The sequence below is a fragment of the Aegilops tauschii genome, chromosome 2, assembly GCF_002575655.3.
Source record: "Aegilops tauschii subsp. strangulata cultivar AL8/78 chromosome 2, Aet v6.0, whole genome shotgun sequence".
NCBI lineage: Eukaryota > Viridiplantae > Streptophyta > Magnoliopsida > Poales > Poaceae > Aegilops > Aegilops tauschii.
This window is the reverse complement of record NC_053036.3, coordinates 449,504,664-449,576,752: the sequence shown is the minus strand read 5'-3', so window position 1 is coordinate 449,576,752 and position 72,089 is coordinate 449,504,664.

Here is a 72,089-nt window from a genome sequence, read left to right as displayed (position 1 = left end):
ATTCAAAGAATTCATACTAACAACATTGCAATCATGCTCATCATTCAAAGATCTAGTGCCAAACATTTTATGTAATTCTTCTTCGAACACTTTGGCACAATTTTCCTTTCCATCATACTCACGAAAGATATTAAAAAGATGAAGCGTATGAGACAAACTCAATTCCATTTTTTTTGTAGTTTTCTTTTATAAACTAAACTAGTGCTAAAACAAGAAACAAAAAGATACGATTGCAAGATCTAAAGATATACCTTCAAGCACTCACCTCCCCGGCAACGGTGCCAGAAACTGCTTGATGTCTACTACACAACCTTCTTCTTGTAGACGTTGTTGGGCCTCCAAGTGCAGAGGTTTGTAGGACAGTAGCAAATTTCCCTCAAGTGGATGACCTAAGGTTTATCAATCCGTGGGAGGCGTAGGATGAAGATGGTCTCTCTCAAACAACCCTGCAACCAAATAACAAAGAGTCTCTTGTGTCCCCAACACACCCAATACAATGGTAAATTGTATAGGTGCACTAGTTCGGCGAAGAGATGGTGATACAAGTGCAATATGGATGGCAGATATAGGTTTTTGTAATCTGAAAACATAAAAACAGCAAGGTAACAAGTGGTAAAAGTGAGTGTAAATGGTATTGCAATGCTAGGAAACAAGGCCTAGGGTTCATACTTTCACTAGTGCAAGTTCTCTCAACAAAAATAACATAATTGGATCATATAACTATCCCTCAACATGCAACAAAGAGTCACTCCAAAGTCACTAAGAGTGGAGAACAAACGAAGAGATTATGGTAGGGTACGAAACCACCTCAAAGTTATTCTTTCCAATCAATCCGTGGGGCTATTCCTATAAGTGTCACAAATAGCCCTAGAGTTCGTACTAGAATAACACCTTAAGACACATATCAACCAAAACCCTAATGTCACCTAGATACTCCAATGTCACCTCAAGTATCCGTGGGTATGATTATACGATATGCATCACACAATCTCAGATTCATCTATTCAACCAACACATAGATCCTCAAAGAGTGCCCCAAAGTTTCTACCGGAGAATCAAGACGAAAACGTGTGCCAACCCCTATGCATAGGTTCATGGGCGGAACCCGCAAGTTGATCACCAAAACATACATCAAGTGAATCACGTGATATCCCATTGTCACCACAGATACGCACGGCAAGACATACATCAAGTGTTCTCAAATCATTAAAGACTCAATCCGATAAGATTACTTCAAAGGGAAAACTCAATCCATTACAAGAGAGTAGAGGGGGAGAAGCAACATAAGATCCAACTATGATAGCAAAGCTCGCGATACATCAAGATCGAATCACCTCAAGAACACGAGAGAGAGAGAGAGAGATCAAACACATAGCTACTGGTACATACCCTCAGCCCCGAGGGTGAACTACTCCCTCCTCGTCATGAAGAGCGCCGGGATGATGAAGATGGCCACCGGTGAGGGTTCCCCCCTCCGGCAGGGTGCCGGAACACGGTCCCGATTGGTTTTTCGTGGCTACAGAGGCTTGCGGTGGCGGAACTCCCGATCTCTTCTATTCCCCGATCGTTTTAGGGTATATGGATATATATAGGCGGAAGAAATACGTCAGGGGAGCCACGAGGGGCCCATGAGGGTGGAGGGCGCGCCCAGGGGGGTGGGCGCGCCCCCTGCCTTGTGCCTCCCTCGTTGCTTTCCTGACGTGCACTCCAAGTCTCCCGGGTTGCTTTCCTTCCAAAAATAACTTCTCCACAAGGTTTCATTCCGTTTCGACTCCGTTTGATATTCCTTTTCTTAGAAACACTGAAACAAGGGAAAAAACAGGAATTGGCACTGGGCTCTGGGTCAATAGGTTAGTCCCAAAAGTAATATAAAAGTGCATAGTAAAGCCCATTAAACATCCAAGATGGACAATATAATAGCATGAATACTTCATAAATTATAGATACGTTGGAGACGTATCAGGGGTACTTTCGTAACTTACCCCACATTTCAGACAAGCGCGTCCCTAAGCCATGGTTCCCCACTCCCATCCCATCCGCCCACCCATTCGTACACTGAGGCCGCGAAAACCCGTGAAGCCCCACACCCTCCTCCGTCCGCCACCCAACCAGAGCCTCTTCCTCGACGACGTCGTCCACAACAACACCTCGACATCCCTCATCCACCATACCGGATGAGGATCCGTCGTCGATCTCGTCATCCCGCCAGTTCAGCCACCCCGTCCTCCACCTCCAAGGAGCTGCCCCGATGTTCCCCTCGTCTTTCGCGCCACCTCCATTCCCACACCGCCGTCTTCACCTGCACCACGGGAAGAGCATCACCATCACCATTTCCTCGGATGAAGCTGAGGCCTAATCAGCGCCACCAAAGAGGTTGTACACTAATCGTCGCATTTTCTTCTTGATTCGATCTCACGGTGCTGCCGGCGCTCGGTCCCGAGCCGACACGGCACGGCTCCATCCACGGTGGCATCGCCGGCCACTTCCTCCACGGCATCGCTCCCTCGGCGGCGATGTCCACATCAGTAGGAGCTGCTGCTGCATTAGCTCTCGCTCGCGCTGCTGCTCTGCTCTTGCTCTCGGTCCCCTGCTTGGTCTGCTCTTGCTCTTGCTCGCGCTCTTGCTCTTGCTTGCGATGCTGCTCCGATTTAGTTACACTTCAGTTGACTGAATCGACTTTCGGGTCAGTCGATTTTCAGGGGGTGGGGGGGGGGCTCGCCGGAGTTAAGAAAGAACCAGCCGCAGCAGGGAGGGGGCTTGCCGGAGAGGTACCCCAGTATCTATCTTAGGGTTCAGGGTGGGGGTGGTGGTCGCTGGCGGTGGTGGGGCGGTGGCGTGGGGATCGTTGGAGAAAAGGCTCGGCACGGGGGGCCTAGAGGGATGGCCGGAGCGGCGGCGGACCAGCGGTGGGGAGTGGTTTCGGGGCGGGCGGGGCGGCGCACCGCCGGCCACGGGCGGCGGGGGGCGGCTGTTTGGCCGGTGGTGGCTGGCGGCTCAGGGTAGCCTCACCTGATGCTGCTACACGACCAGCTGCCCCGGCTCTCGCACGCGCTGCTGTTGCTGCTACTGCTTTTCTGCTACTAGTGCGTTCAGTTCCGACAAAAAAATTCAGTTTCGACAGTTAAGTTCAATTTCGACAGTTAAATTCAGTTTTGACAGTTAAGTTCAGAGATGAGCGGCTGATGTATTTTACATCTAGCACTTTGTGGTTATGTATTTTACGTCATCTATTGGAGATGCTATTAGAATTCCACTCAGGTTAACATTGTCTCTCTTGTCCTGCTTCAGCCTCGGCGTCGTACAACTCACCGGAGCTGCTCCAACGACGAAACCCTCCATCACAGCGGAGCAGTACCCCGGGCTCTATCTCCAGACGCCTAAGATCTTCTTGCCCTCCTCCGACAGCCAAGTCAGCCGGATCATCCTCACTGACCAACCCAATCACGCTGAGATCGACATGGCTTCGCCAAAGAGGTTGTACACTTGTTGCATCTCTTTTTACTCTACATGTTATATATATTGTCCACTGAGCACACGCAGTAACGTGAAATACGATTAGTTTCTCCTACTATATGACAAGCAGTGAGGTACCAGGCAACTTAGCTATCCGTGATGGACTCTCTTGAACGCCATCATTATTAATCTTTGCGCGTTTGAGCTGTGCATTTGTCGATGGGTCTGGGAGTTGAGCTAGTAGGGCAGTGGCCTGGGTCCAAAGTAATAGAAGTAGTACAAAAACATTTTTTTTAGTGTAGGCTTTTCCTTGCTCAAGCCTGCCTACTAGAATCGCCAGTGCTTTAAAGGAAAAGTGAAGGAAAAACATAGGAATTGGAAAGTTTCCTATGGTACCACTATTCATGATTTTGGTTCAAAGGAATGGAGCAAAGGAAAACTGTAGGATTTGTTCCTTTAGTGTCTCCTTGAAAGAAAAACCGTAGGAATTTTAATTTCCACTTGTCCTTCTTTTCAAATTCCTATTCATGAAGCACAAGACTAATAGATAGTAGCATAATAGCATTATAACCGTAAATTTTCTTGTGGTTTGACTTAATCTCACCTTGCTTCTTTGCATCATGTGATCTTCCAATTCTTGTGAATCAAACACCCAGATTGGCATAAATCCTGTGTTTTTAAATTCTCTGTTTTGCACGTGCATTCCTATCCTATTCCTGTCTATTTCCTATCCCTGCATTGTTAGAATCCTCAAATTCAAACAAGCCGTTACACAATTACTTCCGTTACAGATATGTGTCACAGAAAACCTTGTGTGGTTTGTCCTGCTCCTGCTGCGCTGTGTTCCACCCCAGCTCAGCTGCTCCAACGACGGAAGGGTTCACCACAGCAGGGGACCGCTCTCCAGACTGTCTTTCGCCGCCTCAGATCTTCTTCCCCGCCGCCGACAGCCACGACAACTGCATTACCATCATCAACTGACCAGATGACCTTGAGGACTACACGGGTCCGCAAGAGAGGTCGCACTCTTCCGTGTCTGCTTACGTTATGCATCGCTTAATATGATGGCATGCTACTTTATCATCGTGTTCACCTATTAGACTCCGAGTCAGGTCCAAACTAATGCTGAAACTTGAGTTTTTAAATGGTTGTGGGGTACATATTGGGACAGCAATCAATACTATCTGTCTACTATCTGGTTAATCTCGGGTGTCTACTATGAGTTTCATGTTGGGTGCAAACAAACTATAAAGGAGCCATTATCTGTATTTTTTAACTAAAGCTATTATCTGCCTACTATCATTGGTTTTGGGTCTATCCATAGTTTGCTACCATCACTCTGGATTTGTGTATGCACTCCTTACATAATCTCACTATGTATTCCTATGCATGTCAGTTATTGTACACAATGGAACTAAACATGTAGAGCAAAAGAGGCGAGCCTTGCGTGGCAATAAAATTTCATGCAGACGTCGCTCCATGGTGGGCACAAAGGCAGCCCCCCTCCACCCATTTCGGATCGTAATCAAGAGGAAGATAACTGTTCTGAGGGGGATTCAGAAGGAGAAGACCACTCCTATTTACCCCCTGAGGTCTTCGCTCTAACTTGGCATGCTGATGTTGGTAATATCATGCATATGGTGCCTTGCATCGCTTACTAGATACATCAAATATGTCATCTGCTTGGTTTAGACATGCTTTGTGTCAATGCCATCTGTTTAGTTTCTTTATCGTATATGTGAATCATGCAATGCCATCTTGTTTAGCCAGGCATCATATATGTGAATTTTGCAATGCCACCTTGGTTAGCCAGTCATCTTATATGTGAATTATATCATGCCATCATTTTTTTATTACGTGTTAAATTTGTCCACAATTTTAGTACATTCAATTACTCTTCCTGTGCATCAGCCATTCGGAACGGTCATGGAAAAATCTAAAGTGGAAACAAGGTCTTCGGAGCAGACAATGCTATCTGACGAAGCGCACGTCTTGCTGGTTACGGATAGCTCCTCAGAGGAGGATTCAGAGACAGATGACCAGTCCTATTCCCCCCCCCCCCCGAGGTGCATGCTCTAACTTGGCAGGGTTATGCTGCTCATATCGTGCGTATGGTATCTTGCATTGCTATGTAGTTTAGACATGCTTTGTGTGAATGCCACCTCGTTAGTGTCTAATTACCATATATGTGAATTATGCGATGCCATCTTGTTGCAAGACATTATATATGTGAATTATGTAATGCTATCTTGTTGCAAGGCATTATATATGTGAATTATGCAATGCCATACTATTTAGCCAAGCGTCATATATGTGAATTATATCATGCTGTCCTTTTTTTGTATTTCTCGTTGCATTTGTCGACAATGTTTGTATATTCAACTGCTCTTCCTGTGCATCAGCCATTTGAATTGGTGATGGAGAAATCTGGAGTGAAAACAAGGTCTTCAGAGCAGACAATGCTACCCGCTGAAGCAGATATCTTGCTGGTTACAGATAGCTCTTCAAAGGAGGATTCAGAGGCAGATGACCAGTCCTATTATCCCCCTGAGGTGTATGCTCAAACTTGGCAGGGTTATATTACTCATATCATGCATATGTTGTATTGCAATGCTTAGTTTATACATCATATGCACAATATTGAATGCCATCTCCTTAGTTGACACATCATATATGCGATTGCCCTCTGCTCACTTGCTTAGTATATAAATCATATATTTGAATTATATCATGCCAAGATGTTTACATAGACAGCATGTATCTGAATTATGGCATGCCAACCCATTTTCTAAAGACATAATATAGTTATATCATCTCATCCTGTTTACATAGTCATCATATTTTGAATTATGTCATTCTATCCTGTTTAGTTAGCCATCATACATTTGAAACTGCGTCATGCTATCCTGTTTAATTAGCCATCATATATGTGAAATTATGTCCTGCTATTCTGTTTGGTTAGAGAACATAAATGTGAATTATTTCATGCCCTGTTTTCTTCCCTACTATCCATTGCACTTGTCTATCTTACAATGTCTATACATTCAATTACTTTTCTTGTTTATCAGCCATTTCAATTGGAGGGGGTGATGGCAGTATCTGTGGGAGTAAAAACACGGTCTTCAGAAAAGATTGTGCTACCTGTCGATGCAGATAGAACCACGGTTGTACTTGCCCAAGAACCAGCCCCACCACACATAACTCAGACTCACGCAAATTGTACCCCTACCCAGTTGGACAGAGAACCAGCTACACCCCTTCTAACCCCAACTGTCGTGGAATTGTCACGGCAGATGTCCTAGTGTGAGGACTTAGTCGTGAGGCCAACGCATTTATGTGGTAGCTTGAGAGGGGTTGATCAGAATCGAGAGGCACAACACAATACAAGGGTTTACACAGCTCCGGGCCCCGGGAAACATCATTCGGTAACAACCCTACATGTTGTTTGTGGCTAGATCTCATTATGCTCATGAGAGAGTCGCCGCATAAGCCCTTTGTGTCTAGCCCTAGATATTGTTTCTTTCCTCTTGGGGTGCCCTGCCCCTCCTTATATATGTTGAAGGGGCGGGTTACATGACTAGTCCTAGTAGGATTTGGATTACTCAATCACAAGTGGAGTCCTAGTCTTGCTTCTTTTGTATGGGAATATTCCTTACGCTTTCCTCTTAAGCCGGCCCACCATAACATGAGCCGGCCTTCTGGGCCTTGGGCCTTGTTGTTCGTCTGACCTGCCCGCCGGGTTACTAACGAATCGCCAAGATCGGGCGGGTCACTCTTGAGTCGCCAAGCTCCAGGCGGGTCACCAGTGAGTCGCCACACTCCAGCCGGGTCATACATCCGGCGGGTTACACCGCGGGGTATATCCCCGACATTAGCCCCCAGTTTAATTTGGATTTATCCATGTTAAGCTGATCTGCAACATAAATGCAAGAACAAATTTGAGAGGTTGTGCTCCGGGTTAAATATTCTTGTAAGCCGACACCTAATCATCCTTAAGTCCTTGTCATTTCCTCCTTCTAGAAAATCCGGGTCATTAGGCCAGCTTCATAATCAATTTGCCTGTATAAGAAATATTGTAAATAAAGAATCCATTTGAATTGGCCTTCAATGCTCTGACTTGACAAAAATATTGGTCTTTGAAATATTCAACTGATATCCAGCCGGCTTGAAAATGTAGAACTTGCCGAGTTATGATTTCCAAAATCGTGGGGTTATAAAAACTGATAATTCCGGGTCATGATTGTTGCCAAAGCCGGTTAATTATTGTTGCCAACGTCGGGTCACACATTTGATCTCCCTGTTTTACTAAAAACCGAGAATTTGAAGATGTTCCTCCATTATATTCATATCACCTGTAGCCCCCCAAGTCTTAAGAAGGGAGCGTAGTACCAGCTTAAGACTTGCTTCAATATAAATGTTTGCAATTTTGAAGAAAATCCAGGTTGTTCATCTCAGTCACTAGTCAAAACTGAATATTCCACACATGTAGCCCCCAAGTGTCGGGTTGTCATGCTTTGTCGGTGGGAAACGACACCTATGGGATCACAAGAATCCCTACTACGGTTGCCAGGGCGCGGGGTTGTGAGAAGAGAAGGATTAGCAGTCAACACAAGGATCGTTTACCCAGGTTCGAGCTGCGAGGATGCGTAATACCCTAGTCCTGCTTTGGTGTGTATTTGAGAGAGTTCTTGAGCTCTCGAACTAGCTATGGTGGCTGCATAGTTCAAAAGAGCCGAATCCCTCTGCAGTATGCCAAGGGCCTCCTTTTATAGTCGGAAGGGGCTGCCACAGTGGCACACAGGAGGTGGAAAAGCCTACAGTGCTGCGAGCTTATCGCTTGTGTTACAGGATAAGATGCATTTAATGCGTAGCTTAGGTGTCCCTTAGCTTTATTGGGGACGGGAACGAGGCCCGTCCCGTCCGTTGCCGCCTCGCCTTGCTTCGACACGCGCCCAGGCCAACGGTGCATGCGGCTCCATGCAGGCAGGCAGGCAGCTGAGGTGGCGCGGTGGTAGGGTCTTCACGAAGATCCGCATGCCACCACGCAGGTGCTTGCTGAGTTGGCGTAGAGGCCGCCCGTCGCCACGTAGGTGCCTGCCCAGCTGGTTGAGCTAGCAGCTGCTTGGGAACGGCGGTGGAGTCTTGGTCGACGCGGGCCTGGCTGTGGCCCTGCTGATGCCCTCGGCAAGGGCCTTGCCAGGGGCCCGGCAAGGGTCTTGCCGTGGCATTGCAGTCGTCCCCAGCAAGGCGCTTGCTGGGGGTCTTGTGTATCTCCTCGGCAAGAATCCCGCCGAGGGTCGCCGTCTTCTGGTTCTCATCTAACCTCATATCTCTATGGTCTTGACAAAGATTTGCATGCTACCACGGAGGTGCCTCCCGAGCCCTAGTTCCAATGTGGTTGGTTGAGTTGGAACCCGTGGGCTCAAGGGTGGCTCGCTCTGTTAGCATCGGGCAAGTTACCCCGACAAGGCTCTTGCCGGGGCCGCGGAGGCTGCCCCGGCAAGGGCCTTGCCGGGGAGTCCACCTCGCCCTCTCGCTCTTTGGTATCTTTGGTCTTGGCGTTGCCTTGGCCATCTTGTGCTTCGGCTTCTCTCCGGCTCCCTTCCTCTGCCCTGCTTAGTGTGGCCGTGGCGCGCGGCTCCGACTGCTCATGCACAAGTAAAGGGGTACAAAGGTGTGCCCCTACTTTTGTACACCGACAGGAGCCCCTTGGCCTGGGCCACACATAAGCGCGACACGTTGTTGGGCCAGGCCCAGAACGGTGCACGGGCAGTCGGGGCGGATTTTCACCGCAGTAACTCTTCGTCCGCTGCGCTTCCCCACGACCCGCGTTGAACGCGCGTCGTGGAGGATCGTGCGTGACATGGGGGCATGCGTGGGGTAGTTCTCGCACGCATGCGTCACATCGCAGTTAATGGGAAAGGAGGCGGCCCGCGCCTTCCCCGTAAAAAGGAATAACCGCGGGCGCGCTGCTCACTTTACCCCCTTCCCTGCGTCTTCTCCAATCTCAGAGCTGCCGCCCCCTTTCTTCCTCCTTCTCGGGTTCTTGCCATCGCTGGCCGCCACCGCGTCTCCGCCGACCTCTGTCTCTTGCTCCCCCCAGCCGGCATGGCGCCCAAATCCACCAAGGGCAAGGGAGTGGCCAAGGACGCCGGAGCGACGGAGCCGCCGGAGAGTGCGCTGGTGGCTCAGCGGATGTAGCTCGCCTACTTCCCCTTGACGGTCGACGTGTTTGAGCTCCGGGAGGCCTTCAAACCCCTGTGGGGGGTGAAGACAGGGGGAGATACGACGGGGCTGCCAGCCACGCGCTTCATCCCCGCCAATTGCGCCGAGGCCGCCCCAAATCGGTACCCTTTCTTTGTCGACTACTTCTCCTGCGGGCTCTGTCCCCCTTTCTTCGATTTCTTCAGCGACGTCATGCACACCTACGGCTTCCACCTTTTGGATTTTACCCCAAATGCCGTGGCGTGCATGGCTCTTTTCGCGCACCTCTGCGAGGGCTTCGCCGGGGTGCATCCCAACACGGCGCTCTTCCGCCACTACTTCTCCCCTCGGATCCAACCGGGGGCGCCATTTCCGGTTGCGTCACCTGGATCCCAAGGTCCAATGGGGCGTAGCCGGAGGGCACCATTAAGGAGAGGTGGGAAGAATGGCGGGGCCGGTGGTGCTGGATTGAGGAGAAGGACCCGCCGGACTTTTTCCTGGTCCGCCGGTCCGCAGAAGCGACTGGAGCGATGTCGATGCTGATGACGCGAAGCTTATGGTCGCCACCACTAGGATTCTCTGCCTTACCGAGGCCGGGCTCACCCTTGAGATGATCGGGGCGGATTTCACCGAATCGCTCCGCTGCATAACAAGGGGAGGTCGGCCTGGCTCTTCACGAACGCCGCCGACATCATGAGGCTTCGCCCCAGCCTCGACCACAACTTCACAGTGATGGGGCACGCCCACTTCTGCCAGCGGCTCTTCTAGCTCGACGTGAACCGCGACGGCGAGGTCGAGTGGACCGGCAAGGCCGCGAGGGCCGCCGCGGAGGCCGCCAAGGTCGCCAAGGGGCCCTTGTTCAAGTTGCCGGCAGGAGTGGATCCGCAGAGCAACAACTCACGCCGGACCGACATCATCGCCATGATGCCAGATTTCAACGCGCACGGCCTTGACCCGAGCTAGGTCGAGCCGGAGGAAATTCAAGTGCAGGAGTTCTTCGTCACCTTGCACGAGGGGTACGTCACCGCCGAGCCATGGCTCGTCCAGGACACCACCCAGGCAGAGTTGGACTACATCGCTGCCAGGGCGATGGAGGCGAAGCTTGCCGAGGAGGCCGGCAGCGCTGGTGGCGTGGAGGACAAGGCCGCGGCGGAGGCGGAGGAGAAGGAGCTCGCCTAGTGGGCGGAGGCTGCTGGGGAGGTCAGCAGCGTCGGCACCGGGGCTCCTCTCGTCGAGGAGGTGGTCGACGAGTCATCGTCGGAGGAGGCTAAGGCTGTTGATCCTCCGGTCACGGGGAGAGGGCGAATCCTGCGGTGGGCCACTTCCAGCGAGCCGGTACGGCCCTTCAAGGCCGCGGTGGCGAAGAAGAAAGCATCTGCCTCCTCTTCATCCAAGCGCGCGCAGACTCCGCCCTCCTTGTTGGAAATATGCCCTAGAGGCAATAATAAATGGTTATTATTATATTTCTTTGTTCATGATAATTGTCTATTGTTCATGCTATAATTGTGTTATCCGGAAATCGTAATACATGTGTGAATACATAGACCACAACGTGTCCCTAGTAAGCCTCTAGTTGACTAGCTCGTTGATCAACAGATAGTCATGGTTTCCTGACTATGGACATTGGATGTCATTGATAACGGGATCACATCATTAGGAGAATGATGTGATGGACAAGACCCAATCCTAAGCATAGCATAAAAGATCGTGTAGTTCGTTTGCTAGAGCTTTTCCAATGTCAAGTATCTTTTCCTTAGACCATGAGATCGTGTAACTCCCGGATACCGTAGGAGTGCTTTGGGTGTACCAAACGTCACAACGTAACTGTGTGACTATAAAGGTACACTACGGGTATCTCTGAAAGTGTCTGTTGGGTTGACACGGATCGAGACTGGGATTTGTCACTCCGTATGATGGAGAGGTATCTCTGGGCCCACTCGGTAATGCATCATTATAATGAGCTCAATGTGACTAAGGAGTTAGCCACGGGATCATGCATTACGGTACGAGTAAAGTGACTTGCCGGTAACGAGATTGAACAAGGTATTGGGATACCGACGATCGAATCTCGGGCAAGTAACGTACCGATTGACAAAGGGAATTGTATACGGGATTGATTGAATCCTCGACATCGTGGTTCATCCGATGAGATCATCGTGGAACATGTAGGATCCAACATGGGTATTCAGATCCCGCTGTTGGTTATTGACCGGAGAGGCGTCTCGGTCATGTCTGCATGTCTCCCGAACCCGTAGGGTCTACATACTTAAGGTTCGGTGACGCTAGGGTTGTAGAGATATTAGTATGCGGAAACCCGAAAGTTGTTCGGAGTCCTGGATGAGATCCCGGACGTCACAAGGAGTTCCGGAATGGTCCGGAGGTGAATAATTATATATGGGAAGTCCAGTTTCGGCCACCGGGAAAGTTTTGGGGGTTATCGGTATTGTACCGGGACCACCGGAAGGGTCCCGGGGGTCCACCGGGTGGGGCCACCTATCCCGGAGGGCCCCATGGGCTGAAGTGGGAAGGGAACCAGCCCTTAGTGGGCTGGGGCGCCCCCCTTTGGCCTCCCCCTGCGCCTAGGGTTGGAAACCCTAGGGGTGGGGGGCGCCCCACTTGGCTTGGAGGGGAAGCCACCCCCCTCCCCCTTGGCCGCCCCCCCTTGGAGATCTGATCTCCCAGGGCCGGCGCCCCCCCAGGGGTCCCTATATATAGTGGGGGGTAGGGAGGGCAGCAACAACACAGCCCCTGGCGCCTCCCTCTCCCCCTGCAACACCTCTCCCTCTCGCAGAAGCTTGGCGAAGCCTTGCCGAGATCCCCGCTACTTCCACCACCACGCCGTCATGCTGCTGGATCTCCATCAACCTCTCCTTCCCCCTTGCTGGATCAAGAAGGAGGAGACGTCGCTGCTTCGTACGTGTGTTGAACGCGGAGGTGCCGTCCGGTCGGCACTCGGTCATCGGTGATTTGGATCACGGCGAGTACGACTCCATCAACCCCGTTCACTTGAACGCTTCCGCTCGCGATCTACAAGGGTATGTAGATGCACTCCTTTCCCCTCGTTGCTAGTATACTCCATAGATGGATCTTGGTGATGCGTAGGAAATTTTAAAATTCTGCTACGATCCCCAACAGTGGCATCATGAGCCAGGCCTATGCGTAGTTACAATGCACGAGTAGAACACAAAGCAGTTGTGGGCGTAGATGTTGCCAATTCTTCTTGCCGCTACTAGTGTTATCTTGTTTCGGCGGTATTGTGGGATGAAGCGGCCCGGACCGACCTTACACGTACGCTTACGTGAGACAGGTTCCACCGACTGACATGCACTAGTTGCATCAGGTGGCTAGCGGGTGTCTGTCTCTCCCACTTTAGTCGAAACGGATTCGATGAAAAGGGTCCTTATGAAGGGTAAATAGAAATTTGCATATCACGTTGTGGTTTTACGTAGGTAAGAAACGTTCTTGCTAGAAACCTATACAAGCCACGTAAAAAAAACTTGCAACAACAATTAGAGGATGTCTAACTTGTTTTTGCAGCATGTGCCTTGTGATGTGATATGGCCAGAAGATGTGATGAATGATATATGTGATGTATGAGATTGATCATATTCTTGTAATAGGAATCACGACTTGCATGTCGATGAGTATGAATAACCGGCAGGAGCCATAGGAGTTGTCTTTATTTTTGTATGACCTGCGTGTCATTGAATAACGCCATGTAAATTACTTTACTTTATTGCTAAACGCGTTAGCCATAGAAGTAGAAGTAATCGTTGGCGTGACAACTTCATGAAGACACAATGATGGAGATCATGGTGTCATGCCGGTGACGAAGATGATCATGGTGCCCCGAAGATGGAGATCAAAGGAGCAAAATGATATTGGCCATATCATGTCACTATTTGATTGCATGTGATGTTTATCATGTTTTGCATCTTATTTGCGTAGAATGACGGTAGTAAGTAAGATGATCCCTTATAATAATTTCAAGAAAGTGTTCCCCCTAACTGTGCACCATTGCGAAGGTTCGTTGTTTCGAAGCACCACGTGATGGTTGGGTGTGATAGATTCTAACGTTCGCATACAACGGGTGTTGACGAGCCTAGCATGTACAGACATGGCCTCGGAACACACGCAATACACTTAGGTTGACTTGACGAGCCTAGCATGTACAGACATGGCCTCGCAACACGGAAGACCGAAAGGTCGAGCATGAGTCGTATAGAAGATACGATCAACATGGAGATGTTCACCGATCTTGACTAGTCCGTCTCACGTGATGATCGGACACGGCCTAGTTAACTCGGATCATGTTTCACTTAGATGACTAGAGGGATGTCTAGCTGAGTGGGAGTTCATTGAATAATTTGATTATATGAACTTAATTATCATGAACTTAGTCTAAAATCTTTACAATATGTCTTGTAGATCAAATGGCCCACGTTGTCCTCAACTTCAACGCGTTCCTAGAGAAAACCAAGCTGAAAGATGATGGCAGCAACTATACGGACTGGGTCCGGAACCTGAGGATCATCCTCATAGCTGCCAAGAAAGATTATGTCCTAGAAGCACCGCTAGGTGAAGCACCAATCCCAGAGAACCAAGACGTTATGAACGCTTGGCAATCACGTGCTGATGATTACTCCCTCGTTCAGTGCGGCATGCTTTACAGCTTAGAACCGGGATCCAAAAGCGTTTTGAGAAGCATGGAGCATATGAGATGTTCGAAGAGCTGAAAATGGTTTTCCAAGCTCATGCCCGGGTCGAGAGATATGAAGTCTCTGACAAGTTCTTCAGCTGTAAAATGGAGGAAAATAGTTCTGTTAGTGAGCACATACTCAGAATGTCTGGGTTACACAACCGCTTGTCTCAGCTGGGAGTTAATCTCCCGGATGACGCGGTCATTGACAGAATCCTTCAGTCGCTTCCACCGAGCTACAAGAGCTTTGTGATGAACTTCAATATGCAGGGGATGGAAAAGACCATTCCTGAGGTATATTCGATGCTGAAATCAGCGGAGGTGGAGATCAGAAAGGAACATCAAGTGTTGATGGTGAATAAAACCACTAAGTTCAAGAAAGGCAAGGGCAAGAAGAACTTCAAGAAGGACGGCAAGGGAGTTGCCGCGCCCGGTAAGCCAGTTGCCGGGAAGAAGTCGAAGAATGGACCCAAGCCTGAGACTGAGTGCTTTTATTGCAAGGGAAGTGGTCACTGGAAGCGGAACTGCCCCAAATACTTAGCAGACAAGAAGGCCGGCAACACCAAAGGTATATGTGATATACAAGTAATTGATGTGTACCTTACCAGTACTCGTAGTAGCTCCTGGGTATTTGATACCGGTGCGGTTGCTCATATTTGTAACTCGAAACAGGAACTGCGGAATAAGCGGAGACTGGCGAAGGACGAGGTGACGATGCGTGTCGGGAATGGTTCCAAGGTCGATGTGATCGCCGTCGGCACGCTACCTCTACATTTACCTACGGGATTAGTTTTAAACCTCAATAATTGTTATTTAGTACCAGCTTTGAGCATGAACATTGTATCAGGATCTCGTTTAATTCGAGATGGCTACTCATTTAAATCTGAGAATAATGGTTGTTCTATTTATATGAGAGATATGTTTTATGGTCATGCCCCGCTGGTCAATGGTTTATTCTTGATGAATCTCGAACGTGATGTTACACATATTCATAGTGTGAATACCAAAAGATGTAAAGTTGATAACGATAGTCCCACATACTTGTGGCACTGCCGCCTTGGTCACATTGGTGTCAAACGCATGAAGAAGCTCCATGCAGATGGACTTTTGGAGTCTCTTGATTACGAATCATTTGACACGTGCGAACCATGCCTCATGGGTAAGATGACCAAGACTCCGTTCTCCGGAACAATGGAGCGAGCAACCAATTTATTGGAAATCATACATACCGATGTGTGCGGTCCAATGAGTGTTGAGGCTCGTGGTGGATATCGTTATGTTCTCACTCTCACTGATGACTTAAGTAGATATGGGTATGTCTACCTAATGAAACACAAGTCTGAAACCTTTGAAAAGTTCAAGGAATTTCAGAGTGTGGTTGAGAATCAACGTGACAGGAAAGTAAAGTTCTTACGATCAGATCGTGGTGGAGAATATTTAAGTCACGAATTTGGTACGCACTTAAAGAAATGTGGAATCGTTTCACAACTCACGCCGCCTGGAACACCTCAGCGAAATGGTGTGTCCGAACGTCGTAATCGCACTCTATTGGATATGGTGCGATCTATGATGTCTCTTACCGATCTACCGCTCTCATTTTGGGGCTATGCTTTAGAGACTGCCGCATTCACTTTAAATAGGGCTCCATCGAAATCCGTTGAGACGACACCGTATGAATTATGGTTTGGGAAGAAACCTAAGCTGCCGTTTCTAAAAGTTTGGGGATGCGATGCTTATGTCAAGAAACTTCAACCTGAAAAGCTCGAACCCAAGTCGGAAAAATGCGTCTTCATAGGATACCCCAAGGAAACTATTGGGTATACCTTCTACCTCAGATTCGAAGGCAAGATCTTTGTTTCCAAGAACGGGTCATTTCTGGAGAAAGAGTTTCTCTCGAAAGAATTGAGTGGGAGGAAAGTGGAACTTGATGAGGTGATAGTCACCCCTTCCGAACCGGAGAGTAGCGCAGCGCGGGAAGATGTTCCTGTGGTGCCTACACCGACTGGGGAGGAAGTTAATGATGATGATCATGAACCTACGGATCAAGTTACTACTGAACTTCGTAGGTCCACAAGGACACGTTCCGCACCAGAGTGGTACGGCAACCCTGTCATGGAAATCATGTTGTTAGACAACGGTGAACCTTCGAACTATGAAGAAGCGATGGCGGGCCCGGATTTCGACAAATGGCTAGAAGCCATGAAATCCGAGATAGGATCCATGTATGAAAACGAAGTATGGACTTTGACTGACTTGCCCGATGATCGGCGAGCCATAGAAAATAAATGGATCTTTAAGAAGAAGACAGACGCGGATGGTAATGTGACCATCTATAAGGCTCGACTTGTCGCTAAGGGTTATCGACAAGTTCAAGGGGTTGACTACGATGAGACTTTCTCACCCGTAGCGCAGCTGAAGTCCGTCCGAATCATGTTAGCAATTGCCGCATACTATGATTATGAGATATGGCAAATGGACGTCAAAACGGCATTCCTTAACGGCTTTCTTAAGGAAGAATTGTATATGATGCAGCCGGAAGGTTTTGTCGATCCTAAGAATACTAACAAGGTATGCAAGCTCCAGCGCTCCATCTATGGACTGGTGCAAGCATCTCGGAGTTGGAACATTCGTTTTGATGAGATGATCAAAGTGTTTGGGTTTACACAGACTTATGGAGAAGCCTGTGTTTACAAGAAAGTGAGTGGGAGCTCTGTAGCATTTCTCTTATTATATGTGGATGACATACTATTGATGGGAAATGATATAGAATTCTTGGAAAGTATAAAGGCTTATTTGAATAAGTGTTTTTCAATGAAGGACCTTGGAGAAGCTGCTTATATATTAGGCATCAAGATCTATAGAGATAGATCAAGACGCCTCATTGGTCTTTCACAGAGTACGTACCTTGACAAGATATTGTAGAAGTTCAATATGGATCTGTCCAAGAAGGGGCTCTTGCCTGTATTGCAAGGTGTGCAATTGAGCACGGCTCAATGCCCGACCACGGCAGAAGATAGAGAAAAGATGAGTGTCATCCCCTATGCCTCGGCCATAGGGTCTATTATGTATGCCATGCTGTGTACCAGACCTGATGTAAACCTTGCCGTAAGTTTGGTAGGAAGGTACCAAAGTAATCCCGGCATGGAACACTGGACAGCGGTCAAGAATATCCTGAAGTACCTGAAGAGGACTAAGGATATGTTTCTCGTTTATGGAGGTGACGAAGAGCTCGTCGTAAAGGGTTATGTCGACGCTAGCTTCAACACAGATCTGGATGACTCGAAGTCACAAACCGGATACGTGTATATTTTGAATGGAGGAGCAGTAAGCTGGTGCAGTTGCAAGCAAAGCGTCGTGGCGGGATCTACATGTGAAGCGGAGTACATGGCAGCCTCAGAGGCAGCGCAAGAAGCAATCTGGATGAAGGAGTTCATTACCGACCTAGGGGTGATTCCCAATGCATCGGGCCCGATGACTCTCTTCTGTGACAACATTGGAGCTATTGCCCTTGCCAAAGAGCCCAGGTTTCACAGGAAGACCAGGCATATCAAGCGTCGCTTCAACTCCATTCGTGAAAGTGTTCAAAATGAAGACATAGATATTTGTAAAGTACATACGGACCTGAATGTAGCAGATCCGTTGACTAAACCTCTCCCTAGAGCAAAACATGATCAACACCAGAACGCTATGGGTGTTCGATTCATCACAATGTAACTAGATTATTGACTCTAGTGCAAGTGGGAGACTGTTGGAAATATGCCCTAGAGGCAATAATAAATGGTTATTATTATATTTCTTTGTTCATGATAATTGTCTATTGTTCATGCTATAATTGTGTTATCCGGAAATCGTAATACATGTGTGAATACATAGACCACAACGTGTCCCTAGTAAGCCTCTAGTTGACTAGCTCGTTGATCAACAGATAGTCATGGTTTCCTGACTATGGACATTGGATGTCATTGATAACGGGATCACATCATTAGGAGAATGATGTGATGGACAAGATCCAATCCTAAGCATAGCATAAAAGATCGTGTAGTTCGTTTGCTAGAGCTTTTCCAATGTCAAGTATCTTTTCCTTAGACCATGAGATCGTGTAACTCCCGGATACCGTAGGAGTGCTTTGGGTGTACCAAACGTCACAACGTAACTGTGTGACTATAAAGGTACACTACGGGTATCTCTGAAAGTGTCTGTTGGGTTGACACGGATCGAGACTGGGATTTGTCACTCCGTATGACGGAGAGGTATCTCTGGGCCCACTCGGTAATGCATCATCATAATGAGCTCAATGTGACTAAGGAGTTAGCCACGGGATCATGCATTACGGTACGAGTAAAGTGACTTGCCGGTAACGAGATTGAACAAGGTATTGGGATACCGACGATCGAATCTCGGGCAAGTAACGTACCGATTGACAAAGGGAATTGTATACAGGATTGATTGAATCCTCGACATCGTGGTTCATCCGATGAGATCATCGTGGAACATGTAGAAGCCAACATGGGTATCCAGATCCCGCTGTTGGTTATTGACCGGAGAGGCGTCTCGGTCATGTCTGCATGTCTCCCGAACCCGTAGGGTCTACACACTTAAGGTTCGGTGACGCTAGGGTTGTAGAGATATTAGTATGCGGAAACCCGAAAGTTGTTCAGAGTCCTGGATGAGATCCCGGACGTCACGAGGAGTTCCGGAATGGTCCGGAGGTGAAGAATTATATATGGGAAGTCCAGTTTCGGCCACCGGGAAAGTTTCGGGGGTTATCGGTATTGTACCGGGACCACCGGAAGGGTCCCGGGGGTCCACCGGGTGGGGCCACCTATCCCGGAGGGCCCCATGGGCTGAAGTGGGAAGGGAACCAGCCCTTAGTGGGCTGGGGCGCCCCCCCTTGGGCCTCCCCCTGCGCCTAGGGTTGGAAACCCTAGGGGTGGGGGGCGCCCCACTTGGCTTGGGGGGGAAGCCACCCCCCTCCCCCCTTGGCCGCCGCCCCCCTTGGAGATCTGATCTCCCAGGGCCGGCGCCCCCCAGGGGTCCCTATATATAGTGGGGGGGAGGGAAGCAACAACACAGCCCCTGGCGCCTCCCTCTCCCCCTGCAACACCTCTCCCTCTCGCAGAAGCTTGGCGAAGCCCTGCCGAGATCCCCGCTACTTCCACCACCACGCTGTCGTGCTGCTGGATCTCCATCAACCTCTCCTTCCCCCTTGCTGGATCAAGAAGGAGGAGACGTCGCTGCTCCGTACGTGTGTTGAACGCGGAGGTGCCGTCCGGTCGTCACTCGGTCATCGGTGATTTGGATCACGGCAAGTACGACTCCATCAACCCCGTTCACTTGAACGCTTCCGCTCGCGATCTACAAGGGTATGTAGATGCACTCCTTCCCCCTCGTTGCTAGTATACTCCATAGATGGATCTTGGTGATGCGTAGGAAATTTTAAAATTCTGCTACGATCCCCAACACTCCTCCCCTCCTCTGGCAGACGTCGACGTGGGGGTCACCTTTGACTTCGGGTCCTGTCGTGGTTTTGTCACGGCAGATGTCCTAGAGAAAGGACTTAGTCGTGGATCCATCGCTACGGGTTAGCTTAAAGGGGTTAAAGCAGACAAGGGACGCAAGAGAGTTTTATACTAGTTCAGCCCCTTACGATGAAGGTAAAAACCTATGTCTAGTTGTGATGGAATTGATGGGGTTTCGATGACCAGGGAGCGAATACGCTTTGCCTGAGTCTCGAGTTGTTGTCTGTTGTCCCTGAACCGCCGCCGGGTCGTCCCCTTATATACATGGGTTGACGCCCGTCGGTTTACAGACTCCGAGGTCGGCTCATAATCGTGTCCGGCTCGGTCTCTGCTACTTCTATCTTACAACACAAGTTTACATCTCAATGCCGGTTTGTGTCTACAGGCCTTAAACCTGCTTTGGGCCCTGGGCCTTCATGAAGCGTCACCGTCTGTCTTCATGGGCTTCAGATACAGATGAACTACTTATGAAGTTAACCCGGCCCCTCCTGGCCGGTTTACGCCCAGTGGTAATATCCCCAACATTAGGCCCCAGATTGATTTGAACTAGTTCATGTCAATCCTCAATACTTCAGAAATTTCTTCTTCAACATCTTCACACAATCTTGTAAACCGCCATGACATCATTTTCTAGGATCATGGTAAACCGCCGTGATGTCACCTGTCATTAACGAGCCTCCGACAATCGAGGCGACAGCATCACCTCATATCCAAAAATCCGGCTCCTCGATTTTCGCATCTGTCGTTTACCTCCCTTATAAATAGGGCCAGGGGGTCTTTTCATTTTCCCCCTCGTGCCTCTTCGCTTCATCGTCATCCTCGCGACGCCCGACCCTTCGACCTCGGCCGCCACCGTCAACCTTCGACTACTGCACCAACCTTGGCCACTGCATCGACCTGAACGTACCAGAGCTCCTCCGCGCGTCGCCGCTGCTCAACAGCATCCGTAAGTCTCCCCTTTCTCTTACCATAGATCTGCACTTAGGTTTTCTGTTGTTCATCAGTGTTCGTTGCCGCCCTTCTTTTTCCTTATTTATATCCATGGATTAGATCCAAAAACCACATAGATCTCGCGCGGTAGTAGTTTAAGCCACATAGATCTCGCGCGGTAGTTGTTTCAGCACCTGTTTGATATCCAACTCATCTTAACTTGGTGAACTTTTAGTACGCTGGAATTTAGGTCAGAATATATTTTGTTTTCCTACGCGCGGTAGATCTGAAATTACCATAGCAAGATGTGAAACTTGTTTCTTCCTTCACTTACACACTTTGAATACCAGATTGGCCGGTTTAACTTCACAGAAAAAATGATGACCCGGTGGATACCATTAGTCCCCTGTTGAACCGTCAATGCATTATACCGTTCCATTGTCAGACTCCGGTTTACGAATAACCAAATCCAGTTTACCAATATGCTTGCATCCTCACACAGCTGTATAGTTGTCCACTGTAAATCTTAAGCCAGTAATAATCATTTTTCAGATTTTCCTTATCATGGCTAAACAAGTCTATGAGTGCAATTGGGATCCCTCTCGAGTAACCGAGGAGCAGTTAAACAACCTTGTTAAAACGGGCGCTTTAGCCAAGAAAGATGTCATCCACTGGAGGGTCCCTGACCCGGAAAATCCTCCTACACCCAAGGATGGAGAGGTAGTCGTGTTTGCTGATCATCTCGGACGAGGTTTTAGCCCTCCCGGTTCAAAAAAATTCCAAGATGTGCTAGCCAATTTTCAGCTACGCCCTCAAGACATCGGTCCCAACTCTGTTACCAACATCTGCCACTTCCAAGTATTCTGTGAAGTTTATCTGCAAGAGGAACCTACAGTCGAACTGTTTAGGGATTTCTTTCACTTAAACCGTCGCACCGAGTTCTCAAATGGACCCAATACGAAACTGGGCGGAATGGCGGTTCAGAAGAGGAAAGAAGTCACCTTCCCCCATCCTAAACTCCACAGTCACCCCAAAGAGTGGAATCAAACTTGGTTTTACTGCATGGATATCTCTCCATCTGACGAAAAACCCCTGCCGGGTTACCGCCCTGAACACCTGAGCAACACACACCCGTTTCCCCAGAGGTTGACAGCAAGAGAACGGGCCAACTATGCTCCCCAACTATCAAAGCTTAGAGCCTTCATGGCGAACGGTTTGACAGGAGTTGATCTTGCTCATTACTGGATAAGCTGGAGCATTCTGCCCTTAAGCCGGCGCCCCGGTTTGATGTGTGAGTACACGGGGAGTTTGAAGGATGCTCAGCGGCACATTGACATTCAGCTTACAGACGAAGAAGTCACTGAGGCTGTAAAGAAAATACTGAACGAAACGGAGGCCGTCTGTGCCCAAACCGGACCACTCCCTTTCTGCACCTTCAACAAACCACCAGCTGTAAGAATCATATAATCCTTTGTATATGAATTTGCTTCTGTCCAAGTATTCTCTGAAAGTGTGATTATTTTCTGACAGGGTGATGATCCGTTCTGGAACAAGAAACCATCACAAGACAAACCGGCGAAGCTGCAAGACAAACCGGTCAAGCCAGTTTGTCCAAAGACCAAGGTTGTTAAGAAACCTGCCAAAAGAAGGACCACCGCATCCTCCGATCTACCCGCTGACGACGATGTGCGTAATCCGGAACCAGAGGTAGAACTTGACTCTCTTGGTTCATTTTTCGTACATCTCATTGACAATGATTATTATCAGGACGATGCTGAAGGTAGTCACGCTGAGGACGTAGAGGTAACCATTCTTTCCTCCGATTCAGATCCTCTGCCAACACCAAAAATCCGTCAAGCAAGCCGGAAAGTAAAAATTTCTCACCCTCTTGCTTACTTGGACCCAAACTTTCTTTTGAAGACGCAACAGCATGAAGCTCACCGTACAACCCGGCACAGCGGCCAGGTAGTTACCTCCGCCGGTTTACCAAACAGTCCGGTTCGGAAACGCCGATCAGAGGTCTCTTATCCCATTGATACTTCATGCCCAAAAGCAGGTTGTTTTCGCCAACCTCTTAACCCGTCTGATTCAAATTATCAAGGTACTTCTCACTCATCCTCTGGTGAGTCATCGGCCACACAGCTTCCACCCCTCAAAACAGTTCCTGGGTGAGCTATGCACATGTCTTTACTCTTGATGTGTTTTACATACTGTACTGATTCTTATGTCTATCTTTTCTCAGTGCCAAGCCAAGACCTAGCAAGAAAGCTCGGTTAAACAAACCGACTGATGATAATGTGGCTGCTGAACCGGAAACAACTCCAGAGGCGGAAGAAACCGATGTTGACGCCATGCTTCACAATCCGCCGCCTCAAGACCATGACTTCCTTGCTGAACAAGTGCAAGTTGACACTACCAGCCATGCAGACCGGCCAGCCAGACTTGTCCGAACTGATGACAAACCGGTCAGTCCAGTTAAGGACACTGATAAACTGCCAACTCCGGTGAGGGCTGCTGATGAAGAAGATGATGATATTATGATTACTGGCACTGGCCACACCACTCCCGGCAATCCTGTAGCTTTGTCAAAGCATACTGCCAAGGATGATCTCTCTGCTATCGGCAAAGACAAATGGAATGCCGATTTATCAAGCTACGCCCATCTCAATGCTCAAGACATTCACTCTGGCTTCTTGAACCGTCTGTATACCAGCCGTGATTATGAAGCTAGTTTGGTAAACTTGATGAAGGAGCGATATGAGGTAACTACCATTTTTCTCTTTTGTCCAATTGTAGTTTATCAATTCCTAGTAGCCCCCAAGTGACGGTTTATGATACCGATCTAAACCGGGACTTTTGTCATAACTTATCTTTGCATATTTAGCCTCCAGGGACCGGATTACCTTGTTAAGATGAACCGGTTTCTTTAAAATTTGCCATACTGCTCTTTCACCGGTATAGCCCCCAAGGGCCGGTTTAACTTTATAAAGATGAACCGGGACTGTAGAGGAACTCCCATACCAACAGCTTTTTGAGCAAATACACATTAGCCCCCAAGTGCCAAGATTAATACTTGTATTGTGCTTGGGACTTGTAGAAATTTCTGATCAAGAGCAAACATGCATTAGCCCCCAAGTATGAAGGGCATAACTTGTTATGGGCTTGGTACTTCAAATATGTAATGTCAACTCATGATACATCTGTCCCTTTACAGGCGGAGCTGAGCAAGAAGGAACGCCAAACCGCTGATCTGCAAGAGAACATCAAAACCCAGCAAGCTGAAGCCTCCAAAGCGAAGGAAGAGTTGACCCGCGCTCTAGGCGCTATGGAGAAACTGAAAGAGGGCTTCAACAAACAGCGGGCGGATTGGGAGACTGAAAAAGCCGCTTTGATAAAAAGGGCTGAAAACGCAGAAGCCGCTCTTAAACCGGTGGTTGACGAGCTGACTGGTGTAAAGCGGCAAGTGCATGCTATGACCGCTGCTGTGTTTGGTAAGGATCCTTCCTTTATGCTTTCAACATATCCTCCCATGTGTTGCCGGTTTACTGATGTTTGTAATGATACAGGAACTCGCATTAGCCATCTGGGCTCTGATGTGCAGAAGAAGTTGAAAGCTACCTACACGCTGATAGAGCAACTGTATACCGGCGCACAACGGATTATCTGCACTGCTTCTCACAATAAGCCACCCCCGACGTTGATCAAGGATACCTTAGCCAGGCTATCTATGCTGCCTGCCCGGATAGAAGAGCTGAAGCGGTCTGCTGCAAGGGCTGGCGCTCTGACCGCACTAACCCGGGCAAAAGCATGGGTGCCTGATCTTGATCCGACGGACGTGGCTAAAGGCTACCCAAGATTAAAAGAAGACGGATCAGAGTTTGGCACTGAAGATCTCCGCGCCATAAACCGGGAAGTACGTCCACTGGCTTGTCAACTTGTTGAAGAGGCTGATCTTTCATTTTACCAGGCGAGCTATTATACCAATAACAAGCGGGTTGCTGCACAAACTCCTGAGGCTCAAAACCTGATCCCTCCAATCTGTAAGCACACTTATGCCTCTAGCATTGAACCGTCCACCCTTATAAGCGACGAAGCTGTTTTCCAAGCTTTAACCGGGATCGACTAGACAACTGTTGACTTCCAGCCGCTGGGTAGAGACGAAGAAGATGAACCGGTGCAAGATGATCCGCAACCGTCAGGTCAAGCTGCTCAGCGATCATAACCCGGGGGCCGGTTTAATCTTCCATACTGCAATGTTTATTGAGAAACAATTATTCCTTTGGGCACTGAAACGCCTTGCAATAGGCTAGTTAAACACTTGGTCTGTTATGCCTTCGTGCATATTAATCTGCAACTGATGCGTGTTAATCCGCCATGCTTGAGATATGATGTTCATAATCCATAGCTATTTATTCCAGTTGTTCCTGCAGATAAAACGCTTAAAGCGCCCCTGCATCCAACCAGGCAAACAGAAGCTTTGTCACATTCTTCCTGTTGAATGCGAGGTTACTATTGTCCATGAGGCTTAAGTTTTACAACAAGATATTTCTCATGGACGGACACATTGAACAGCAAAAAAAAGAAGTTTCAGGTGGACAAATGGGCTTCTAAACATGCTCGGCTTCTATTTACAACAAGTTGTAGTCATCCTGAAATAATTTTTTTTGCATAGGATGTTGATTTTATGGATCAGGCCGATCCATTTGTTTGTGACTGCGAAAAAGAGTGGTTGGGTTAGATGTTACTGCCATGTTCAATCTGGGTTTTTTCTAAAAAGTTGATGAACAATTAATCCTTGGGATTTTTGTACCGTTTGTAAGCTTGAATTGCATGTTGTTGCCCTCGTACTCCCCTCCACCTGCCACTACACTGTCGCATCTTCCACGGTTGCTGTTTGTTCCCGTCCGAGGCCTCGTCGTCGTTCTCCGCCTTGGTTCGCTCGTTGTGCCTGCCGCCGTCTGGCGTTGTCAACATGGTCAACAACCAAGAGGAATCAGGAGATGACTGTACGTAGAGAGGCTGACAGTAGGGACCCACCAGGTTCATTGCATTACGCAATCAGGTGCCTCGTTATTACAAGCCAAAAAATACTTCCTCCTAATTGTTTGACAACTAGGTCCCACGCCATTGTCAATGTAGTCAATAAACGAGAAAGTTACACAACGAGCGGATAACACCAGGGACCCAGCAGCTCGCCCAGTTGTTTTTTAGTTTCAGAGACGGAGCTCAACTGCGCGCTGTGCGGGGGATGTGGCCCGTCTAGCCCACGCTTACGCTTTTATTTAAGCACATGACGAGCCCAGTTGATATCTTTTTTCTTTTTGAAAATGGCTAGCCCAGTTCTTTTTTTTGGAGAATACCAAAACCGAGGCCTACTTGCTTTTCTCAGCCCTGCTGGGCTGCAAATCTTTCATGATGAGGAGGGATGTAAGTAGTAAGAAATGGGCCTCCCTAGAAAATGGGCTATAAGTTGTAAGAAATGGGCTGTAAATTTTTAAACCAAAGCCAACCGGCAATTACATTAAAATATCACTTTTCTGGATTTCTCTACTCTCTACTCTTATAAAAACCAAAGCCAACTGGCAATTACATTAAAATATTGTCTTTTCTCCCACAAGATAAACTACTCATACAAATGCATCTTCATGTTCCGTGCAACACACGGGCATCTTGCTAGTTAAGATTTTAAATTTCATTCATTTTTTTGCGAAGATTTTTTTTTGAATTTTATTTTGATATATTTTAAAAAAATTATTTTTAACGTGACTCGAAAATTCGTGCTTAAAAGAGTGCGGACCCCACCGAAATATGCAAAATTTCATTCAATTTTTTAGCAGTGCCCAGAATATATGGTCTGTAATGTTAATAAAAAGAATATGGGCTTCAAATATCCTTAAGAATTAGCAAATGGGCTGTAAATTATTGAAAATAATGGCAAATGGGTTGTATGTTGTTTTCCAGAGATTTGGAGGCTGACTTCTGGGCCAACTAGGTTGACGATGACGCTGTCCTAAATTTTTTTTGACGCATACGCAAGGCTTTGTCAACTTAGTCAACACAGAGCAGTGACTGTTCGATGTCCATCCAACGGCCGCCGTGCTTCTTCAATCTCTGATCTTCCTGCTCCAGCCGCCCAAACCAGCGCCGGCGGGACTGCCTGCTCCCTCCTCCCGTGGCTGGCTGTGCTGCCGCCAGGCCATCCCTCTACCCAACCGCACATCCTGTTATTTTTCGGCGACGTCAGCCTCACCCCGCAGCCGACCAGTTAGCGCTCGTACTCCCCTCAGAATGGGCATCCGCTGCGGTGGTTTCGCCGGCTCCGGGTCGTTCCCTTCCTGGGCCTCGCCCTCGTCCACCGCGTTTGTGCTCTTGGCGCGGCGAGGTCAACATGTCAACATACAACAGCCATCGAAAGAGGCTGACAGTAGGGGCCCACACAAGGAAATGCCTCCTTATTATGCGCAAAATAATGATTCCTCCACCCGACAGCTGGGACCCACCAGATGGGCCTCTATATTTCGCAAAAAAAACGTTCCCCCCGCTGACAGCTCGGACCCGCAAGCTATATCTTCGCACGCAAGGAAGTGCCTCCTTATTACGCACAAAAAATGAATATTCCCCCTGCTAGCTGGGACCCACCATAGTGTGAGGTTGACTTGTGGGCCTACTAAGTTGATGGGGATGGAGGGCTTTGTCAACTTAGTCAATATGAACGATTCTAGCTCCAATGACCGTACGATGTCTATCCAACAGCCGTAGTGCTTTTTCAACCTCTGGTCTTCTTGCTCCAGTCGCCCAAAGCAGCGTCGGTCGTGCCGCCTGCTCCTGCCTCCCGTGGCCGGCTGTGCTGCCGCGGAGGCCTCACCGCCCCCTGCTACTCCAACTGCTGGCCAGGCCCTGCGGCGACGGCAGCCTCACACCGTAGCCGAACCAGTGAACCCTTGTACTCCTCTCCGCGTGGGCATGCACTGTCGCGTCTTCCCTGGCTCCGCGTCGTCCCCTTCCTAGGCCTCGCCGTCGTCCATTGCCTTGGTGCTCTCGGCGCGGCATGGTCAATGTGGTCAACGACCGACTTCCATCGGAAGAGTACTATACGTGGAGAGGCTGACAGTTGGGTCCACAGCCGCAGCAAGGAAGTGCCTCCTTATTACGTGGAAAATAATGATTCCTCCACCTGATAGCAAGGACCCACCGGATGGGCCACCGTATTTCGTGAAAAAAATGTTTCCCCCCTGACTGCTGGGACCCACCAGCTACATCTTTGCACACAAGGAAGTGCGTCCATATTACGAGCAAAAAAATGATTCGCCCCCCTGACTGCTGGGACCCACCAGCTACATCTTCACACGCAAGGAAGTGCCTGACAATCGGGACCCACCTGGTCGAAGCGTACGTAGCGTTGTCATTCTGGTCGCAAACGTGTACGTACATATGATCGGTCTGTCTGCAGGCTGCAGCGATGAATCATGGCCGTGTAAGGAAGGGCATGTGTCGTAGTAGAGGCGCGCATGTGTCGTAGTAGAGGCGCGCACGTAGCATGTACACGTACGTACAGCAGCCAGGGTGCAAGAAAGTAAATACGGCCACGTACGTACATACGGGTGGGGTCTCGAATGCCTACTCGTGCATATGTACGCCAGGGCTCGTGTACATGGCTGGGTCGAAACGGAGAAACTCCGTCGTTGTCGTGTTCATGGGGAGGCAACAGAATGCGTCGTGTTCATCGGGAGGCAACGGAACGCGTGCTGTTCATCGGGAGCCAACCGGCTTGGATGGAACACCCGATGGAAACGAGGCCTGGCGTACCGCAGAACGGAGGAAAAGGCCTTGTGTTCAACCGGCCACGGTCAAAACAGGATCCTGTTCATCGGGAGGGGTCTGGCGTACCGCAAAACTGTCGAACGGGGTCCTGTTGATCAGGAGGGGTGTAGCGTACCGCAAAACGGAGGAAACGGACTTGTGTAGGAGTGCAACGGTCGAAACGGGGGTCCTGCTCATCGGGAGGGGTGTGGCGTACCGCAAAACAGGACTCCACGGGATACTGTTCATCTCCACCGTAGACTTCCTCCAACCTCCACAGGCTACTGTTCATCCACCGTCGACATCCTCCAGCCTCGACCTGCGACTGTTCATCCACGGGCTCCTGTTCATCCAGCCTCCACCGCTCCTCCACCGGCTACTATTCAACCAGCCCTCTCCACGGGGTCCTGTTCAACCACCCCTCCACGGGCTACTGTTCATCCAGCCCTCCACCGGCTACTGTTCAACCAGCCCTCCACGGGGTCTAGTTCATCCAGCCCTCCACGGGGTCCTGTTCATCCACCGGCTCGATCGATCGGGCCCTGTTCATCCAGCGGCAACGGCCTCTACTACCACGGGGTCCAGTTCATCCAACCCCCACCGGGAACTGTTCATCCAAACCCCCCAACAATGCTCAATGTTCATCCAGAGGCAACATCGATCGGCTTCAGTTAGCAGCAGTAGCGAAGGAATCACTCATGTCCAGTTAACAGCAAGGGATCGATCGATCGCTCGGGTTCAGTAACGCGTAGCCTGCAGTGCAATCGCTCGGGTTCAGTTAGAGCCCAATGCCTCGCTCGGGTTCAATTAGAGCCCAACGCCTCGCACACACGCGCGTATGTACGAGAGAAACGTGCATCGCTCGACCCTCGACCACCCACCGTAACTAGGAACTCCCCGATATTTTCCTCGCCCTCGCTTCTACCATGGTTTTTTTCCGTCATGGATGGCCCAAAGAATGTCATGCAGCTGCGTCTCCAGCCCGCCCAGGACGAAAAGCCCATTTTCTGTCATGATTTTTTGTCATAGAAGTAGGACCCCACCACATCTATGATGATACCGGGTTTTGTCACAATTATCGTCATAGAAGTGTCATAAGTATGACAGAAAAAAAATTCGTTCGGCCCAAAATGTCACGGATGTGTCTTTTCTTTGTAGTGCTCGTCTCGCCTCTGAGTTGCTGCTCCGAGCCGTTGCCTCCGCCTCGATGCTCACCACCCTCACTACAAGTCGTCGACCACCGACTGCCCTCCGCCAGGGTCTGCCTTCGATGCTCACCTCAAAGCCGACAGGCTCACCTCGCCGAGGGTTTCCACAGCCGAGCCCCCACCGGAGGTTGCCCGCCGGCTTAAGCCGCCCCGATGGCATGTTTCTGTTGCGGCCTCGCCGGCGCCAAACCGCCCCGGCCTCGCACCCGCCGATCCGCCTCCGCCTCCGCCTTGCCAAGCCGCCTCCTCCTCCATCGTCGTGGTTCCGCTCGCCGGCCTCCGCCTCGTCGACCCGCCGCGGCCCTCCGCTGCCTCAAGTCGCTGCCACCCTGCCTCGACCCTCTGCCGCAACCGCGCCGCCGCGCCTTGTGTCACCTCCGCCATCCGCAGTCTTCATCCTTGCAGGTACCCCGTGTAGGTGTCAAAACTGGCGGATCTCGGGTAGGGGGTCCCGAACTATACGTCTAGGATTGATGGTAACAGGAGACGGGGGACACGATGTTTACCCAGGTTCGGGCCCTCTCTATGGAGGTAATACCCTACTTCCTGCTTGATTGATCTTGATGAATATCAGTGTTACAAGAGTTGATCTACCATGAGATCGTAATGGCTAAACCCTAGAAGTCTAGCCTATGAGTATATGGTAATGAATCTGTCCTATCCGGACTATGCTCTCTGGTTTATATAGACACCGGAGAGATCTAGGGTTACATGAGGTCGGTTACATAAGAGGGAATCTTCATAGTCGGTCGCCTAGCTTGCCTCCCACACCAAAGAGAGCCCAATCCGGACACAGGTATAGTCTTCGGTCTTCGTGTCTTCACGGCCCATCAGTCCGGCCCAATGAGTAACAGGCCGGACGCCCGAGGACCCGTTAGTCCAGGACTCCCTGAGTAGCCCCCGAACCAGGCTTCAATGACGACATGTTTGGCGCTAGGATTGTCTTCGGCATTGCAAGGCGGGTTTCCTTCTTTAAGTAATGTATCCGATCGTTGACTCAATATCGTTCCCCTCGGCTTCTGCGCACTAATAACTTCGTCTTCCACATGTCGAGCGAATGCAGAAAGTCGGGGCATTTTTGCAAATAACACCTCATCCACACAAGGCATAACGCCTACTTAATGAAATTGGATCTTAGATCCAGGCGATACCGTGCCGAGAAAATCCCCAGAAATTGCCAGGAGAAACCATTCCAACATGGCTAGCATTCCCAATTCTTCCTCCTGCTCCAGCCCAAAGAGAAGCGAGTGGGAGAAGTGTTCTGTGACTAATAGTCAGCTAGCAAAGCTGCAAACGCAGGGATTTCTTCCTCCCGCGGATCTGGTCCCTGTCCGAGCAGGGTTGGTCTCCTTCAATGATGTGACTCAGGCGGAGGACTCCCCCAATCCGTCCGGGGGGAGCGAGTGTGCCTGGTCCCCTATCTGATAAGAGGTGTCGGATTTCCAGTCCACCCATTCCTCCGAGGGCTTCTGGAGTATTATGGCCTTCAGCTGCATAACTTCACTCCCGCCTCTATCCTGCACATCACAGGTTATGTTGCTTTACGCGAGCTATTTCTGGGTGTGGAAGCCGATTTCGAACTGTGGAGAAAATTATTCTGTCTTGTCCCTCGCAACCATGAGGGGTCAATATTTGAAGTGGGCGGAGCCGAAGTGTGGCGCATCGCCAATACCGGATACCCGTCTAGCACACCAAGGAAGGCATCTAAAGAATGGCTTTCCGAGTGGTTCTACATCGAGGACATTGCGCTTCCCGATCAAGTTCGAAAGGGTCTCCCCGAATTTGCAAGTGTTCCGCTAAAGAAACGCCACAGTTGGCGCCCTCAGAGCCTTGAGGAGGATGACAGTGCGGAGGTTCGTCAACTCTTGGGCGAGATAAAGACGCTCGCCCGGTCCGGATTAACAATGGTTGAGGTAATGGCGACCTCCATAATGCGAGGGGTTCAGCCACTTCAATACAGACGGCTCCCAATGTGGCACTACAACGGGGAGGACGATGCCTCCCGCTGCGGTCGAAAAAGTCCGGGCACCCCCACCGCTCTGGCCAAAATACTGGTCGAGCTGTTCAAAGGGGAGGAAGAGGAATTTCTTTGGATCAATCGCAGAGATGGATATTCTATGTATAATCCTCCCAGTTGGGTAAGCCCCAATCCTTCTGCTTTACTCATTTCGCTTCCCGGATTACCTGTGACAAATTTCTAATCCGCTTATAACAGCATTGGCGAAGAATCACCGAGGGGTTTTACAGCCCCACCCCACAGCCTGAGGACCACAACCGGGAGCTGGATCCTGGGTTCGAAGAAGATCCGGATATATTTGTGGTACTCGCGGAAGGGGTGTTTTACCAGGCGAGCTATGATGGCACGGAAGTGGCCATTATCGCCGATTACCCTGGTCTTCTTCCTGCTTCCCACGTAACTCGTTGAGAAAAACCTCTCTTGAAAGATCTCCCTTGCACTGCCTCACCCATCGCACTGTCTCGTACTCCACAGGGGAGACGCTCGGCGCGTCATACTACTCTAGGGGTGCCTCCGGCGCCGAGCAAGGCTTCTTAAAGGAAGGTCGGTGAAGTCACGACCAGTCCCTCATCAAAGAGGTAAGGATTTAAAGGTATACTTCAACAGTCACATCCAACTGTAACTTGTACGCTTGTTTGACACCAGGAAAAAGGTTCACCGGACTAAACCCGAGGGCTCCGGCCAGCCGTACTCCCCGCGCCCGGGATTTAGACCACGTTGGAAAGGCGGGAGCCAACATAGGAACAGTGCCGGACTATCCTTCGGCCGAGGGTTCGGAGAATATGTCCGTTACCAACTCGGAAGTGGAGCGCGCCATGAATCATCAGCGTTGTAGGGCTGTTTTACAAGACCCAGAGTTTTCGGAAGAGGCATTTAATGCCTTCAGCTCGGCCGATGCGTACATCCGAACTGCTCGAAATGGGCTTACTAGAGCCACGAAGCAGTATTTAACAGATGTGCGGGTAAGTTTTCTTTTTCCGAAATAGGATAGCCATGTGCCAGTAGCCCCCAGGACTGAAAGCAGTTGGTACAACTGATTTGAGGACCATTATATCGCCAGGTTCTTACCGAGAAGAACGACCTGCTAGCCCAAGAGTTGGAATAGTGTCGGGCGTAGTTAAATGCTGCTACCACCGAACTGGAAAATTTGAAGAAGTCATCCACTGGTAACGTTCCCCTCTATTGAGGAATAGTGAATGTATACCAACTGTGATAATACTGCCACTGATCGCATAATAGGGTCGCCTGATCAATTGGAGAAGGAGTTGAAGACCGCCCAAGAGGGAGAAAAAGAGGCGAAGAGGCAACACGCCGCGGGCGAACGTGTGCTGACCCGCGTCAGGGATGAGAAAAACAAGCTGCAGGACTCCAACACCAAGTTGGGTGAGGAATTGAAGGATGTGCGGGCCCAGCTATCCGACTCCGTAAAGGAGAACAAGAAACTGCGGGGCGGCATGTTCAGTATGTTTCTGAACTTGTTTGTTTTTAATAGTTCGGAGAGAAATGAAACTGATATGGCCATGCTTGCAGGTATATTAACGGGCCGTCCTGAAGAGGAGGTGGCCGGATCATCGAGTGATCTACTGCAAAAGCTGTCGCAAGTGCACGAACAGGCGCGGCTGGTGATGCAGAGTGTTGCCAAGGCTCTATGGCCATCTGCCTCCCCTCCAGGAAGTATGGAGGAGCTTGTAGAGCGGTTCAAGGGAGCGCAGCGGCGTATCCGGCTATGGAAGATATCGTCCTATCAAGAGGGTGCGCGAGAGGTGTGGTCCATGGTGAAGACTCGGTATACCAAGCTTGATCCTAATCACATGGCGGGGGTCGGACCGGTAGGGCCAAATGGGGAAGAAATTCCCGTTAGTTTAGTATATGACCAAGTAGAGGTGGCCGCCAAATATTCCCAATAGGATTGTAAATTAGACTGCCTGTTAGATGGTATAGAGGCAGAAGTATTTGAGTCCAAGTGACTACGTACTTTCCTCACCATGTGGAATTTCTAGCCGAATTGTATATCATTTGTCATGGCAGACCTTTTCGCTTCGACCCCCGGACCCAAAGGTGCAGAGTGTTTCCGAATACCATCACGGCCGAATAGGCCGGGGTATGCGTGGAAAACTAAGCGTAGGGTCATAGTTGCTTGAACAGACAAGTTGCATCCAGCTAGTTATGTTATATTATATTGAGATTGTAAGAAACATCTTCCAGGGAGAATAGTTCTGTTAAGGGTTCCTTTCCCTGGGTGTGCATGCATTAGTAGACATGTCCGAATTGTGATGTGAAGATCACAGTGTGTATGACTTCTGGGGGTTCACAATAAAGTGAGTGCAATAAATAGTTTTCATCCACCGACCAAATATTCCCTTAAGAACGCTAGCTTTCGGCTTCACCCAGTCTGAGGTACACATCCGGATGACCCGGCAGTAACAATTGCAGAGGTGCTCCCTTTACCACCTAGCCGAACAATCGGGAACGTAGGGGTAAGCACAGGAGCCAGGCAACCCAGCTTGGCCAAAACTTAAGTCATATCGATGCATATAATGGTGAAGAAAAGACATACGAGAAAGACGCGTATATGTGATGAGCTTAATGCTCTGCAGGTAATATTAACAAGCTTTTGTTAAAAGAAGCCCCCAGGCATAATGGGTGTACGTTTGTAAGAATGCGTACGTCAGCAGTATTCGGTCGAGCCGAATGAGAGCTTTAAAGCGAAAAAATTGTGTAACAAGAAAGGGGGAAAGAATTATGGAAATTGTGGGGGAGAAGGAGACTAACAAAGGGTTCGGCGCTAGGCATAGAACCTTCGGAGTATGGCCGCGTTCCAGGGGTTCGGCTCTAGGCGATTGTCTGATGCGTCACGAAGACGGTACGCTCCTCCGGTAAGAACTTCGTCAATTATGAAGGGACCCTCCCATTTAGGCTTGAGTTTGTCCTTTTTCTTCTCCGGCAAACGTAGAACGAGTTCGCCAATGTTGTAAGTCTTGGCACGTACTTCTCTGCTTTGATATCTTCGAGCCTGCTGTTTTGAACGGGCTTTGGCGACGGCGCGCTCCTCCTCTAGGGCATCTAGGCTGTCCCGCCGATCCAACTCGGCCTCTTTCTCCTCGTACATACGCACTCGGGGTGAGTCGTGTATAATATCGCAGGGCAATACAGCCTCTGCACCGCACACCATGAAGAAAGGTGTGTATCCGGTAGTACGGTTGGGCGTGGTCCGTAGCCCCCAGAGTACGGAGTCGAGCTCCTCGGCCCAGTGTTTGTCTGATTCTTTCAAAGAACGCACTAGTCTGGGTTTGATGCCGCTCATGATAAGACCATTGGCTCGCTCGACTTAACCGTTTGTTTGCGGGTGGTAGACCGAGGCGTAATTGAGCTTAATACCCAGATTAGCGCACCAGGTTTTCACCTCATCGGCTGTGAAATTCGAACCGTTATCGGTGATGATGCTGTGCGGTACACCGTAACGGTGTACCACATCGGATATAAATGCAATAACCAGTCCGAACTCGGCCGTTTTAACCGGTCTAGCCTCTATCCACTTGGTGAATTTGTCCATCACGACCAACAGATATTTTTTCTTATGGCTTCCCCCTTTTAAGGGGTCCGACCATGTCCAAGCCCCAGACCGCAAAGGGCCATGTAATGGGGATTGTTTGTAGAGCGGTTGGGGGCATATGGCTTTGGTTGGCGAAGAGTTGGCATCCGACACAGCGTTGATCGAGGTCCTGTGTGTCTGCCCGGGCCGTAGGCCAGTAAAATCCTGTACGGAAGGCCTTGCTGACAAGTGCCCGGGCTACGGCGTGGTGTCCGCCGAGACCGGCGTGAATTTCTGCCAAGAGTTGCCGCCCCTCCTCCTCGGAGATACACCTTTGAAGGACTCCGGTAGTGCTTTTCTTGTAGAGCTATCCTTCGTGAACTTTATAGGCCTTCGAACGCCGGACTATGCGGCGAGCTTCATTCTGATCTTCTGGGAGCTCCTTCCTATTAAAGTAGGCCAAGAATGGTTCGGTCCACGGGGCAATTATTGCCATGATGAGGTGGGCCGATGGTGTTACTTCGGTGGTTGAGCCTCTGATGATATCGGCGTGTTCGTTATCCGAGTTTGTGTTCGGAACGGGAATGTCGTTGCTATCTCCCCCTTGCCATACCACGGATGGCTTAAAGAGCCTTTCAAGGAAGATGTTAGGTGGGACGGGGTCGCGCTTAGCACTGATACGAGCAAGGACGTCTGCCGCCTGGTTACTTTCGCGGGCGATGTGATGAAATTCGAGTCCCTCGAACCGAGCCGACATCTTCAAAACGGCATTGCGATAAGCTGCCATCTTTGGATCTTTGGCATCAAAGTCTCCATTGATTTGGGATATTGCGAGGTTTGAGTCCCCGCGCACCTCCAGGCGTTGTATGCCCATTGATACGGCCATCCGGAGGCCATGTAACAAGACCTCGTATTCGGCTGCGTTGTTGGAGTCTGTGTATAATATTTCGAGTACGTACTGGACGATGTCTCCTGTGGGGGACGTTAATACGACACCCGCCCCTAGCCCTGCCAACATCTTGGAGCTGTCAAAATGCATCACCCAGTTGGAATACACGCCGTACTCTTTAGGGAGTTTGGCTTCTGTCCATTCAGTGACGAAGTCGGCCAGTACCTGGGATTTGATGGCTCTACGTGGTTTGTACGTGATGTCGAATGGCAGGAGCTCAATGGCCCATTTGGCAATCTGGCCTGTTGCATCCCGGTTGTTAATTATATCATTGAGGGGCACTTCGGAGGCCACCGTGATAGAGCACTCCTGAAAGTAGTGTTGCAATTTTCGGGATGCCATGAAGACTGCATATGCTATTTTTTGATAGTGAGGGTACCGGGATTTGCATGGTGTGAGGACGGTAGATACGTAGTATACCGGCTTCTAGAGCGGGAATTTGTGTCCGTCCTGTTCTCGTTCGACGACAAGTACGGCGCTCACCACCTGGTGTGTTGCTGATATGTATAAGAGCATTGGCTCGCCGGCGTTTGGCGCAGCCAGGATTGGGTTGCTCGCCAGAAGGGCTTTTATTTCTTCCAGTCCGGCCGTCGCCGCGTCTGTCCACTCGAAGTTGTCGGTGCACTGTAGAAGGCGATAGAGCGGCAGCGCCTTTTCTCCCAACCTGGAGATGAAGCGGCTTAAAGCTGCCACGCACCCAGCGAGTTTTTGGACCTTCTTGAGTTCGGTCGGCATGGCCAGTTGTGACAGAGCTCGGATTTTGGCTGGATTTGCTTCAATTCCTCTATTGGAAACGATGAAGCCCAATAGTTTACCGGCGGGGACGCCGAAGACGCACTTTTCCGGGTTAAGCTTGATCTCGTATGTGCAGAGGTTGTCGAATGTGAGACGCAAGTCATCTATTAGTGTTTCGACGTGTCTGGTTTTGATGACGACGTCGTCCACGTAGGCCTCCACTGTTTTGCCGACCTGTTTCTCGAGGCATGTTTGGATCATGCGCTGGTAGGTGGCGCCGGCGTTCTTGAGCCCGAAAGGCATGGTGTTGAAGCAAAATGGCCCGTGTGATGTAATGAATGATGTTGCGGCTTGATCGGACTCCTTCATTTTGATTTGATGGTATCCGGAATATGCATCAAGGAAGCATAGCGAGTCGTGACTTGCGGTGGCGTCAATGATTTGATCAATGCGGGGAAGAGGGAAGGGATCCTTAGGGCAGGCCTTGTTAAGGTCTTTGAAATCGACGCATTGGCGCCAGGATTTATCCTTCTTTGGTACCATTACCAAGTTTGCCAGCCAATCCGGATGTTTAATGTCTTTGATGAATCCGGCCTCGATGAGTTTGGCTAGCTCCTCCCCCATAGCTTGTCGTTTGGGTTCGGAAAAGCGCCGCAGAGCTTGCTTGACCGGCTTATATCCCTTTAGTATGTTGAGGCTATGTTCGGCCAACTCGCGCGGGATTCCTGGCATAACGGAGGGATGCCAGGCGAATATATCCCAGTTTTCGCGCAGGAAGTCTCGTAGTGCGACGTCGACTGCAGGGCTGAGCTGTGCTTCGATAGGCGCTGTCTTCTTCGGGTCTGTTGGATGGACCTGAAATTTGACTATTTCTTCTGCTGGCTTGAACAAAGTGGATTTGGGTCGTTTATCCAGGATCACATCGTCCTTATCCACGGTGGAGCGTAGTGCGCTTAGTTCTTCGGCTGCAAGGGCCTCAGACAGTGCCTCAAGGACCAAGGATGCGGTTTTATTCTCGGCGCGGAGGGCTATGTCCGGATCGCTGACGAGGGTGATTATTCCATTAGGCCCAGGCATTTTTAGCTTCATATACCCATAATGAGGTATGGCATGAAAGCGCGTGAAGGCCTCTCACCCTAACAGGGCGTGGTACCCGCTGTTGAAAGGGGCCACCTGGAAAGTTATTTCTTCGGACCGATAATTCTCCGGCGTGCCGAACACCACATCAAGTGTAATTTTTCCTGCAGACCGAGCTTCCCGGCTGGGAATGATACCTCGAAAGGTTCTACTGCTTTTCTTGATGCGGCTCCTGTCTATTTCCATATTGTGGAGCGTGTCCTCGTAAATGAGGTTTAGTCCGCTGCCGCCGTCCATGAGGACTTTTGTAAGTCGAAAGCCATCCATGATGGGACTGAGGACTAGGGCAGCTGGGGCTCGGACTGTTCTGTATTTAGGTTCGTCACTGGCGTTGAAGGTTATGGCCGTGTCGTTCCAGGGGTCAATTGCAGCGACCTGGCAAACTTCGGCGAGATCATGCAGGGCCCTTTTACGCTTGCTGTTTGAAGCGAATGTCTCGAAGACTGCCAATACTCTATTGTCATCGTTTGCTGGAGGGTGTTGTTTTGGGGTGTCCTTGGTAAGGATGCCCTCGCCGCTCTTGGCTACCTGCCGGAGTATCCAACATGCTCTAAGGCTGTGGGTAGCCACGGTATCTGGCGTCGTGTGTATTTTGCATGGGCCATTGAGCCATCCCTCCAGAACGGGGCCGCGCAGCGGAATAGGTTTATGTTTTTTGACTGTTCGGCTGGTCGTGCCACGGGGGCGCGTCCTTTTCGCCTATAAGGGGAGCCGGGATGGTTCCCAGCCAGCTGCCTGAGTTTTCTAGGCGCTTTCCATCGCATTGTACTTTTGTACAATGGTTGCTAGGTCAGCGAACTTTAGTATGCGGCGGCGATTGATGGCGTTAAGGATACCTTCGTCCGCGCAATTGTTGCAGAATGCTGCTATCGCGTCTTCGTTGAGGCAGCCTTTTACCTTGTTTTTTACAAGGAGGAATCTGCCCCAGAAGTGGTGGACCGTTTCCTGAGGTTGTTGTTTGATGCTTCTGAGAGCATCTATGTCCGGGTGGGTGGGTGGAATTGAATCCGAACCCTGACCTGGTTTTGGATCCGGAGTTTGGAGATCTAGCGGGCCGGATAGTTCAGGCTCCGGGATATCAACTGATTTTTTGGGCTCGTCATCCGACTTTATGTTCGGAGGAAGAGACATGACCTTCTGCCGGAAAGTATCCGGCTCTTCAAGATCGGCGACCCGAACATAGTTCGTCTTTAATATAGTGGAAGAGTTGCTCCACTCCTCGACTACCGCTATCTGATGGGTGATCGGTGGAGTTTTAATTTCTCTCTGGTCGGGTTTAAGCCCGACCCGGTCATAGTCTGTAGCGACCCCCAAGGCGGCCATGCGATCCAGGAGTTCGTTCAACGATGACAACTCCACTGGATCCATGCGGGCGGAGTATTCGGGATCAACGCGGAGGTGATTTTTGATGACTTGAGAGGTCATCATCGGCTTAAGGGCCGAGCCGGCGGTCATGACGAAGCCGCCGAGACGGAGGGTCTGACCTAGGGCCAGGGCTCCTTCGGAGATGATATTATCCTTGACAATAAGGCGAGCCATCAACCCTCTTAGCGACGGCACAGAGGAACTCTCAATGAAAGCACCAATGTCGGTGTCAAAACCGGTGGATCTCGGGTAGGGGGTCCCGAACTGTACGTCTAGGATTGATGGTAACAGGAGACGGGGGACACGATGTTTACCCAGGTTCGGGCCCTCTCTGTGGAGGTAATACCCTACTTCCTGCTTGATTGATCTTGATGAATATGAGTGTTACAAGAGTTGATCTACCACGAGATCGTAATGGCTAAACCCTAGAAGTCTAGCCTATGAGTATATGGTAATGAATCTGTCCTATCCGCACTATGCTCTCCGGTTTATATAGACACCGGAGAGATCTAGGGTTACATGAGGTCGGTTACATAAGAGGGAATCTTCATAGTCGGTCGCCTAGCTTGCCTCCCACGCTAAGGAGAGCCCAATCTGGACACGGGTATAGTCTTCGGTCTCCGTGTCTTCACGGCCCATCAGTCCGGCCCAATGAGTAATAGGCCGGGCGCCCGAGGACCCCTTAGTCCAGGACTCCCTCACCCCGGATCATGGAGATCGAGCCACGGTGATGCTAAGGGCAGGGAGAACATGAGTGTTATTCTGAACACCCATGACAGAAGGGTTAGCATGGTAACACGGATCCAATCCTTGGCGTTTCATGAGGTGTAGTCATTAAACACTCAAAGATCTTGTCTGATTATCATAATCTTAATTATCGAGGCAACCCTGCACGACGGATAGGGCCTTCGGTTGGACAACTGATTCCTGATGCAGGACTCGTGTCGGTCAAGATGTTATTTGGACAGATACCCCACTTCGGTTCGTAACAGGCACATCTCGATGCGTGACTTCCAGCGCATAAATTAAGATCATATTTGGTCCCAACGCAAAAACATGGTTGCAAGAATTAAGACCTCATACTCGTAATACTACTTGTGAGCTGCGTTGGAATTTTCCCCGAAAGAGGAGGGGAGATGTAGTACAGTAGAGATAAGTATTTCCCTCAGTGAGAATCAATGTTTATCAAACCAATAGAAGAATCACGCAAAGCCTCATGAACAGCACATGCACACATAAAAGCAAATACTTACACCCAACGCGCGCAAGAGGGTTGTCAATCCCCTTAAACTCATTAATTGCAAGGACCAAATCTCATAGTGGTAGATATATAAACTGCAAAACAAAATCAAATAAATAAATTTGCAGCAAAGGAATTTTTGTTTTTATAATATGATAAAGGTAGACCCAGGGGCCATAGTTTTCACTAGAGGCTTCTCTCTCGAAAACATAGCCTACGGTAGGTGAACAAATTACTGTTGGACAATTGATAGAAAAAGCGCATACTTATGACGATATTCAAGGCAATTTAGGACAGTATAACCGAGTCTAAAGCGAGCTCCCTCAGCGATTTGCGTTTCTGGCCGTCCGTTTTTATGATTTGGATATTTCTGGCCGTCTGATCTCCTGTGTACAACCATCTCTCGAGAAACTGGCCCAGGTGTCCTATGGGCTGCTGCTCCACAGGCCGAAACAGAGCTCTCTGGTAAACTGGGTTGTCGGTCACCCATAGCCCAGTTGTGCTCCGGTCCATCGACGAGCCCTCTCACGCTCCCGACAACCAGATCGATCCCGTTTTCTCAAAAAAGCTCAGATCGATCTTGTTGCTCTGACTCAGAAAAAAGGAATCTGTCAACCTGGTCGCTGCGACTAACTTCCATCGGCCAGGGATCGCTAACCCAACCAGATCGGACAAGGGGAGCGGTCGATCCAGCTGACTTGCTGAAAGAGACAGAGAGACGAGAGAGACCGAGACCAGGGTTCATCCAGCCGCCGCGGGAGATGCGATGAACAAGGGGGTCGGTCGATCCCGCCGACACGGATGATTCGTCTGACCGAAACTGCTCCACCAAGATTTCAAGATGCAATTATTGTTCAGTTTTTGTTCGTACATTCCTGGCGGATGATGGTATGTGTATATATGTTGCCTTCCCTTTCTCTGTTCACTCAATGACTCAACCTTTCCACTCCGGCAGCAAATCCATCATGATAATTTTGCCTTGTCTTTATGCCCTCTTATGATAAAAGAATTTAGGCAGATGTTGGAGTTTGGTGATCTGTTTATTTGTAATTCATTCTTTTCAGTTCATGTGTAATTCATTCTTCCACCAAGCAATTGCCTTGTCTTTATGCCCTCTTATGATAAAAGAATTACATACAACTGATGTTCATGTTAGTTGTGGCCAACCAATTTAGGCAGATGTTGGAGTTTGGTGATCTGTTTATTTGATTTTGCAGGGCCAGGTGATGATGGCATTCTTCAACGTGAACATGAACCTGCTGTTCTGGGTGCAGATGGTGAAGCAGGTAACAGCCGCAGGACCGACAACACGAGAAAGTGAACCAGGGGCTCCTATTGGGGAAGTTATTACAAGACCTACAAGCATATTGTCTCATCTTCGTCGTCGTAAGTACAACATGCTACATATGACTTCACATATCCTACAGTAATGATAATATGTGTCCAAACAGAATATGTGTGAAGAACATGAACATTAGTAGAGATGTGACTGCACTGTGTCCAAACACTGCCCATTTTTTCAAAAAAAAACGAGTCCCTCCACAAGCCTCCCTAGATACTCTCTCTTCGTGTGTCCATGTCATTTCTTACTACTACTATCATTAAATATAATTTGTAGCTAGAATTGCCTAAGTATAATTTATGTTTCAGTAGTGGTTTATGCATCCTGCCCATGTTCTGAACGTTCTAGAGATAGAAGCAGAGTATGTTTTTTGTTTAAGAAACCATAAAGCCAAAACAGGAGCGAACATGATTCCAACTTTGCCTATTCTAAACCTTTGGACGCTAAATAATAGTGGAAGAACTAGGATTGAAATGATTGCAATAACATCTGGCAAAAAAGTCTTGTGGCTTTCGAAAGTAGGATTATATGAAAATATGGTTTAATATGTCGGCGGTCATCTAATGACAAGACATAAGCAGACTGTTGTGATATTAATGAAGGGCATAAAAATGCCAAACCTGTATCAAACCCTGGAGACCACTGACAACATACATAACTGAACACAAAAAAGAGGAGGGTCAGCAATATTGCATTCTCGAGGTGAATAGAAATTTCAGAATCTTTGTTGGTAGAAGAAACAAGGACAAAGGAGTGTTCACATGAACACATGACATTGATGGAGTGAGGATGCCATCTCCAATCACCATGGAAGAATGGTAGAGTGTTTTTAAAGAGTGGCTTCTTTTCTAAGCAGTTTTTGACAAATAGAGCATGTTCAAGCTCAAGAGTAGGTAACTTAAGCCTAAAACTAGAAATATCTTCATCCACACGCTGCTGATTTTGTATAGGCCAACTTTTGCATGAAGGAAATATGCCCTAGAGGCAATAATAAAGTTGTTATTTATATTTACTTATATCATGATAATTTTTATTATTCATGCTAGAATTGTATTAACCGAAAACTTAGTACATGTGTGAATACATAGACAAACAGAGTGTCCCTGGTATGCCTCTACTAGACTAGCTCGTTAATCAAAGATGGTTAAGTTTCCTGACCATAGACATGTGTTGTCATTTGATGAACGGGATCACATCATTAGAGAATGATGTGATGGACAAGACCCATCCGTTAGCTTAGCACAAATGATCGTTTAGTTTTATTGCTATTGCTTTCATCATGACTTATACATGTTCCTCTGACTATGAGATTATGCAACTCCCGAATACCGGAGGAACATCTTGTGTGCTATCAAACGTCACAACGTAAATGGGTAATTATAAAGATGCTCTACAGGTGTCTCCGATGGTGTTTGTTGAGTTGGCATAGATCGAGATTAGGATTTGTCACTCCGTGTTTCGGAGAGGTATCTCTGGGCCCTCTCGGTAATGCTCATCACTATAAGCCTTGCAAGCAATGTAACTAATGAGTTAGTTGCGGGATGATGCATTACGGAACGAGTAAATATACTTGCCGGTAACGAGATTGAACTAGGTATGATGATACTGACGATCGAATCTCGGGCAAGTAACATACCGATGACAAAGGGAACAACGTATGTTGTTATGCGGTCTGACCGATAAAGATCTTCGTAGAATATGAGGGAGCCAATATGAGCATCCAGGTTCCGCTATTGGTTATTGACCGAAGATGTGTCTCGGTCATGTCTACATAGTTCTTGAACCCGTAGGGTCCGCATGCTTAATGCTACCTCTTGAGCACTGCGTTGGTTTTCCCTTGAAGAGGAAAGGGTGATGCAGCAAAGTAGCGTAAGTATTTCCGTCAGTTTTTGAGAACCAAGGTATTAATCCAGTAGGAGGCCACGCACAAGTCCCTCGCACCTACACAAACAAACAAATCCTCGCAACCAACGCAATAAAGGGGTTGTCAATCCCTTCACGGTCACTTACGAGAGTGAGATCTTATAGATATGATAAGATAATGTTTTTGGTATTTTTATGATAAAGATGCAAAGTAAAATAAAAGCAAAATAAAAGGCAATGGAAATAGCTTGTTGTTGGAAGATTAATATGATGGAAAATAGACCCGGGGGCCATAGGTTTCACTAGTGGCTTCTCTCATGAGCATAAGTATTACCGTAGGTGAACAAGTTACTGTTGAGCAATTGACAGAATTGAGCATAGTTATGAGAATATCTAGGTATGATCATGTATATAGGCATCACGTCCGAGACAAGTAGACCGACTCCTGCCTGCATCTACTACTATTACTCCACACATCGACCGCTATCCAGCATGCATCTAGAGTATTAAGTTCATAAGAACAGAGTAACGCTTTAAGCAAGATGACATGATGTAGAGGGATAAACTCATGCAATATGATATAAACCCCATGTTGTTATCCTCGATGGCAACAATACAATACGTGCCTTGCTGCCCCAACTGTCACTGGGAAAGGACACCGCAAGATTGAACCCAAAGCTAAGCACTTCTCCCATTGCAAGAAAGATCAATCTAGTAGGCCAAACCAAACTGATAATTCGAAGAGACTTGCAAAGATAACCAATCATACATAAAAGAATTCAGAGAAGATTCAAATATTGTTCATAGATAAACTTGATCATAAACCCACAATTCATCGGTATCAACAAACACACCGCAAAAGAAGATTACATCGAATAGGTCTCCACGAGAGAGGGGGAGAACATTGTATTGAGATCCAAAAAGAGAGAAGAAGCCATCTAGCTAATAACTATGGACCCGAAGGTCTGAGGTAAACTACTCACACATCATCGGAGAGGCTATGGTGTTGATGTAGAAGCCCTCCGTGATCGATGCCCCCTCCGGCGAAGCTCCGGAGAAGGCCCCAAGATGGGATCTCACGGGTACAGAAGGTTGCGGCGGTGGAATTAGGTTTTTGGCTCCGTATCTGGTAGTTTGGGGGTACGTAGGTATGTATAGGAGGAAGAAGTACGTCGGTGGAGCAACATGGGGCCCACGAGGGTGGAGGGCGCGCCCCCTACCCCGTGTCTTCCTGGTTGATGTCTTGACGTAGGATCCAAGTCCTCTGGATCACGTTCGTTCCGAAAATCACGTTCCCGAAGGTTTCATTCCGTTTGGACTCCGTTTGATATTCTTTTTCTGCGAAACTCTGAAATTGGCAAAAAACAGCAATTCTGGGCTTGGCCTCCGGTTAATAGGTTAGTCCCAAAAATAATATAAAAGTGTATAATAAAGCCCATTAATGTCCAAAACAGAATATAATATAGCATGGAACAATAAAAAATTATAGATACGTTGGAGACGTATCACTTAACGTTCGATGACATTTGTATTATGAGTTATGTGATTTGATGGCCAACGTTTGTTCAGAGTCCCCGGATGAGATCACGGACATGACGAGGAGTCCCGAAATGGTCAAGAGGTAAAGATTCATATATTGGAAGGTTACATTCGCACACCGGAATGGTTCGGGTTGTTTCGGATAAGTTTCGAGTACCGGGGGTTACCGGACCCCCCCCCCCGGAAGTTCATGGGCCTTCATGGGCCTTAGTGGAAAGGAGAGGAGGGCCACAAGGGAGGCCACACACCCCCCATGGCTAGTCCGAATTGGACTAGGGAGGGGGGCGGCGCCCCCTCTTTCCTTCTCCCCTCTTCCTCCTTCCCTCTCTCTCCCTCTCTTGGAAGGAACGGGACTCCAACTAGGATTGGGAATCCTAGTTGGACCCCCCATGGCGCGCGCCCCCCTTGGCTGGCCTCCTCCTCCTCCCCTCCTTTATATACGTGGGAGGGGCACCCCAAAGGCACAACAAGTCTTCTCTTAGCCGTGTGTAGTGCCCCCCCTCCATAGTTACACACCTCAGTCATCTCGTCGTAGTGCTTAGGCGAAGCCCTGCACCGGTAACTTCATCATCACCGTCGCCACGCCATCGTGCTGATGGAACTCTCCCTCGGCCTCAACTGGATCAAGAGCTTGAAGGACGTCATCGAGTTGAACGTGTGCTGAACGCAGAGGTACCGTACGTTCGGTGCTTGGATCGGTTGGATCGCTAAGACGTTCGACTACATCAACCGCGTTACTAAACACTTCCGCTTTCAGTCTACGAGGGTACGTGGACACACTCTCCCCGCTCGTTGCTATGCATCTCCTAGATAGATCTTGCGTGATCGTAGGTAAAATTTTGAAATACTACGTTCCCCAACAGTGGTATCAGAGCCAGGTCTATGCGTAGATGTTATATGCACGAGTAGAACGCAATGAGTTGTGGGCGATAATAGTCATACTGCTTACCAGCAACGTCTTACTTTGATTAGGCGGTATTGTTGGATGAAGCGGCCCGGACTGACATTACATGACCACGTTCATGAGACTGGTTCTATCGACATGCTTCGCACATAGGTGGCTAGTTGTTGTCTATTTCTCCAACTTTAGTTGAATCGAGTTTGACTACGGTCGGTCCTTGTTGAAGGTTAAAACAGCACACTTGACGAAAAATCGTTGTGGTTTTGATGCGTAGGTAAGAACGGTTCTTGCTAGAAGCCCGTAGCAGCCACATAAAACTTGCAACAACAAAGTAGAGGACGTCTAACTTGTTTTTGCAGGTCTTGCTGTGATGTGATATGGTCAAGACGTGATGATATGTAAATTGTTGTATGGGATGATCATGTTTTGTAACAGTTATCGGCAACTGGCAGGAGCCATATGGTTGTCACTTTATTGTATGAAATACAATCGCCATGTAATTGCTTATCTTTATCACTAAGCGATAGCGATAGTCACAGAAGCAATAGTTGGCGAGACGACAACTATGCTTCAGTGGAGATCAAGGTGTCAAGCCGGTGACGATGGTAATCATGACGGTGCTTTGGAGATGGAGATCAAAGGCACAAGATGATGATGGTCATATCGTATCACTTATTTGGTTGCATGTGATGTTTATCCTTTATGCATCTTATTTTCCTTAGTACAGCGGTAGCATTATAAGATGATCTCTCACTAATTTTCAAGGTATAAGTGTTCTCCCTAGTATGCACCGTTGCGAAAGTTCGTCGTGCCGAGACACCACGCGATGATCGGGTGTGATAAGCTCTACGTTCACATACAACGGTTGCAAGCCAGTTTTGCACACGCAGAATACTCGGGTTAAACTTGACGAGCCTAGCATATGTAGATATGGCCTCGGAACAGTGAGACCGAAAGGTCGAGCGTGAATCATATAGTAGATATGGTCAACATAGTGATGTTCACCATTGAAAACTACTCCATCTCACGTGATGATCGGACATGGTTTAGTTGATATGGATCACGTGATCACTTAGATGATTATAGGGATGTCTATCTAAGTGGGAGTTCTTAAGTGATATGATTAATTGAACTTTAATTTATCATGAACTTAGTCCTGGTAGTATTTTGCATGTCTATGTTGTTGTAGATCAATGGCCCATGCTACCGTTCCTTTGTTTTAATGCGTTCCTAGAGAAAGCTAAGTTGAAAGATGATGGTAGCAACTACACGGACTGGGTCCGTAACTTGAGGATTATCCTCATTGCTGCACAGAAGAATTATGTCCTGGAAGCACCGCTAGGTGCAAGACCCGCTGCAGGAGCAACTCCAGATGTTATGAACGTCTGGCAGAGCAAAGCTGATGACTACTCAATAGTTCAGTGTGCCATGCTTTACGGCTTAGAACCGGGACTTCAACGATGTTTTGAATGTTATGGAGCATATGAGATGTTCCAGGAGTTGAAGTTAATATTTCAAGCAAATGTCCAGATTAAGAGATATGAAGTCTCCAATAAGTTCTACAGCTGCAAGATGGAGGAGAATAGTTCTGTCAGTGAACATATACTCAGAATGTCTGGGTAACACAACCACTTGACTCAACTGGGAGTTAATCTTCCTGTTGATAGTGTCATTGACAGAGTTCTTCAATCACTGCCACCAAGCTACAAAAGCTTTGTGATGAACTATAATATGCAAGGGATGGATAAGACAATTCCCGAGCTCTTCGCAATGCTGAAAGCTGCGGAGGTAGAAATCAAGAAGGAGCATCAAGTGTTGATGGTTAACAAGACCACTAGTTTCAAGAAAAAGGGCAAAGGGAAGAAGGGGAACTTCAAGAAGAACGGAAAGCAAGTTGCTGCTCAAGTGAAGAAGCCCAAGTCTGGACCTAAGCCTGAGACTGAGTGCTTCTACTGCAAAGGGACTGGTCACTGGAAGCAGAACTGCCCCAAGTATTTGGCGGATAAGAAGGATGGCAAAGTGAAAGGTATATTTGATATACATGTTATTGATGTGTACCTTACTAATGCTTGTAGTAGCGCCTGGGTATTTGATACTGGTTCTGTTGCTCATATTTGCAACTCGAAACAGGGGCTACGGATTAAACGAAGATTGGCTAAGGACGAGGTGATGATGCGCGTGGGAAATGGTTCCAAAGTCGATGTGATCATCGTCGGCATGCTACCTCTACATCTACCTTCGGGATTAGTTTTAGACCCGAATAATTGTTATTTGGTGCCAGCGTTAAGCATGAACATTATATCTGGATCTTGTTTGATGCGAGACGGTTATTCATTTAAATCAGAGAATAATGGTTGTTCTATTTATATGAGTAATATATTTTATGGTCATGCACCCTTGATGAGTGGTCTATTTTTGCTGAATCTCGGTAGTAGTGATACACATGTTCATGGTATTGAAGCCAAAAGATATAAGGTTAATAATGATAGTGCAACTTATTTGTGGCACTGCCGTTTAGGTCATATTGGTGTAAAGCGCATGAAGAAACTCCATGCTGATGGGCTTTTGGAATCACTTGATTATGAATCACTTGATGCTTGCGAACCATGCCTCATGGGCAAGATGACTAAGACTCCGCTCTCGAGAACAATGGAGCGAGCAACAGACTTGTTGGAAATAATACATGCTGATGTATGCGGTCCGATGAGTATTGAGGCTCGCAGCGGGTATCGTTATTTTCTAACCTTCACAGATGATTTGAGCAGATATGGGTATATCTACTTGATGAAGCATAAGTCTGAAACATTTGAAAAGTTCAAAGAATTTCAAAGTGAAGTGGAAATCATCGTAACAAGAAAATAAAGTTTCTATGATCTGATCATGGAGGTGAATATTTGAGTTATGAGTTTGGTATTCATTTGAAACAATGTGGAATAGTTTCGCAACACACGCCACCTGGAACACCACAGCGTAATGGTGTGTCCGAACATCGTAACCGTACTTTATTGGATATTATGAGATCTATGATGTCTCTTACTGATTTACCGCTCTCATTTTAGGGTTATGCTTTAGAGACAGCTGCATTCACGTTGAATAAGGCACCATCAAAATCAGATGAGACAACACCATATGAACTGTGGTTTGGCAAGAAACCCAAATTGTCATTTTTTAAAGTTTGGGGCTGCGATGCTTATGTGAAAAAGCTTCAACCTGATAAGCTCGAACCCAAATCAAAGAAATGTGTCTTCATAGGATACCCAAAGGAGACTGTTGGGTACACCTTCTATCACAGATCCGAAGGCAAGATATTCGTTGCTAAGAATGGATCCTTTCTAGAGAAGGAGTTTCTCTCGAAAGATGTGGGTGGGAGGAAAGTAGGACTTGATGAGGTAATTGTACCTTCTCCCGAATTGGAAAGTAGTTCATCACAGAAATCAGTTCCACTAATTCCTACACCAATCAGCGAGGAAGCTAATGATGATGATCATGAAACTTCAGATCAAGTTACTACTGAACCTCGTAGGTCAACCAGAGTATGATCCGCACCAGAGTGGTACGGTAATCCTATTCTGGAGGTCATGTTACTTGACCATGACGAACCTACGAACTATGAGGAAGCGATGATGAGCCCAGATTCCGCAAAATGGCTTGAGGCCATGAAATCTGAGATGGGATCCATGTATGAGAACAAAGTGTGGACTTTGGTTGACTTGCCCGATGATCGGCAAGCAATAGAGAATAAATGGATCTTCAAGAAGAAGACTGACGCTGATGGTAATGTTACTGTCTACAAAGCTTGACTTGTTGCGAAAGTTTTTCGACAAGTTTAAGGAGTTGACTACGATGAGACCTTCTCACTCGTAGCGATGCTTAAGTCTGTCCGAATCATGTTAGCAATTGCCGCATTTTATGATTATGAAATTTGGCAAATGGATGTCAAAACTGCATTCCTTAATGGATACCTCAAAGAAGAGTTGTATATGATGCAACCAGAAGGTTTTGTCGATCGAAAAGGTGCTAACAAAGTGTGCAAGCTCTAGCGATCCATTTATGGACTGGCGCAAGCCTCTCGAAGTTGGAATATACACTTTGATAGTGTGATCAAAGCGTATGGTTTTATCTAGACTTTTGGAGAAGCCTGTATTTACAAGAAAGTGAGTGGGAGCTCTGTAGCATTTCTGATATTATATTTAGATGACATATTGTTGATCGGAAATGATACTGAATTTCTGAATAGCATAAAAGGATAGTTGAATAAGAATTTTTCAATGAAAGACCTTGGTGAAGCTGCTTATATATTGGGCATCAAGATCTATAGAGATAGATCCAGATGCTTAATTGGACTTTCACAAAGCACATACCTTGATAAAGTTTTGAAGAAGTTCAAAATGGATCAGTCAAAGAAAGGGTTCTTGCCTGTGTTACAAGGTGTGAAGTTGAGTCAAACTCAATTCCCGACCACTGCATAAGATAGAGAGAAAATGAAAGTCATTCCCTATGCCTCAGCCATAGGTTCTATCATGTATGCAATGCTGTGTACCAGACCTGATGTGTGCCTTGCTATTAGTTTAACAGGGAGGTACCAAAGCAATCCAGGAGTGGATCACTGGACAGCGGTCAAGAACATCCTAAAATACCTGAAAAGGACTAAGGATATGTTTCTCGTTTATGGAGGTGACAAAGAGCTCGTCGTAAATGGTTACGTCGATGCAAGCTTTGACTCTGATCCGGATGACTCTAAGTCACAAACCGGATACGTATTTATATTGAATGGTGGAGCTGTCTGTTGTTGCAGTTACAAGCACAGCATCGTGGCGGGATCTACGTGAGAAGCGGAGTACATAGCTGCTTCGGAAGCAGCAAATGAAGGAGTCTGGATGAAGGAGTTCATATCCGATCTAGGTGTAATACCTAGTGCATCGGGTCCAATGAAAATCTTTTGTGACAATACTGGTGCAATTGCCTTGGCGAAGGAATCCAGATTTCACAAGAGAACCAAGCACATCAAGAGATGCTTCAATTCTATCCGCGATCTAGTCAAGGAGGGAGACATAGAAGTTTGCAAAATACATACGGATCTGAACGTTGCAGACCCATTGACTAAGCACTGGTGCGCGTCGGTCCTAAACAAACGGTTTTTTACCCCTTTCCGCGACGGCATTTGAAACCGTCGCCAAGTGAGTGTGTGCGATAGGGTGTCCTTCCCACACGACCCAGAAATCGTCAGGGATAGGCCCTCCTGGGACCCAGTATGGGGCCGTGTGCGATTGGGCGAGGCATCGAAACCCAATCATTTCCGTAGGTATGTACATCCCATACGGTAATCCAAGAAAATCATTTCCGTAGGTATATACATCCCACACGGCAATCCAAGAAAATCATTTCCGTAGGTATGTACATCCCACACGGTGAATCCCAGAAATACATTTCTGTTCGTATGTATATCACACACAGTCAATCCAAGGAATACGTTTCTGTTCTTATGTACATCCCACACGGTCAATCCAGGGAAAACGTTTCTGTTCGGATGTACATCCCACACGGTTTTATGTATACACTCGCGTGTGAAAGGTGTAACTATCACACACGCTCTGCCTTGGTTAACTGTTTGCTTTCATTAACTACATCACACACGATTTGATGTAGAAAACTGTGTGGCATTGGGCTATCCATCGCAAGCGCTTTTACTGCTAGAACCGTTTGCAAAGGTCCATGACCTTCTGTTCTATTTTTATTTTTGCCTGTAATTTATTATTCTAATTGGAAATTTTGAAATACGAAACATGCAATTTAAATTCTCAGCACAATGGTTCAACAACGAATCAATAAATAAAACTGCCAGTACAATATGTTCAGTAATTACAGGATTAGGCAGCAATTAACTATGATGAACCGCGGTATTTAAAGGCGGTAAAGGTAAAGAGACAAGTGTAAATCATTTTGACCGCCGATGGTGTTGAAGAATCGGAATGCCCACAATGTGCCTTCCTGCATGCCATAGGCACGAACCACTTTTGTCCAACCCCTTGTGACGATCGCCCGCCCATCCTTCACCACCTTCAGGAAGACTTCTAGAGCATTATCATGGTAGCATGAATTATATACTTTAACCTTAGTTGCCTCCACTCCGGTCATGTAGTTTGCAAGGTAATCATCAGTAAATAGCTTCGGAAACCACTAAAAAGAGAAAAATATCAGATACTGAGCTCTAATAGAGTAACTTGTTGTGGGCAGGGGGAAAAGGCAACACCTTACTTACCATCCTAAAGTTCACTGTTGTCTTCGACAAAGTGTAAATAAAGAGCTTAATTCCAATCACCTGTTTCTTTCGCCTAACAATCTTTCTTAGTTTCCTCACTTGATGCTTGTTCATGAATATCTCATTGCCCCATACGCAAAAGGGATCGAAGCGTGGATCAGTACCCCTCATATATGTACATACAAGCAACCAGTAAACGTTACAAGCTAAACTGAGATTGCACAAAATGATGTAAAATACAACTACCTATGTTCCTAAGTACAAGTATTTTTTTGAGATTTCAATATGAACTACATACGGATGTATATAGAATTGTAGATATAGTTTAGATTAGAATCTAGATTCACTCATTTTGCTCCTTATGTAGTCTATATTGGAATCTATAAAAATACTTATATTTAGGAATAGATGGTGTATAAGACATGCGATGCAGCTAACCTCGACGGCAAACACCATTATCGCCCATTGTAGCCCTGTGTAAGTACATGGAAAGCCAATGTTAACTACAACATGGTTAAAATCCACCAAAAATAGCAAATGGTAATAAAACGGCAGCATCTGTAGTGATATCTTCATTTCGAAAGAGTAGCACGGTAGCAAAGGGACGGATTAAAAAATGGATACAAGTGTTAATTGCAACAGGCTTAACAACATCCTAATTCATGTTTTGTAAGTTTGTAGCCATTGAAATACAACTCTTTAAAAATGGATACAATTGTTAATTGCAACAGGCTTAATGGCCATTGAAACCGGTACTGATAAAAATTCAATTGGCAGAGTTAAACATCACAGGGCAGGTGCTACCAGAGCAGATAATGGCCCAGTTGTCTACAAAAAGGTAGGGAAAATAGCTCAAACATGTTAGGCATGTTTACTACAACATGCTTAATACATCGACAGTACAAAACATAGCCATTAATTGCAACTGGTATTGGTAAGATTGAACTGGTGGGTGCATACTTGGTAAGTCCTGAGAGGTAGTTGCTGGGGCACTTCATCTTGGCCAGAGCTCGCCCAAAGTCAGCGGCGGCACAGGCGAGCTGTTCTTCTGGGTCGAAGCGTGGATCAGTGCCACTGACATGTGTACCTACAGGCAACCAGTAAATGATAGAAGTTAAACTGCAATTGCACAAATGATGTGAAATACTATAAGACATGGGATGCAGCTAACCTTGACGGCAAACAACAACATCGGCCGTTATGACCCTGCGTAAGTACATGGACAAGCATGTTAAGTACAACAGGGTTAGCATCCACCAAAAAAAGCAAATGGGGCAGCGTCTCTAGTATATCTTCATTGCGGAGAGTAGCATGGTAGCAAGTGGACAGATCAAAAAATGCATACAACTGTTAATTGCAACAGGCTTAACAACATCCTAAGTCATGTTTTGTAAGTTTGTAGCCATTGAAATGCAACTATTTAAAAATGGATTCAACTGTTAATTGCAACAGGCTTAATAGACATTGAAACCGGTACTGATAAAAATGCAATTGGCATAGTTAAACATCACAAGGCAGGTGCTGCCAGAGCAGAGAATGGCCCAGATGTCTATAAAAAGGTAGGGAAAGTAGCAAAAACGTGTTAGGCATGTTTACTAGAACATGCTTAATACATCGACCATACAGAACATAGCCATTAATTGCAACTGGTATTGGTAAGATTGAACTGGTGAGTGCATACTTGGTAAGTCCTGAGAGGTAGTTGCTGGGGCACTTCATCTTGGCCAGAGCTTGCCCAAAGTCAGCGACGGCGGAGGCGAGTTGTTCCTCCGGGTCGAAGCGTGGATCAGTGCCACTGACATGTGTACCTACAGGCAACTAGTAAATGGGTAGAAGTTAAACTGCAATTGCACAAATTATGTGAAATACTGTAAGACATGGGATGCAGCTCACCTCGACGGCAAACAAAAGCATCGGCCGTTATGACCCTGCGTAAGTACATGGACAGGCATGTTAAGTGCAACATGGTTAGCATCCACTAAAGATAGCAAATGGGCAGCATCTCTAGTGATATCCTGAGTCATGTATTGTAAGTTTGTTGCTGGTATTTGTGAAATTGAGCTCGACACAGTAATATTTGAACATCACACAGTGTGTAGTACTGAAATAAACAAGGCACGAACATGCTTAATACAACAACCGTACAAATCATAGCCGTCGCAAGTGGTATTGGTAAGATTTAGTTGGTCAGATCTTACCTGTTAAGTCCTGAGGGGTAGTTGCTGGGGTACTTTAGCTGGGCCAGAGCCTGCACCATGTCGGCGGCGGCGGAGGCGAGGTGTTCCTCCGGGTCAACACGCACATCGGCCATCGCGCCATGGACCGCCATCAGCTCCTGGCGGGGGGGGATTTGTAGGCATGAGGATGTTTCGTAGGTGCCATTTAAGCAATCAGACCAGGGACGTGATAGAGATCGGTGGGTTACCTGATTGGATCCGAGCAGAACATAGATGTGGTTGAAGTTGTGGTTGCGGCGGCGGCGGTTTGAGATGCCGGTAGGGGGAGGCGCGAGGGAGGGGGATACTGAGGGGAAGGGGATGTGGTTGGAGGAATAAATTCTGAAATCGCGCGCCTAATGAAAATTTCGGTGCGAAATTTGAAACTTGGGCGGGGGAAACACACAACACAGACGAAGCGCGTAAAATACTCGTGTGCGAGAAAAAAGAAAGTTGGCAGATCCCGTCTCCAAAAAAATGTACACATGTACTTGATTTTTTGGTCAATGGTACGCCTGGTTTATTAGGAAATATCGCATAGGTAACTGACTTATGGGTCATTAACGCAAAAAACGCAGACGGGTACGGCATAGAAACCGTGTGTTTTGTGATCTTCTAATGATTAACGCAAAAAAAGCACACGGGCACACATGCTAATCAATGCTCAAAGCCCTCAAAGGATGCTCTTACCGACATTGTGCGTTAATACTACAAACTTAAAGTACTACTGGTAATTTGCTCTAATACTACAAACTTGAACTACTGCTCACATGCTGCCATCAGGGCATGCTGGCCACATGTCGGCGTTCTCCTTCCCGGCCTTGTAGGCGGCAGCCCACCGTGCTTCGATCTCTGCCAAGCTCTCCTCACCACGGCGTACGGCCTCTTTTTTCTTGCGGCGGCGGGACTCTCTTTTCTTGACTGCTTTCTGCCTTTTCCGCTCCTTCTGTGCGGCTTTGGCCGCATCTAGATCCACCACCCATTCGGCCATGGCAGCCTCAAAGTCCGCCCATGTAACTGTCTGGCCGCCGACGGCGATGAACTCGGCGCGGCGAGATGCCATCGCTTCCTTACCATGCGTGCGGTCACGGGCGGCGAGGAACGCGGCGCGGCGGGATGCCATCGCTTCCTTACCAGTTACTGTGCGCCGCGGTGCCATGGACGGCGCCTGGAGAGAGCTCTGGGACGGAGGGGCCGGGCAGCCGTACAGTGCGGTGGTATTCAAGAGCTCAACCACAAACGACAACAGAAATTTGGCTTCCCTTACAATTTTGCTCGTTCATTATCGCACACGGTTCATCTCCTTCGCTTCCGGAAACAGTGTGCGCTGAGCCTATTGTGTGTTGCGTTATGATTGGCCGGAACCCCAGTCACGCGGATCGCGCTCGTGCACCGTTGGATGCGCCGCAATCGAACGGCAATCCACGTCCCTCACATCACACCCGTGCACCTGTAGCTGGATTGGATTTATATGCGCTAAATGCCTAGAAAAATGCACATAATCCCCTAAATATGGTAAATGAGCCCGGAAAAATGCCAAATTTGAACACGGTGATTTGCAGGGTGTATGTTCGTCGTAGAAAAAACTCCAGGGCAAAGAACGACGAAAATTTGGATTCCCCTTAAATCTTGAGGATTTCCCTTTCGAAAGCATGGAACTTCCTCGGTGATGGTTCGATTTATGAAGGGCGTGCATGACAACATAAGCCAAACCATCTCAATTTTTTACCAAGGCATGGTGGTCATACCATGGCACCATGCCACGCGTCATCTTTTCTAGGCATTTATTTGATTTTTTATATAGTTGAAAACCCAACAAACAGACATTTGTGGTTGACTATTGCCACACATTTCATCGAAATATCTGTCCATTCCTTGTAAAAGGCATGAGAATTTACTAAATGGCACGAGCATGGTTTTCTAGTCCGTTCTTGTGGACCCTTTCATGCATCGATTGTTTGAACTTGAATTATGCGCATTAATGCCTAGGAAATGCACATAATCCCCTAAATATGGCAAATGAACCCGGAAAAGTGCCAAATTTGAACACGGTGATTTGCAGGTTGTATGCTCATCATAGAAAAAAAAACTCGTGGACAAAGGACAAAAGAAATTTGGATCCCCCTTCAATCTTGGTGATTTGCCTCTCGAAACCATGAAACTTCCTCGGTTATGGTTCGATTTATGAAAGGCGCACATCACGACATAAGGAAAACATTCTCCAATTTTTACCAGGGCATGGTGAGGCCATACCATGGCACCACGCCAGGCGTCATGTTTTCCAACCATGTGTTTCATTTTTTGTATAGTTGTTAACCGAGTAAACGACGTGTTTATGGTTGACTATTGCCACACATTTCCTTGAAATATCTGCCCATTCCTTGTAAAAGGCATGAGAATGTGCTAAATAACACAAGCATGGTTTTCCGGGCCATTCTTGTGCACCTTTTCGTGCACCGATTGTTCGAATTTGAATTATGTCCATTAATGCCTAGAAAATGCACATAATCCCCTAAATATGGTAAATGAGCCCGGGAAAATGTCAAATTTGAACGCATTTGAGCGGTATGTTGATCGTTGGAAAAAAACTGAATGACAAACTAGGACGGAAATTAGGATTCCCCTTCAATCTTGGGGATTTTCCCTCTCGAAAGCATGGAACTTCCTCGGTGATGGTTCGATTTATGAAGGGCGTGCATGACGACATAAGCCAAACCTTCTCAAATTTTTACCAGGGCATGGTGAGGTCATACCATGGCACCATGCCAGGCGTCATGTTTTTTAAGCATTTATTTCATTTTTTCTATAGTTGAAAACCCAACAAACAGACATTTGTGGTTGACTATTGCCACACATTTCATCGAAATATCTGTCCATTCCTTGTAAAAGGCATGAGAATTTACCAAATGGCACGAGCATGGTTTTCTAGGCCATTCTTGTGGACCCTTTCATGCATCGATTGTTTGAACTTGAATTATGCGCATTAATGTCTAGGAAATGCACATAATCCCCTAAATATGGCAAATGAACCCGGAAAAGTGCCAAAGTTGAACACGGTGACTTACAGGTTGTATGCTTATCATAGAAAAAAAACTCGTGGACAAAGGACAAAAGAAATTTGGATCCCCCTTCAGTACTGGTGATTTCCCCCTCGAAACCATGAAACTTCCTCGGATGATGGTTCATTTTATGAAAGGCGCGCATCATGAAATAAGGAAAACATTCTCCAATTTTTACCAGGGCATGGTGAGGCCATACCATGGCACCACACAAGGCGTCATGTTTTCCAACCATGTGTTTCATTTTTTGTATAGCACGAGCATGGTTTTCCAGACCGTTCTTGTGCACCTTTTCATGCACCGATTGTTCGAATTTAAATTATGTGCATAATTAATGCCTAGAAAATGCACACAATCCCCTAAATATGGTAAATGAGTTCGGAAAAATATCAAATTTGAACACGTTTCATTTGAGGCGGTATGTTGATCGTTGGAAAAAAATGAATGACAAACTAGGATGGAAATTTGGATTTCCCTTCAATCTTAGTGATTTCCCTCTCGAAAGCATTGAACTTCCTCGGTGATGGTTCGATTTATGAAGGGCGTGCATGACGACATAAATCAAACCTTCTCAGCTTTTAACCAGTGGACAGTGAGGCCATACCATGGCACCATGCCAGCCGTCATGTTTTTCAAGCACATACTTCATTGTTCTATAGTTGATAACCCAGTAAATGACGCATTTGTGGTTGACTATTGCCACGCATTCCATTGAAATCTCTGCCCATTCCTTGTAAAAGGCTTGAGAAATTACTAAATACCATGAGTATGGTTTTTCCAGACCATTCTTGTGCACCCTTTCATGCACCAATTGTTTGAATTTGAATTACGTGCATTAATGCCTACAAAATGCACATAATCCCCTAAATATTGTAAATGAACCCGGAAAAGTGTCAAATTTGAACACGGTGATTAGCAGGGTTTATGTTCATCGTAGAAAAAAAACTCATGGATAAGGACAAAGGAAATTTGGATTCCCATTCAATCTCGGTGATTTACTATCGCACATGATTCATCTCCGTCGCCTCTGCGAACCATGTGTGTTCACTCACACATGCAAAAGGAAAAGAAAACCCTCGCCCACTTCGTCCCCACTCACTCGCCGCGGACTCCTCCGCAACTCTGCACCCTAAGCTCGACGGCTGTTGGCGGCGGGCGTAGGTCGCGCTCCAAACGGCACCGGATTTCGCCTCCACCGCTTTCCGCCGCCTATCTGCATCGACATTCTAGACTCTGGTCGACTGGGGTTTTCTGCGGGATTGGGCCAGGGATTTTTCTCATGGAGAAGGTAATCAACTTAATTAGCGAAATATTCATTCATCTCTTATCGCAGTCCGTCCGTCGCTGTTAATCAACCGGCGGAAATCGCCGTGGAATCATTTTTGTTATAGCTGATTCGTGGGTGTTCATTCATGTGTGCATAGTGCGAGCACAAATCGGGCAACTGTGGTCGTGGCCAGTCGGAAACGAAGTTCTATCTCACCATTCCGGATGACTTCAGGGAGCGCTCGGTATGTTCAATCTCAACCTACCACGGTCGGCATGGCCTAAATTTGTGAACATATACCGTCTGTTGCTACATTATCTATATATTTGCATCAAATCTTTGTTACATTATCTATTTTTAATTCTATATTTTTGTACTTTGCTTGCATCTATATATGGATATGTTCTATTAGTTACTCCCATATTTGCATCTTTGCTCGGTTATTTCAATATATCTAATTTATGATCTTAATTTTCATTTCAAGCAGTACATCCCTTACTTTGCAAGAACAGGAGTAGAAGGAAATATCTGGCTTTACTTTGCTGTTGACTCCTAGGATGTCATATTGACAATGCAACATGGATTTACAATGACGGTTAGCGTAAAACTTGATAAAGATGGTCACTCCTATTTTAATGCGGACCTTTGGAGAAAAATGTCTAAGTGTTATGAACTGAAAGCTGGCAATAAAATTCTAGTGCGTGCACCACAACCTGGTCTAATTAACATGGATGTTTACTTCCCAAACATCATCAACCGATCAAAGTCTGATCGAGGTTAGTGTCCTTTCAACTTTGTCCATGCTGTCATATTACTATTTAAGCAACCAATTGATCACTATTTAAGCAACCAATTGTGATATCACATTCTGACTCCGTTCCTAGGCAGTAACAAATTTTGTTTACCAATTTATGCGCACTATATATTCTTCTGCCATGTTCTGAATAATACCTTTCCACCTTTTAAGCAGGATATGTTGGATGCATAGTGAACGATCTGTATGTTACTAAGCGTAGCAAATTTCACTGGAAGGACTTGAAGCATGTCATAAAGTTTGTTTATAATCTGACAGAGATAGCACAACATATGAACGCTGGATTTTGGATGGGATTAATTAGACCTATGGTGCACACAGTGAACAAGACCAATTAGGTGCACAAAGCGCTGGTAAAAAGTCTTATTTTAATATTGATGCTCATAAACTATATATATCTTCAACGATATGTTACAATTGTTTTTTATTCTACATGTCAACAGAAATTGCCCCCTGTAGCCGTTCCTGGATCGATTTCCCGGCGTGGTCGAATTACACTTGTGCCTGCTAATAATGCTAAAGTGATTGCAAGGTACTGCATTTCCCGCAAAAATGGAACCATTCAAATTAACAAGTTCTCGCTTCTCGTGGCAATGCATCCATATTGGAAAATTGGAGACACTGTTCTACTCCTGCTCTACCAAGGCACAGGAGGGCTCTTCCTTTTCATTGACGAGATGTCGAGTCGCCGTGATCAAGCTGCTTCCAGTGGATAGTTGTGGTTGTTGGCCCTCAGCCTATTAAAATGTGCTATCTGTTACTATATATGTTAAGTATGTAGATATGGACCATATGGTTGTTGGCCCTTAGCCTCTTAAAGTGGGATAGTTGTTACTATGTTAAGTATGTAGATATGGACCATATGGTTGTCAAAACCGCGTTACGAAGATCCTCCTTTTGTCGAATAGTGTAACCACTATATATATGTTACTCAATGTTGTTACCCAAGTTCATAAATTTTCATGAAAAGTATTAGTATCGTACACAGTTCATTGAGTTTCAGCGTGTGCCCGATGTCCAGAAGGCATTTGCATATTAACTGTCCATATTGCAAATTCACACACATGTTCACATAAGGAAACGTATGTGTGACATACTAATCATCGCACACAAGTACTCGCAGACGCATCATCTGCGATACTCCTAGCCCCGTAAGCAACTAGTTTGCATTTTTCAAAGTTTTTTGTACACACAGAATCACACACGAAGTAACTGTATTGACCGTCTGTGTTGTAATTTCTCATCGCAAACAATTCATCCGAGTCGGTTGTTTGCCACGTATCACACGCATCTTGTTTACACGACTCATTTGTGTTCTTTTGGCTCATCGCAAACAGTTCATCCATGTGAACTGTATGCTGCATATCACACACATCTTGTTAAGTTGAACCGTTTATGTTGTGTTCCCTAATCGAAAACAATTCGTCCGAGTTAACCGTATGTCGTACATCGCACACACATTGATATGGCTGCCCATTTCGGTTCTTCTACCTCATCGCAAACAGTTCGAATGAATTAACCGTGTGTCCTGCACCGCACACACATTGTTATGGCTGCCCGTTTCTGTTGTTCTGCCTCATTACAGACAGTTTGAATGGATTAACTGTATGCCCTGCATCGCACACGCAACTAAAATCTTACCGTGTTTGATGCAGCCATCATCGCAAATGTTTTGCACCTTTTTTGACGGGTTTTTTACACCACCGTTTGCAATTATTGCATCGCACACAGTTTCGGCAAAGGGTCTCTGATCGTAGTGTCGCGTTAGTAGTCTCCTGCAGTAGTGAAGCCTCTTCCACGAGCAAAACATGATCAGCACCAAGACTCCATGGGTGTTAGAATCATTACTATGTAATCTAGATTATTGACTCTAGTGCAAGTGGGAGACTGAAGGAAATATGCCCTAGAGGCAATAATAAAGTTGTTATTTATATTTCCTTATATCATGATAAATGTTTATTATTCATGCTAGAATTGTATTAACCGAAAACTTAGTACATGTGTGAATACATAGACAAACAGAGTGTCCCTAGTCTGCCTCTACTAGACTAGCTCGTTAATCAAAGATGGTTAACTTTCCTGACCATAGACATGTGTTGTCATTTGATGAATGGGATCACATCATTAGAGAATGATGTGATGGATAAGACCCATCCGTTAGCTTAGCACAAATGATCATTTAGTTTTATTGCATCATGACTTATACATGTTCCTCTGACTATGAGATTATGCAACTCCCGAATACCAGAGGAACGTCTTGTCTGCTTTCAAATGTCACAATGTAAATGGGTGATTATAAAGATGCTCTACAGGTGTCTCCGATGGTGTTTGTTGAGTTGGCATAGATCGAGATTAGGATTTGTCACTCGTGTTTCGGAGAGGTATCTCTGGGCCCTCTCCGTAATACTCATCACTATAAGCCTTGCAAGCAATGTGACTAATGAGTTAGTTGTGTGATGATGCATTACGGAACGAGTAAAGAGACTTGCCCGTAACGAGATTGAACTAGGTATGATGATACCGACGATCGAATCTCGGGCAAGTAACATACCGATGACAAAGGGAACAACGTATGTTGTTATGCGGTTTGACCGATAAAGATCTTCGTAGAATATGTAGGAGCCAATATAAGCATCCAGGTTCCGCTATTGGTTATTGACCGGAGATGTGTCTCGGTCGTGTCTACATAGTTCTCGAACCCGTAGGGTCCGCACGCTTAACGTTCGATGACGATTTGTATTATGAGTTATGTGATTTGATGACCGAAGTTTGTTCGGAGTCCCGGATGAGATCACGGACATGACGAGGAGTCTCGAAATGGCCGAGAGGTAAAGATTCATATATTGGAAGGTTACATTCGCACACCGGAATGGTTCGGGTTGTTTCGGATAAGTTTCGGAGTACCGGGGGTTACCGGAACCCCCCCCCCCCGGAAGTTCATGGGCCTTCATGGGCCTTAGTGGAAAGGAGAGGAGAGCCACAAGGGAGGCCGCCCCCCCATGGCCAGTCCGAATTGGACTAGGGAGGGGGCGGCGCCCCCTCTTTCCTTCTTCCCTCTTCCTCCTTGCCTCTCTCTCCCTCTCTTGGAAGGAAGGGGCCTCCAACTAGGATTGGGAATCCTAGTTGGACTCCCCATGGCGTGCGCCCCCCTTGGCCAGGCGCCTCCTCCTCCCCTCCTTTATATACGTGGGAGGGGGCATCCCAAAGGCACAACAAGTCTTCTCTTAGCCGTGTGCGGTGCCCCCTCCAAAGTTACACACCTCGGTCATATCGTCGTAGTGCTTAGGCGAAGCCCTGCGCCGGTAACTTCATCATCACCGTCGCCACGCCATCATGATGACGGAACTCTCCCTCGGCCTCAACTGGATCAAGAGCTCGAGGGACATCATCGAGCTAAACGTGTGCTGAATGCGGAGGTGCCGTACGTTCGGTGCTTGGATCGGTTGGATCGCTAAGACGTTCGACTACATCAACCGCGTTACTAAACACTTCCGCTTTCGGTCTATGAGGGTACGTGGACACACTCTCCCCGCTCGTTGCTATGCGTCTCCTAGATAGATCTTGCATGATCGTAGGTAAAATTTTGAAATACTGTGTTCCCCAACATTGCATACTTGCAAATCAATGAATATAATGCAAATGTGCCCCTACAAACCATGAGATGATACAGTCGGTAAGCCAAACCAATCTGGACAAGAGCATGCACAACTGACAGTCTACAAGCGTTATTTACCGAACCAGTTTTGGAGGAACCGCAGAACTAGGATGATCTTTTGAGACCAAGCTAGCATTCCGTGTTGGTCGACATGCTATTATTTTGATAGATTTCTAATGCCTCTCCTGTTGTAATTACTATGTACAATATCATTGTACAACCTAATTTATGTGCTTTTGGAGTAAGATTAATTTGGCATGATGCTCATATTACCACTTAGACAAAACTACTATATACTCCCTCCAACCCAAAATAAGTGGCTTTGATTTAGTACAACTTTAGTACAAAGTTGTACTAAAGCAAAGGTACTTATTTTGGGACCGAGGGAGTATATTTGATACATTAATTTTATTTGCATGCAAAAGTATATATTTTCATCACAAATCTGCCAAGGCAATGCCAGAAAACTGTCTTCCTGTAACGACTATTTAATTCTTCTCCTTGGTCAATTTAATCTTGAAAATTAAATTCATACCATTTAATTTTGCTTCTTGGTCAACTTAGAAATCCTAAAGATAAATTCATATCATTATATTTGATAAATGAACGAGACAACGCCCGCCGTTAAAGTTTGTGTTGGGGTCACTATGCAATGCAAGCAAATAAGGCCCACAACCAGGCCGTGGAGACTCGATGGAACTCCCATTTTGCACTCTCTCATTTGACCGACTCCTGCCTGCATCTACTACTATTACTCCACAAATTGACCGCTATCCAACATGCATCTATCGTATGAAGTATGAAAACAGAGTAACGCCTTAAGAAAGATGACATGATGTAGACAAAGTAAACTCAATCAATATGAATAAACCCCATCATTTTACCCTATTGGCAACAATACAAATACAGGTCTTGTCCCTTTCTGTCATTTGGATATAGAGCACCGCAAGATTGAACCCATCACAAAGCACCTCTCCCACTGAAGATAAATCAATCTAGTTGGCCAAAACAAATAAATAGATCGGAGAGAAATACAAAGCTATAACAATCATGCATAATAAAGTTCAGAGAAGACTCAATTACTTCTCATGAATATTGATGACCCACAAGTATAGGGGATCTATCGTAGTCCTTTCGATAAGTAAGACTGTTGAACCCAACGAGGAGCAGAAGGAAATGACAAGCGGTTTTCAGCAAGGTATTCTCTGCAAGCACTGAAATTATCGGTAACAGATAGTTTTGTGATAAGATAATTCATAACGGGTAACAAGTAACAAGTGTAACAAAGGTGCAGCAAGGTGTCCCAATCCTTTTTGTAGCAAAGGACAAGCCTGGACGAACTCTTATATAAAGCAAAGTGCTCCCGAGGACACATGGGAATTTTTGTCAAGCTAGTTTTCATCATGCTCATCTGATTCGCGTTTGTTACTTTGATAATTTGATATGTGGGTGGACCGGTGCTTGGGTGATGTCCTTACTTGGACAAGCCTCCCACTTATGATTAACCCCTCTCGCAAGCATCCGCAACTATGAAAGAAGAATTAAGATAAATCTAACCATAGCATAAAACATGTGGATCCAAATCAGCCCCTTACGAAGCAACGCATAAACTAGGGTTTAAGCTTCTGTCACTCTAGCAACCCATCATCTACTTATTACTTCCGAATGCCTTCCCCTAGGCCCAAACAATGGTGAAGTGCCATGTAGTCGACGCTCACATAACACCACTAGAGGAAAGACAACATACATCTCATCAAAATATCAAACGAATACCAAATTCACATAATTACTTATAACAAGACTTCTCCCATGTCCTCATGAAAAAACGTAACTACTCACAAAGCATATTCATGTTCATAATCAGAGGAGTAATAATTATCATTAAGGATCTGAACATATTATCTTCCACCGGATAAACCAACTAGCATCAACTACAAGGAGTAATCAACACTACTAGCAACCCACGGGTACCAATCTGAGGTTTTGAGACAGAGAACGGATACAAGAGATGAACTAGGGTTTGAGAGGAGATGGTGCTGGTGAAGATGTTGATGGAGATTGACCCCCTCTCGATGAGAGGATCGTTGGTGATGACGATGACTTCGATTTCCCCCTCCGGGAGGGAAGTTTCCCCGGCAGAACAGCTCCGTCAGAGCCCTAGATTGCTTCTGCCCAGGTTCCGCCTCGAGACGGCGGCGCTTCGTCCCGGAAGCTTCCTTATGATTTTTTCCAGGTCAAAACCCTTCATATAGCAGAAGATGGACACAAGCCACAAGGGCGCGCCCCCAGGCTTGTGGCCTGCTAGTGGGTCCCCTCTGGTATTTTCTTCGCCCAATATTTTTTATATATTCCAAAATAATTCTCCATAGATTTTCAGGACTTTTGGAGTTGTGCAGAACAGGTCTCTCAGATTTGCTCCTTTTTCAGTCCAGAATTCCAACTGCCGGCATTCTCCCTCTTCATGTAAACCTTGTAAAATAAGATAGACAAGGCATAAGTATTGTGCCATAATGTGTAATAACAGCCCATAATGCAATAAATATCAATATAAAAGCATGATGCAAAATGGACGTATCAACTGCCCCAAGCTTAGACCTCGCTTGGCCTCAAGCGGAAGCCGAAATCAATAATCATGTCCACATGTTTAGAGATAGAGGTGTCAATAAAATAAAATACGGACATGAAGGCATCATGATCATCTTTAGAACAGCAACATATTGTTATATAACTTCTCATGCTAAAGTAACAATTCGTTCACAAGGTAAAGTACGAAACAAGAACTTTATTGGAAACTAACAAACTATGATCTCAGTCATTGAAGCAATTGCAATTTATCATAATGTAAGAAAGAGTCAATATAAGAGTTTTTCAGCACGTTCACATACTCAACCATCTTTTAGTCTTTCACAATCGCTAACACTCACGCGATACTTATGAGTTCAAAGCCTCAGTCGGACACAGATAAAGATAGGGGCTTATAGTTTCGCCTCCCAATCTTTTACCTCAAGGGTAATGTCAACAATAATACTTTATGCTAACCTACATCCGAGTGGATATATATATATCTGGATCTTTCCCCAACATCTAGTGCTTGCCAAAAGAAAAAGTGTAAAAAGGAAAGGTGAAGATCACCATGACTCTTGTATAAGGGTAGAAGGTAAAAGTAAAAGATAGGCCCTCGTAGAGGGAAGCAGAGGTTGTCATGCGCTTTTATGGCTGGGTGCACAAAATCTTAATGCAATAAAACGTCACTTTATATTGCCACTTGTGATAAAGAACTTTATTACGCAGTCTGTCGCTTTTATTTCTTCTATATCACAAATTCGTATAAAGCTTATTTTCTTCACACTAATAGATCATACATATTTAGAGAGCAATTTTTATTGCTTGCACCGATGACAACTTACTTGAAGGATCTTACTCAATCCATAGGTGGTATGGTGGACTCTCATGGCAAAACTGGGTTAAGGGATGTTTGGATGCACAAGTAGTATCTCTACTTGGTGCTAAAGATTTGGCTAGCATAAGAGGGAAAAGCAAGCTCAACATGTTGGAGGATCCATAATAATATAGCTTCTATTCGGATATAAAGAAACATAACCCATTATGCTGTCTTCCTTGTCCAACACCAACCTTTTAGCATGTCATATTTTAATGAGTGCTCACAATCACAAAAGATGTCCAAGATAGTATATTTATATGTGAGACCTCTCTTTCTTTATTACTTCCTATTAATTGCAACAATGACCAAAACTATGTTTGTTAACTCCCAACAAATTTTATTCATCATACTTCTTATATGCGAAGTCATCACTCTCCATGAGATCATCATATAATCCTTTTATTTCTTTATTCTTCTTCTTTTTCTCATGATCATAGCAAGAAAGCAGAGCCCTCAACTCAAAACTAATCTTTATTATATAACTCTCGGACTCGATTACCAAGTGGGAACATAAAGCAAAACTCAAAGCTAGATCATACTAATTTTTTTTATTCTACTAGATAAAGATGTAACCAAAAGGATCGAACTAAGAAAAACGATAAAGGCAAAGATGTGATGGTGATACGATACAGGGGCACCCCCCCAAGCTTGGCATAAGCCAAGGGAGTGCCCATACCCATGTATTTATGTCTCTTTCTTCGGAGGTGGTGATGATGGAGTTTCGGTTAGCTCGATTAAGCTACCCTTCAGATCCTGCAATTCTCGAAGTACACGTTGAAGCATAATTGCATTCTTTTGAATCTCCTCCAAAAGATGTTTGTTTTCTGGCCACCATGAGCTTTTCCCTGCACCAACTTTCACTTGGACGGGGTATATCCCAATTGGAGGGTATGTGTGTGCGAGGTGTATTCTCCACTCCATAATTATGAACCAAATTATGAAAGTTGTTTCGATGTAACCTGTGTAAGGGCCTTCTGGGAGGAAGTCCTTCTTGTATATGTTGGCCTTCATGGTTGCTTGTAGTCCCTATGGCTTGATGGAGATTGGGAATAGTGGAGATGCCAGCCAGAGTGCCTCTCTCCGAAGCCGGAGGGTGGACCTCAAGTGAATCCCCTTGATCTTCTTCCATCGTGGCTGCCTCGGTCTCCGCCCTTCTGAGTTACATCTGCATCAACCAAGCATCATCGTCCACATTGTTGGAGGAGGAGGAAGACATGATGCCTGGCCTTAAAAACTCTGGCAGAAAACATCTCAAAACGGAAATAGGAGATATTGCCGTGGTACGGTGGTCAAAACCTTCGGAAGATTATATAATAAATTTTTACCGACAAAAAGAAGTGTTCCACAAGAAAACAGAAACCGAAAGGCACACGAGGTGGGCACAAGCCACAGGGGCGCACCCAGGGGGGTAGGGCGCGCCCCCAAGGCTTGTCGCCTCCTCGTGCACTTTTCGGACTACTTTTAATTTTCCTAATTTTTAAATATTCCAAAATGGAGTAAAATTGCCATTGGAAAAGTTTTGGAGTCGGTTTACTTACCGTACCACATACCTATTCCTTTTCGGGGTCTGAAACGTTCTGTTAGGTCTCCCTTATGTACTCCTTCGGTGTTATGGTATTAACAATATTGGTTTCAACATTTATGGGAGTACCTGAGATATATTGTTTGATTCTTTGCCCGTTTACCACCTTCGAGTTACTGCCTTCGGCATTATTAGTCTTGATGGCACCGGAACGATAAACTTCCTCGATAATGTAAGGACCTTCCCATTTAGAGAGAAGTTTTCCTGCAAAAAATCTTAAAAGAGAGTCGTATAGCAATACATGGTCACCTACATTAAATTCACGCTTTTGTATCCTTTTGTCATGCAACAACTTGGCATTCTCATAGGCTTGGGTTCTCCATTCACCAAGTGAGCTAATGTCAAATAACCTCTTTTCACCGGCAAGTTTAAAATCAGAGTTGAGCTCTTTAATTGCCCAATATGCTTTATGTTCTAGTTCAAGAGGTAAGTGACATGCTTTTCCATAAACCATTTTATATGGAGACATACCCATAGGGTTTTTATAAGCGGTTCTATAAGCCCAAGATGCATCATCAAGTTTCTTAGACCAATTCTTTCTAGATCTATTAACAGTCTTTTGCAAGATCAACTTTATTTCTCTATTGCTTAATTCTACCTGACCACTAGACTAAGGATGATAAGGAGATGCAATTCTATGGTTAACATCATACTTAGCAAGCAATTTACGAAAAGCACCATGAATAAAGTGTGAACCACCATCAGTCATTAAATATCTAGGGACTCCAAATCTCGGAAAAATAACTTCTTTAAGCATTTTAATTGAAGTGTTCTGATCAGCACTACTAGTTGCGATAGCTTCTACCCACTTAGTAACATAATCAACAGCAACCAAAATATGTGTATGCCCATTGGAGGAAGGAAAAGGTCCCATATAATCAAAGCCCCAGACATCAAATGGTTCAATAACAAGTGAATAGTTCATAGGCATTTCCTGACATCTATTAATATTACCAATTCTCTGGCATTCATCACAAGACAAGACATACTTACGAGCATCTTTGAAGAGAGTAGGCCAATAAAAACCAGATTGTAATACCTTGTGTGTAGTTCTATCTCCAGCATGGTGTCCTCCGTAGGCCTCGGAGTGACACTTACGTAGGATTTGTTCCTGTTCATGCTCAGGTACACAACATCTAATAACACCATCTACTCCTTTATAAAGGTGTGGGTTATCCCAACAGTAATGTCTTAAATCATAGAAAAACTTTTCTTTTGCTGGTATGTGAAACTAGGTGGTATAAATTTAGCAACAATGTAATTAGCATAATCAGCATACCATGAAGTACTATGAGAAGCATTTATGATAGCCAATTGCTCATCAGGAAAGCTATCATCAATAGGTAGTGGGTCATCAATAACATTCTCTAACCTAGACAAGTTGTCTGCTACGGGGTTCTCAACTCCCTTTCTATCAATAATATGCAAATCAAATTCTTGTGACAGGAGTACCCATCTAATAAGTATAGGTTTAGCATCTTTCTTTTCCATAAGGTATTTAATAGTAGCATGATTGGTGTGAACAGTTACTTTAGAATCAACAATATAGGGTCTAAACTTATCACAAGCAAAGACAACTGCTAAAAATTCATTTTCAGTAGTAGCATAATTTCTTTGAGCACTATCTAGAGTTTTGCTAGCATAATGAATAACATTCAACTTCTTATCAATTCTTCATCATAGAACAGCACCAACAACATAATCACTAGCATCACACATAATTTCAAAGGGTAGGTTCCAATTAGGTGGTTGAACAATAGGTGCAGAAATCAAGGCTTTCTTAAGGATTACAAATGCTTCTACACAATCGTCATAAAAAACAAATGGAACATCTTTTTGCAAGAGATTAGTGAGAGGCCTATAAATTTTAGAGAAGTCTTTGATAAACTTCATATAGAAACCAACATGACCAAGGAAACTTCTTATACCTTTGATATCTTTAGGACACGGCATTTTTTCAATAGCATCAACTTTAGCTTTATCAACTTCAATACCTCTTTCGGAGATTTTATGCCCCAAAGCAATACCTTCATTAACCATAAAAGTGGCACTTCTCCCAATTCAAAACAAGATTAGTTTCTTCACATCTCTGCAAAACTCGGTCAAGGTTGCTTAAGCAATCATCAAAAGAAGTTTCATAAATGGAGAAATCATCCATGAAAACCTCAACAATCTTTTCACAAAAGTTAGAGAATATAGCAGTCATACATCTTTGAAAGGTAGCAGGTGCATTACATAAACCAAAAGGCATACGTCTATAAGCAAAGGTACCGAAAGGGCAAGTAAAAGTAGTTTTTTCTTGATCCTCTTTTGACATAGGTATTTGAGAAAAACCAGAATAACCATCTGGAAAGCATAAGTGTGTATGTTTGGATAGTCTTTCTAGCATTTGATCAATAAAAGGTAGAGGGTAATGATCTTTTCTAGTGACTTTGTTTAATTTGCGAAAATCAATTACCATTCTATAATCTGTAACAATTCTTTGTGGAATCAATTCATTCTTATCATTAGGAACAACAGTAATACCTCCCTTCTTAGGGACACAATGAACATGACTTACCCATCTACTATCAGCAATAGGATAAATTATACCTGCTTCCAGAAGCTTTAGTATTTCATTTCTTACCACTTCCTTCATCTTGGGATTTAACCGTCGTTGGTGATCAACAACTGGTTTAGCATCAGACTCCATATTAATTGTGTGTTGACATAAAGTGGGACTAATGCCCTTAAGATCATCAAGAGTATATCCAATAGCAGCACGGTGCTTCCTCAGAGTTTTCAATAATTTCTTTTCTTCATGCTCTGAAAGGTTAGCACTAATAATAACAGGATATATCTTCTTTTCATCAAGATAAACATATTTCAGAGTATCTGGTAATTGTTTAATCTCAAACACGGGATTAGCCTTGGGTGGAGGAGGATCCCCAAGAATCTCAATAGGAAAGTTGTGTTTCAAAACATGCATTTGATTAAAGAATATTTCATCTAATTCCTTCCTTTCATCCATAAACATATCATTTTCATGGTCTAGCAGATATTGTTCTAAAGGATCAGTAGGAGGCACAACAATGGAAGCAAGACCAATAATTTCATCTTTACTAGGCAATTCTTTGTCACAGGGGGAGTGTTGATCCTAGTATGTGTGCCGTGCAATCCAAAGCATTTCTATAGAGTGCACACATCTAGGGGGAGCCTGTCTATATTTTATAGATGTTGGATTTGCTTATGTTTCATTTTATATCCCTATGTGCAAATCCCGTATTGTCATCAATCCACCAAAAAAGGGGGAGATTGTAAGGGCATATTTCTCCCTAAGTGGTTTTTGTGATTGATGACAATGCATTTGCGGACTAATCGTG